This window comes from Pyrus communis, chromosome 6 (assembly GCF_963583255.1).
Source record: "Pyrus communis chromosome 6, drPyrComm1.1, whole genome shotgun sequence".
Taxonomy (NCBI): Eukaryota; Viridiplantae; Streptophyta; class Magnoliopsida; order Rosales; family Rosaceae; genus Pyrus; species Pyrus communis.
In genome coordinates this window covers 17,120,682-17,187,505 of record NC_084808.1, presented here as the reverse complement: position 1 = coordinate 17,187,505, position 66,824 = coordinate 17,120,682, and the positions used below count along the sequence as shown (strand labels likewise).

The 66,824-nt window shown below is 36.7% G+C and overlaps 6 protein-coding genes across 6 annotated transcripts; 3 read left to right on the top strand and 3 right to left on the bottom strand.

Moving 5' to 3' along the window:
* Positions 1–1,112: 1,112 nt before the first annotated feature.
* LOC137736140 (serine/threonine-protein kinase 52-like) lies at positions 1,113–1,745 on the bottom strand. Its single transcript, XM_068475466.1, has 2 exons — positions 1,373–1,745; positions 1,113–1,147 (listed from the first exon to the last, which is right to left on the bottom strand). Exons 1-2 carry the CDS (start codon positions 1,743–1,745, stop codon positions 1,113–1,115), a joined length of 408 nt encoding a protein of 135 aa, XP_068331567.1.
* A 14,851-nt stretch (positions 1,746–16,596) lies between these two features.
* On the top strand, positions 16,597–21,598 carry LOC137738029 (protein tesmin/TSO1-like CXC 2). Its single transcript, XM_068477631.1, has 10 exons — positions 16,597–16,885; positions 18,016–18,176; positions 18,259–19,000; positions 19,146–19,627; positions 19,749–19,826; positions 20,161–20,341; positions 20,426–20,521; positions 20,602–20,668; positions 20,808–20,964; positions 21,046–21,598. The coding sequence occupies exons 1-10, from the start codon at positions 16,835–16,837 to the stop codon at positions 21,395–21,397; spliced, it is 2,367 nt and encodes a 788-aa protein (XP_068333732.1). The 5' UTR covers positions 16,597–16,834; the 3' UTR covers positions 21,398–21,598.
* Positions 21,599–35,041: 13,443 nt separating this feature from the next.
* On the top strand, positions 35,042–43,507 carry LOC137737608 (protein NETWORKED 1A-like). The gene is made up of 5 exons (XM_068477143.1): positions 35,042–35,224; positions 35,331–35,380; positions 35,981–36,214; positions 36,963–41,608; positions 42,076–43,507. Exons 3-5 carry the CDS (start codon positions 36,115–36,117, stop codon positions 43,285–43,287), a joined length of 5,958 nt encoding a protein of 1,985 aa, XP_068333244.1. The 5' UTR covers positions 35,042–35,224; positions 35,331–35,380; positions 35,981–36,114; the 3' UTR covers positions 43,288–43,507.
* A 1,180-nt stretch (positions 43,508–44,687) lies between these two features.
* Positions 44,688–47,279, bottom strand: LOC137738310 (small ribosomal subunit protein eS1y-like). The gene is made up of 7 exons (XM_068477949.1): positions 47,171–47,279; positions 46,986–47,033; positions 46,723–46,828; positions 45,934–46,071; positions 45,658–45,843; positions 45,235–45,435; positions 44,688–44,939 (listed from the first exon to the last, which is right to left on the bottom strand). The coding sequence occupies exons 1-7, from the start codon at positions 47,179–47,181 to the stop codon at positions 44,850–44,852; spliced, it is 780 nt and encodes a 259-aa protein (XP_068334050.1). The 5' UTR covers positions 47,182–47,279; the 3' UTR covers positions 44,688–44,849.
* An 826-nt stretch (positions 47,280–48,105) lies between these two features.
* On the top strand, positions 48,106–53,040 carry LOC137736948 (U-box domain-containing protein 70-like). The gene is made up of 8 exons (XM_068476274.1): positions 48,106–48,392; positions 49,579–49,672; positions 49,800–49,850; positions 49,959–50,132; positions 50,460–50,639; positions 50,871–50,990; positions 51,707–51,840; positions 52,437–53,040. The coding sequence occupies exons 1-8, from the start codon at positions 48,217–48,219 to the stop codon at positions 52,504–52,506; spliced, it is 999 nt and encodes a 332-aa protein (XP_068332375.1). The 5' UTR covers positions 48,106–48,216; the 3' UTR covers positions 52,507–53,040.
* Positions 53,041–53,156: 116 nt separating this feature from the next.
* On the bottom strand, positions 53,157–58,645 carry LOC137736947 (sulfate transporter 3.1-like). Its single transcript, XM_068476273.1, has 12 exons — positions 58,077–58,645; positions 57,659–57,866; positions 57,361–57,532; positions 57,154–57,219; positions 55,580–55,693; positions 55,344–55,460; positions 55,121–55,247; positions 54,587–54,873; positions 54,293–54,483; positions 54,115–54,200; positions 53,940–54,016; positions 53,157–53,846 (listed from the first exon to the last, which is right to left on the bottom strand). The coding sequence occupies exons 1-12, from the start codon at positions 58,390–58,392 to the stop codon at positions 53,658–53,660; spliced, it is 1,950 nt and encodes a 649-aa protein (XP_068332374.1). The 5' UTR covers positions 58,393–58,645; the 3' UTR covers positions 53,157–53,657.
* Between the last annotated feature and the right edge of the window lie 8,179 nt (positions 58,646–66,824).

Here is a 66,824-nt window from a genome sequence, read left to right as displayed (position 1 = left end):
ACACAATAAGAAAACTGCGCATCAGACCAATACTACGCTTAATATAGCAATGACTCATTGGACCGCAAGTATATAAACGTAAATATTTTTAAATAAACATAATTGTTTAGATATCTCAACCGTCCTCCCTTAGTTGCCACTTAGTACTATGGTACGGTTTAGTGACATTCTCCTTCACTGGTAACTAAGAGATCTTACGTTCGATTCTCACCAAAGACGAATTGGAACCACATTATTGCTCGTTTATTATGAAGCTTAGTCCATCTCTTAATGTATATAACATCGGTTATTAAAAATAAAATAAAAATTTAACGAAACACTCCCAATTCACTTTTAACGAAAATGACATTTTTACTCTAAAAAAATCACTCCTGATACTATTCACTTACAACACATTTTTGTCATTTTGATTAAAACTCAAAACTTTCAAACTTTTTTTCATTAGTTCCTAAAATAAAAACTTCCTCCCTTGGAGATGATAAAAAAAAAAAAAGGGGGTTTTTTTTATATGGGTCCAAAGTAACTAAAAATTGAACTTATTTCAAAAGTCAAAAATCACTAAAAATTAGACATATTTCAAAATGTAGTCTATAAAATTAGACCTATTTCAAATTTTCTCCAAAATAAAGGATAAAAATACCTAATACTCCACAAATCATAGGATACTGACCACTTTTGTTAGGCCTCTCATATGGGCCTTTTTGGACTCAAATAACTTGTATTTTGGGCTTCTAGTTCAGTTTTTAATGTCAATTGATTATCTTAATAGTGGTTATGTTTGCCCCTAAATGATGATTCTGCCAAATAATAACATCTCCCACTTAGAGTTAGGGATGGTCTTGCTACGTAAGATGTTATCAACGAAATATCAAACTATAATGACGATTCTACCCTCCTTAAAAAGGAGAATTCGACCATAGGGTATCGCGCCAATATGAATACTACAATAATCTTCAAGATTTGCACCGCATAATGAATTTTGAAATGGGATGTGCTATCTTCAAGATTTGCACCGCATAAGAACAGATAAGGTGAATATCTACGAGGTACAATGAATAATATATAACACTTATATATCACGCCTCAAATGTGAACATGGAACATGCAATCAGTTATGCCGAAAAACGAGATATATTCCAAATTAGTGCTTCAACATAACACACCATTATTCAAATGCTAATATTACATCATTATCGTTATATTCGAATCCAAAATGAAACTAGTGACGAGATCCCAAATTAACATCCAAGATACATAGAGAATATGCATTCAACAAGAAGTTGGCAACTCAATTGCAATCAAAATCAAAATACAATATCCTACGAGACCGAACAAATCAAAATTACAATGGAAATGGATAATTAGTGATAACCTGCAACATCTTGATCATCATAGGTGCCCCTGAATACGGTACCATAGGTCCCTCGAGCTACAATATATCTTATTTCCAATTTAGCTAAATCAATCTCCCATTCTTCCTTAGGCCTGGTACTCTCAATGTTTCTAGACCAAACCCGGCTCAAATGTTTCTCAAGCTGTATATCTAAGTTCTTCAAATCGATTTTATCTGCTCGGAAGATCATCTCTTTGCTACTAATACTTCCTGTGCCATTAATTTTTGGTTCCACCTCTTTGAAACTCATACTCCCTGCACTCCTAAGTTTTGAATTCATATTACCTTTCTGGTGATCCACCATGTTTGGTACATCTGCAACTTCAACATTCTCACTTGTCCTTGAATCCATTACTAACAATCAATGCAGAACAACCAAAACACGGAACACCAACTGCCAAACGGTAATCGAAACAACCAAAAACAATAAAAAGAAAACAAGCAAATCCCGGAAACAAATCTTTGTTAAACTGCTGTCTTAGAGAGACATGATCAACAAAGCTTAAAATTTTTCGCCATCATCTTGTTTGCCAGATTTGGATGAATCCCATCAATGACAAATGCTCAAAACAGATAAATTCAAAAAGCCTTTTCGGGTTAAAAAATCGATTTCCCCAACACAGATATCCTTAAATTCAACAAACGAAATAGAAATATCTGATCCTCTTGAAACTCAATCACAACAACCCAATTGCCTCCAATGTTGGTAACTATGCACCAATGAGAAAAATCAACACCAGCTCCCTTTCTTTTATATTCCACATAAATTAAAACAAACAAAACAATCTTCAAAATCCGAAGTACCTCGTCACCAAACACACTTTTTTTTTTTCTCCAAAAAATTAATCAAACAAAAGAATGGCAATAAACTCTAAGAAAACGACTCAATTTCCACAGCTGGATAGAAAAAATTCAAACAAACATCTTCAGGTACAAATCAAACCCACGGACAAGCACCAGAAGAATTTCACGCATGCAAAAAGTCCCAATCGACCCCAAAAGATGAATAATTTATAGAGACAGATGAAAAGGTTGACCTTGAACACACTAGAGAATCGAAGAAAGACAAAGTCGTTCGTTGGAGAAAAAAAATGTAAAAGGATCAGAAATTTAACAATACAGAAAGACAACGTTTTTGGAGTGTTTTGGGAGGTTTGGGGCTAATGGGTTGTTCTATTGTTTTTGTTTGGTTTTTCCTTTGCAGATGATATTTCGGAGAGGATTAACCAAAAACTAGAACAGGCAGCCACAGCCCAGAAAGCAGAAGCGAGTGGAGAGAATTTTAGAGAGAGAGAGAGAGAGAGAGAAAGGGGGAGAAGCGAGAGAGATGCGCGGGTTTGCCTAATGTACGGCTTTGGAGGAGGGAGGGACTGTTTCAAAATTTAAGGAAAAGAAAATGTAAGAGGTACATACACGGATACTGGAAAGGTGGCAACAACAAGATAACAAATCAAAACAGAAAAATTCTGACTTTTTCGGTCCAAATACATCTTATGATTATCGTAACTTCTCATATTAATTTTTGAGATTTAAATTTGATATGATTGATTCATAAGTTTGTTCACATCAATAATTTTAATTATTTCGTGCAAAATGTTTGTTAAATAAAAATAAAATAAGTTACATATAATATTATTATTTTTACCATCTTATTATATCACATTTAAAGTGTCATCATATGTGGCAACTTAGGTGTACAACGCAGTTGTAATTTTTTTTTTTTTTCCTTTTATGCTTAAATCTCAATAATTTTAATCCTTCCTTGTCATCGTGGTCGCAGACTCCACCCGATATGGTTTTTGGCGATCAAACATATGATAGCTGAAAGTCCAAGCCAAAAGCTTTTGCAATATGTCAGGAAAATTTTCATTCCTTGAGAATTATAAAAAATTAATTCCTTGAGGATTAGAAAATGTTACAAACTACAATTCCACGAAGGATTGAAAAAAAGAGTTGTTGTCTATGATTGGTATTTGTAATCAATCTTCTTCCTTTAGTAAAATTCCAGAAGTAGAAGAGAAATGTTGTATACAATATTTTTGAAAATTGTTATTGGCACTCCAAATTTCACATTCTGCACTCCAAAATTTATATATTTAGAAAGAAAAATACACTTGTGAGGAGTGTAAAATGAGATTTTTGGAGTGCCAATAACACTTTCCGTATTTTTTTTTCTATGTATGTATCTTCAATGCCGATGAGCAATAAGGTTTCATCAACTTCCAAAAAAAGTTATGTGTTTATTTATAAGTAAAGTGTCAATAAAAAATCACTTCTTTTTTTATTGATAATTCTTATCAAGTTTCATTATTAAATAAACACATAACATAAAACAGTAATTTTATTCAAAAACTAAAAAACATTCCAATATCCATGAAACTCTCAAATTATATAAAAGTAAAAATAAAATTCCAACTCCACTAGCTGAACAGGGAAAAGACCAACACTCATACTCTTCAACTTCTAAGAAGGAAGAAAATCCTTTGTTTGTGATGGCATTCTTAGATTTTGCGGATCGCTTGATTCTATTATTATTGGCTGCGGTGAAAGCTCTCTGATCTGGACACGAGTTCTTCTTACTTGATGCTCGCGATTGTTGGCCCTTGCCTCATCCTCTTCGGCTTTCGTTGGCATGAAATTGTGGTAGGATGTGGTCTTGATGTTATTAGCATTGAGATTTGAAGACTTCTTTTTTCCTGTCATTGCGATGAGAGAAGGTTGAATGTTGAAAATTCAGATTGTGGTCTGGATTTTATAATGATACGTGCATGGTGCATTATAAGAAAGTTGTTGATCTTTATGTTAACCAAATCTGGAGCAATTTAAGAAGACATGTAAAGGGAAGTTTTATGTGTAGAAGTATGAAACTTTTTTCGTAACTTTCTTAATTCACAGATATTTATGATCTATGATAGATTCTCGTACAAAATCAAATCTAAATTACTGACATATATTTACTCTTAACACATTTTTCATACTACATTTGTACAGTCTTTCTAATACAAGCAGTGACAATGCCACTTTTGGATCAGAATGATCGTGGACCCGTCTTGAATTTTTTTTATAGCTGATATATGCATATTAGGTTAATTAGTTCATTATTTTATCTTAACAGAAATCTGGAAACTTATGATAAAAGCACACACAGAAGTCAAGTAATATTTGTGCAAATTTCTTTTTTCCTAATTGGATTCACCCCAAGTAAAAATAGCCTAAAGGAATACATTGAGGACTTGGGAAGCACAAACAGAAGTCAGAAGACTCGGAACACAATAAGAAAACTGCGCATCAGACCAATACTACGCTTAATATAGCAATGACTCATTGGACCGCAAGTATATAAACGTAAATATTTTTAAATAAACATAATTGTTTAGAAGATATCTCAACCGTCCTCCCTTAGTTGCCACTTAGTACTATGGTACGGTTTAGTGACATTCTCCTTCACTGGTAACTAAGAGATCTTACGTTCGATTCTCGTCAAAGACGAACTTGAACCACATTATTGCTCGTTTATTATGAAGCTTAGTCCATCTCTTAATGTATATAATATCGGTTATTAAAAATAAAATAAAAATTTAACGAAACACTCCCAATTCACTTTTAACGAAAATGATATTTTTACTCTAAAAAAATAACTTCTGATACTATTCACTTACAACACATTTTTGTCATTTTGATTAAAACTCAAAACTTTCAAACTTTTTTTCATTAGTTCCTAAAATAAAAACTTCCTCCCTCGGTGATGATAAAAAAAAAAAGGGGGGGGGGGTTTGATATGGGTCTAAAGTAACTAAAAATTAGACTTATTTCAAAAGTAAAAAATACTAAAAATTAGACCTATTTCAAATTTTCTCCAAAATAAAGGATAAAAATACCTAATACTCCACAAATCATAGGATACTCGACCACTTTTGTTAGGCCTCTCATATGGGCCTTTTTGGACTCAAATAACTTGTATTTTGGGCTTCTAGTTCAGTTTTTAATGTCAATTGATTATCTTAATAGTGGTTATGTTTGCCCCTAAATGATGATTCTGCCAAATAATAACATCTCCCACTTAGAGTTAGGGATGGTCTTGCTACGTAAGATGTTATCAACGAAATATCAAACTATAATGACGATTCTACCCTCCTTAAAAAGAGAAGAATAGTTTAAGGAATTGACCGGTGAGGAAGACTCAATTCTGCCAAGAGAATCCACGACTTCTTACATTTACTTTTACTTTTAATAAAAATGTATAATGGGGCATATAATTTAAGAAACTTTAACAAAAAACTTCGGATACTGTTCACTTTAACGAAAAATTATATTTTTACACTAAAAAGTCAATCATGTTACTATTCACTTTACCCTTTATTTTATCCTTATTGTTAAAACTCAAAGTTTTCAAGTCATTTTCATTAGTTTTCCTTATAATTTATTGGATAATTTATTGGATAACAAAGCTAACAATTTATATACAACTATTACATACTTCTTTTGGTACTATTTTTTTTATTTGAACAAGAAGGGGAGATCATACTCAATATCTGCGGTGCAATGGTTATACTCCTAACCAATTAAGTTACAATTATCTCACTAAACAACAAACTATACAAGTGAGGATGAGACTAAGAGTTTGAATGGCTTTTGTTGGGCTCAAGGAAAGCTACTTCTATGGAACGAGTTCACCGCTATAATATTATCTCAATTTAATAATACAAAGTCATGTTAAAAGACACTTCAACGTGACTTTGTATGTTGGATCAAAAAGTTAAAAGGTTTGCAATTGTTGGCCCTTACCTACCTATTACTTGATGCATTTGACCAATTAAGTTACAAGTACCTTGTCAAACATCTTTCAAGACTTAGGGAAAAAAAAAGGACACACCATTATACAAACAATGTTTCCCAACAATTTATATAAGTAATATATTAGCGTATATGTATAGGATAATTCTTTTTGGTGGTGTTATTCGCAACTCAACATAGTCAAAATGCACTCCCCTAATTAAGAATTCTAAGAGAACACTAATACAGTATCAACTAGCACTCCTCTCATTAAGTAATAAGAATATATGTAGGATAATTTTTTTAAGAGTGTCAATAAAAAATCACTTCTTTTTTATTGATAATTCTTATCAAGTTTCATTATTAAACAAACACATAACATAAAACAGTAATTTTATTCAAAAACTAGAAAACATTCCAATATCCATGAAACTCTCAAATTATATAAAAGTAAAAATAAAATTCCAACTCCACTAGCTGAACAGGGAAAAGACCAACACTCATACTCTTCAACTTCTAAGAAGGAAGAAAATCCTTTGTTTGTGACGGCATTCTTAGATTTTGCGGATCGCTTGATTCTATTATTATTGGCTGCGGTGAAAGCTCTCTGATCTGCACACGAGTTCTTCTTACTTGATGCTCGCGATTGTTGGCCCTTGCCTCATCCTCTTCGGCTTTCGTTGGCATGAAATTGTGGTAGGATGTGGTCTTGATGTTATTAGAATTGGGATTTGAAGACTTCTTTTTTCCTGTCATTACGATGAGAGAAGGTTGAATGTTGAAAATCCAGATTGTGGTTTGGATTTTATAATGATACGTGCATGGTGCATTATAAGAAAGTTGTTGATCCTTATGTTAACCAAATCTGGAGCAATTTAAGAAGACATGTAAAGGGAAGTTTTATGTGTAGAAGTATGAAACTTTTTTCGTAACTTTTTTAATTCACAGATATTTATGATCTATGATAGATTATCATACAAAAACAAATCTAAATTACTGGCATATATTTACTTTTAACACATTTTTCATACTACATTTGTACAGTCTCTTTAATACAAGCAATGACAATGCCACTTTTGGATTAGAATGATTGTGGACCCGTCCTGATTTTATTTATTTATTTATTTATATTAAGTTAATTAGTTTCATTATTTTATCTTAACAGAAATCTGGAAACTTATGATAAAAGCACACACAGAAGTCAAGTAATATTTGTGCAAATTTCTTTATTCCTAATTGGATTCACCCCAAGTAAAAATTGCCTAAAGGAATATATTGAGGACTTGGGAAGCACACACAGAAGTCAGAAGACTCGGAACACAATAAGAAAACTGCGCATCATTGTTTAGATATCTCAACCGTTCTCCCTTACTTGCCACTTAATATTATGGTACGATTTAGTTTCTTTATTGGTAACTAAGAGGTTTTACATTCGATTCTCGTCAAAGACGAATTTGAACCATATTATTGCTCGTTTATTATGAAGCTTAGTCCATCTCTTAATGTATATAATATCAGTTATCAAAAAAAAAAAGTTTTTAACGAAACACTCCCGGTACTGTTCACTTTTATCGAAAATGACATTTTTACTCTAAAAAAGTAACTTCCGGTACTGTTCACTTTTATCGAAAATGACATTTTTACTCTAAAAAAGTAACTCCTGGTACTATTCACTTACAACACATTTTTGTCATTTTGATTAAAACTTAAAGTTTTCAAACTTTTTTTCATTAGTTTTCCTAAAATAAAAACTGTCCTCCCTCGGAGATGATAAAAAAATAAAGGCAAAAAAAAACCTAATACTCCATAAATCATAGGATACTTTACCACTTTTGTTAGGCCTCTCATATGGGCTTTTTTGGACTCAAATAACTTGTATTTTGGGCTTGTAGTTCTGTTTTTAATGTCAATTAATTATCTTAATAGTGTTTATGTTTGCCCCTAAATGATGATTCTGCCAAATAATAACATCTCCTACTTAGAGTTAGGGATGGTCTTGTTAAGTAAGATGTTGTCAACGAAATATCAAACTATAATGACGATTCTACCCTCCTTAAAAAGGAGAATTCGACCATAGGGTATCGCGCCAATATGAATACTACAATAATCTTCAAGATTTGCACCGCATAATGAATTTTGAAATGGGATGTGCTATCTACACATCATTTTTTACTTCTCACATATTCTTTATTAATTTTTATCCGTTGATCTTCTTTAATTCATCCGATCCGACAACCGAAAATTAGAAAGGTGTGTGAGAAGTAAAAAGAAGTGTGTGGATATCACACCCCTTTTGAAATTCAGTTGAAGGAAATATGTAGGGTGTATGTGAAGAAAGTTAGAGTTCCAACGTAAAATCAATTGATAACATGTGGAAGTAATCCAATTAATTATAAGCACAGCATGCCATGGTCGACATTTTGCGAGGCTTGGCATGTCATTGGCATGCCACGGTCGACATTTTGCGAGGCTTGGCATGTCATTGGCATGCCATGGTCGACATTTTGCGAGACTTGGCATGACATTGGCATGTCGTAGGCATGCCACGGTCGACATTTTGCGAGGCTTGGCATGTCACTGGCATGCCATGGTCGACATTTTGCGAGGCTTGGCATGTCATTGGCATGCCATGGTCGACATTTTGCGAGGCTTGGCATGACATTGGCATGTCGTTGGCATGCCACGGTCGACATTTTCCGAGACTTGGCATGACATTGGCATGTCGTTGGCATGCCACGGTCGACATTTTGCGAGGCTTGGCATGTCATTGGCATGTCACTGGCATGCCATGGTCGACATTTTGCGAGGCTTGGCATGTCATTGGCATGCCATGGTCGATATTTTGCGAGGCTTGGCATGACATTGGCATGTCGTTGGCATGCCACGGTCGACATTTTCCGAGACTTGGCATGACATTGGCATGTCGTTGGCATGCCACGGTTCATTCGTTTCCTCGATATAAGATTGATATTCTCAACAAAATAGTTCGATATTACAAAGGAAGATGTTGAGAAAGTTTGATAGCATGTATCTTTGAGAGAGTTCGTTGTGTTAACTGTGTGTCCTCTTGGTTGAAAATTAGAGTACTCAAAATGGACCAACAAATGAAAAATACATTGAACATTATTTTATTAACGAAAAAAAAAAAAACAAAATTACAAAGACGACTACAATTTCGAGAGGATTACACAAGTTCTAAAACATTTATTTATAGTGAAAACTAAAGCAAACTCTAATGCTTAACGAAAACCTAATTCTAACGGATTGGGTTTGAAACTCAAACAATAAAATAATCCTAATATATATTTGGGTAAATTACACAAAACTACCTTAGCTATTGGGTGAACCATAGTTTCATACCCATCTTTAAAACATTTCAATATTATACCTTATCTTACGAATTTGTTGCAATGTCATACCTCTGTCAGTTTGTCAGTCAATTCCTCCGTTAAATGCTGACATAGCTTGAGGCGAGGCCCACTCCCTAACCCAATTGGATTAAAAATTAATTAAATATTAAAAAATCAATCATTTAAATATTTTTGTTGAAAAAATGGGACCCACCCCTTGCAAACCAATCACCTTCACCTTTTTTCCCCAGCCCACCTAAGGACATCAACCTCACCTTCTCCTCCCTCACCTGGACTTCATCCAAAGCCCTATATGCCACAATCACAACAGTTTTACACAAATCTTACCAAATTAATCACTTTTTAGTTGAAAATTCTAAAGCTAGTCTCATTGTGTAAACCTCCTCCACCACTCATTATCCTCCCCCTTCCTCTATTGATGTCCTCATCTTCCTTACACTCTCCTCGTTGCCGAGTCCCATATCAATAACCAAAAATATTCTCCAACTCATCCAGTACACTCAGAACCTCAAAATCGTCGTCTTGAACAGGAAGATGAGCTCTACCGATGAGTTGTTCTTCGACAGGAAGATCTAACCCATAAAGCTCACGACGTAACAGGAAAAGCCCCCAAATTAAAGACCCCTAAAATTCTCTCTCAAGCTGGTCCAACACCTCCGCTTACGACCCATAAATTTCCCAGTGGCTCTGTTTGGATCTTAAGCCGGAAACTGGGGAAGACAAGGAGGATCGGGTCGAGTTTAAGCCTATGAAAGGCAGAGATCTGGTGGAATTTTGCCACAGACTAGGTTGAAAGAGGGGTCCAGCACTACGAGATTGGAGAGGGAGAAAAGGGAAGGAGGGAGGGAGTTGATGGGTTCAAACTCTCACCTCCGTTTCTTTAACCTGCAAGTAATCTAGCAACAATAATGGAGGTGGGAATGAGGAGGGCGATAGAGAGATAGCTAGAAGTTTATGTAAAATTATATTTTTCATGTTCAAATGACCATTGTGGATAGTTTGGCAAGGAAGGGGAGGAGAGGAACGGAGGGAGAGGGAGTCGAAAAGGTGGCGGATGAGAGGTTGGGGTGACCAGAGATGGGTGAGGTCGATGTTTGGGGTGGACTGGGAATAAGGGTGAGGGTGATGGGTTTGTTGGGGATAGGTCCCACCTTTTTTTTCTATAAAAATATTTAAATGATTATATTTTTTTAATTTTTAATATTTAATTAAATTTTAATCCAGTTGGGCCAGGGAGAAGGCCCCACCTCAAGTCATGTCAGCATTTAACGGAGGAATTGACAGATAAACTAACAAAGGTATGACATTGCAACAAATTCGTAAGATAAGATATGACATTGAAATGTTTTAAAGATGGGGTATGAAACTGTGGTTGACCCAATAGTTGAGGTGGTTTTATATAATTTACCCTTAATATTTTCCAACACTCTCCTTCTCTCTAAAGCCTCTATTTATACTAATTGAATCCCTATATCTTCTCCTTTGAAACCTCTATTTATTTGAACTCAAATTCTGGTTCTAACTTAGATATCTAAGGGTCTTTGTCACATACCAGTACCACACTAGTGTCTTAGACTTTTTTTGGGCCACTTCAAACAACTATGGACACAAGTGAACCAAACCCATGCTCGAGGTTGTTTGACTTTGTTGGTGGCTAACTAGAGACATGCATCAACGTTGTAAGAAAAATAACCTTAAAATGAAAAATAAAAAACAAACATTGATCTCATAAGCCATAAGCTAATTTTCCAACAAAGTATACTTTTGTAATTGGGCATAGGCAGCCCAGACTCTAGATCCAAATTTTTTAGGTTTTAAGCTTTAAAGTGAAAGCAGATTCTTATAGTTTCAGTGGTAGAACACTTAAATCCACATTTAGTGCTAAAATCCTCCCTTCCTCTCACCATCGAGTCAAAAGTGAAAAACAAAACTTGTAGCAAGTGGTCAATGTATAGGCTAAAGATAAGTGGGAAAAGGATGACCACAAGCCTTCTATTTGGTAGGATAACATACACATTCGCCCCACATTAACATACCTACAAAAATCAAAATAAAATACTGACTTTTGCCTAGTATTCTTATTTATGTTTTTTTTTTTTAAAGAATAGGCAAATGGCAGTACATATTTGTCAGTGAGAGAAACTTCCTAGTGCAACACAACACAAAGAAAAACAAAACAGTTTCTGACTGACCCATTTCCACAAGATCTCACTTGCAGAAAATAAATAAATAGATAAATTAGCCTCACGTAATTTGTATTGATTCACATTCGCATGAATCATTCATTAGATTAATTAATTTAATTTTTATTATCTTTTCTGAAATTTCTTGCGGATTACAAGAGCATCTTAATCTTAATTAATTAAAATCCTAAGTATTTTGGTCAACCCTAATAACCCACAATCTGACACTCACTACTAAAGCCCTAACAGGTCATCACACTTCAAATAATTAATCACAACTATACCTACGAATGCGCTTATCCAAATACTAATTTACTAATTTTCTTGTCAGTCAATAATTAGGAAAAAAATAAAGTGAATAATAATAAAAAAAAGACCAACTTATATTGCAGAATTTGTGTGGTGTGACAAATTAAAGTACGCATGTAGTAGACACTATGATTTCGCATGAACTTCCGCTCTCAGGGAATGTGGGCAGTTGGGAAAGAGCAAATTATAAGCTTCTTTTTTATTTTTATTTTTTATATTTATTTTGATCTTGTGCTGTTCTGCATGGGTTAAAAAACCAAAATTTGTGGGGGTGAATCACGTGACACTACCACTACGCCTTTATTTTTTATGGGACCACATGCCCTAATAAAGGACACCTAGTGAATACCATTATACCAAACTTTGTAAAAGTGGTGTAAAGACCAACGGTGAACATGGAATTATCAATAATTACGAGCCTCGTCTATTTACATTTTGGTTGATTTTGATACCTTACTTGCAGGTGTAACATTAATGTAAAAGTTTATGATGGGACTTATATCGCACCTTACATGTTGAGTCACAATTATCAATGTTGATTCTTTACTTGGCACTGAAACGAGTAAATTTTGAGGTTTGTCCATCAAACCAGGTGTTTTTTTATTTTAATTTTAATAAACGATATTATTTACACTAAAAGCAAGAGAATGGACTAGGCCTCACAATGTGCTAACAATAACGTGGTTCAAATTTACCTTTAGCAAAAATCGAGTCTAAAACCTTTCATTTACAAGTGAAGAGAAATATCACTAAATCGTAGTACTAAATAACATCAAACTAGGTGTCTTAGCAACAAAATAAATAGATTGGGCTATTATATTAGGAGTAGGATTCTCTCCTCTCTAAATTCCATTTTCCTTCCATCCTCTCTTATTTGAATGTTCACGATTAAGTCATGTCAACATTTTATGTTGACTTCTCTATAGAAAGAGAAAGACAAAAAGGAAAGTGAGAGAAGAGGGAAGGAGATTTGGAAATGAGAGGCAAAAAGGAAAGTGAGAGAGGAGGGCATGAGATTTGGAAATGAGAGAATCCTACTTCGTTATATTAGGTAATTACTAGTAGCATTATTCATTATCTACATCTGTGAGAGAAATTTAAATACATGCGCTCGTTCATATAGAAAACTTGTTCCAAAAAGAGACTGGGAAAAAAATTTATGATATAAGACGTCATTGTGATGAGGATATACACATGCTCTATGAGACAAGAGGGTTAATTTGGTGAACCCCTTGAAGTGGAACATTGGAATGGCCAACAAAACATCTAACGTCTTATATGATGTTCTCTTGTGTTTGGTAGCATAATTATTGTTAAACTAAATCCATAATTACAAGCTCGTAGGATCCACAGAGAGTGGTGGACCTCAATCGAAGCCTGCCATTTGAAACCGTTGCGCTCCAAAACTGCTTAACTCGCTGTCGTTACTCAGGCACCAAAACAAACAGTGGAGAGTAAATGCTAAGAACTATTAATATTTTAGACATTCTCCAAAAAGCCCTTCGGCATAGACGCTAAAAATCAGCTTCGACGTTCAATCATAGGGCTAAAAAGGTAATATCAACCAAGATGGCGACAAAGCGTAAATAGGACCAACAATAAGTATCATCATGCAGTTGGTGATTTTTACATATGCATTTATTTATTTACGAATTAATTTTCATACAAATTAGAAGCACAATAAGATTTTAGGGCGTTCCATTTATACATTGCCTTGTTGTTAATTAACTTAAGGAGGGTGTGTAAATGTTTATATATCGTAATCGTCATCCCTAATTACGTTTATCATTTTTGGTAATACAAACGTTACATAACTAATGTAAGAAGAATTGCATGATTTCCTTTTGGTCTTAATACAAACATTAAAATTCTAATGAAGTGAAATGTATTTTGTATATGAAAACATGTGCGATGAATCTTTGCTAAATATGTTGTGTGTGTGTGTATATATATAAAAGTGGTATTTGGCCACCACAATCCTTGAGTTTTTGAACAATCTAGTCGAGGTACTTACCACTACATTCTAGTTGATAATTAATTATAGTGGCAAGTACTTTAACTCTAAGTACTTTAACTCATGTTTTTGAACAAAAGATATCGTTCAAATACTCAATTGTTTTATGAAAAATGTTATTCAACTTAAAACATAAAGGCTAAATGACAAAAACTACCTTAACTATTGGTCTGACTACACTTTTATACCTCATCTTTTAAAGGTGACAATATCATACCTCATCTTCATCTTACGAATTTGTGACAATGTCAAACCTCTGTTAGTTTTTCTGTTAATTTATCTGTTAAATGCTAACGTGGCTAGAAACGAGGTCCACTTACTAATCCAGCTGAATTAAAAAATAATTAAAGATATTTATAATAATAAAATATTAAAAAATTAAAAAATTAAGAATAAAAAAAACAAAAAAATAAAATAAAATGGCGTAGGGGTGTAGGCCTCCCCTTTCCTCCACCCGCACCAACCTTCTTCTTCTCTTTGACATCCACCAAACTCTTCCCCGTCCCCCCAACCTTCCCCATTAACCCGTGTCTTCCCCCCCTTCCAAAAAAGAAAAAACCTTCCTTCACCACCTCATCGCCGCCTTTCTTCCTCCATCTTTACCACCCCACCAAAAAAAACCAAAGAAAAATAAAATATAGCAAAAACAAAAACAAAGAAGCTCGAGACTTAAGCTTGACAGAAGACACGAAGCTGAAACTTCAACGAAATCCACCACCATAGAAGACCCCGACCCCGGAGGAACAAAACCCACCTTCCCATTGCAGCAATTATTGCCGCAATTCGAAAAACCCCAAAAGGAGAACCCAATATTGCATCTCTGGATCCCTTCTCTCAATCTGGTCACGATCTCCAACCTGCATTCTAAATCGACTGGAGCTCGCAGCCCTACCCGTCTTTCGACGACGCTGGTCCTATCACAGGCGAAGTCTCCACCGCTAGTAGCGTCGATTTGTTACGCCACCGTCGTCGTTGTTGAAAAATGAAGAAAGAGTTAAAGTTGAAGGCATTGGGTCGTCAAAAACCTTGATTTGGAGATCGCAACGACGCTGTTCCATGACGTCATCTTCGTCGACTACTCAACCTCCCTTACTCCACTACCCTTGATCTGCACCTGGATGCCTAAAATGATGGCGTCAACCTGAACTCGGACTGAGAACCAGTCTGATTTACGATGATGTCCGAGTCTGTGGGGTAGTGGAAGGGACACGGGTCAATGGGCAACATCTGGGTGTGGGTTGAGTTTTTTTGGTTTTTTGGGTTTTTATTTTTATTTTTTAATATTTAATTAAATTTTTTTATATTTAATTAATTTTTTAATAGAAAGTGGGTCCCGTCTCTAGCCATGTTAGTATTTAATGGAGAAATTAACAGAAAAAACTGACGGAGGTTTGACATTGTCACAAATTCATAAGATGAAGTATGACATTGTCATTTTAAAAAGATGAGGTATGAAAGTATCATTCGATCCATAGTTAAAGTAGTTTTGTGTAATTTATCCAAACATAAAATAAGTTTTACGATTCATTTTTTATATTAACGTTTAATATTGGATTAGTTTTGTTTGGATGTCTTTTGTACTATATTATGATGTTTGAATAATACATCTTATCCAAAAATAAAATAAAAAAATTAAAACATAAAACATAAAATAAGCTTCAAAATTCCAAATAATACGTGCAGGGCCCGTTTTGTTGATTTACCTCGAGTTCTTAATATCTTGAGAATTGATCCTACTAATTCAAACAAATTACATTAGGATATGACATGTATATGGCTAATTAATAACAATATTTGAGAAGTCGAATATAGATTGTAACATCAAATTTATTGATTTTAACTACGTGTCAGGTGGTGCATAGACACTCTTAACCTTGTATTAGATGTTAAAGTGATGGTTTTAACCCTGTAAAGACGATATAATTTACACCAAAATGGAAATGTAATGTTGAATTGGAAATGTACATTTCCCTTAAGAAGAACACTCACATGTAGATAGATCTATGACACTCTTCTGCGCATTAACATGTAAAAAATGTAAGAAGATAAAAGTAATTCTATTGGCATTGACTGCCACAATGGGTGATTCCAAAAGGCCAAAACTAGTTTTTTTTTCCAATTTAGATGAAGAGTGGCAAAATAGTCAATGACTCAAAGGAAAAGTACTACAGTTTACAAAGTCAAGTAGTGAAAAGAATGCAAATCAAAGCAACATTATTAATATAAAAAGCCGAAGACCCAAGTGCCATAGACCAAAAATGGGTGAAGAAGGAAGTGAGAGAGTGAGTGAGTGAGTGAGTGAGGAGTGAGAGAGAGAAACCGAAACAAAGAAAGATTTGAGAAAATCCATGTACGTTACCCTTTTTTTAAAAGCTGGGTGGTGGTGGGTTGGGTGGGGGTGGGGGTGAGAAAATTACACAAACATATATACATAGATAGATACAGCTGTTGAGAGCAGTGGGGCCTTGGGGTGGTGGTGGTAGGGTCAAAGTTATCCCCACAAGAAAAATCTATTGCTCTGCTTGTTTCCAAACTCTCCCGCCTTCCCGCTTCTTGAAAATCCTAGACCTATTTTCCAAATTCCAGCAGACCCACCTCGCCATTTCTTCCTTTTTTTTACAGTTTGGGCTTTAGAGAGAAGGAGACTAAATTCAGCACCAAAACGTGTAGAGAGAGAGAGAGAGAGAGAGAGAGAGAGAGAGAGTGTGTGTGTGTGTGTGTGTAGCGGTGGTTGTGGGCTGATGGAGTGGCTGAGGTAGTGGTGGCATGCGGTGGAGCTGCCTCTCTGGAAATGGACACCCCCGAGAGGAACCAGATCGGCACCCCCAAGGCCAAATTTGAGGTCAGGGTTTGAGCCCATTTTGTTTTATTTATTTATTTATTTTTTAATTCCGAAATTTTAAGGTTGTTTCTGAACTGGGTTTTTGAGGTTGTCTCCTCTGTGTTTCTAAAGCTCGTGAATTTCTTGAGAAAGTTGACCTAGGATTTTTTTGGTTTTGTTTTTCCCATTTTAGTTTCATGGGTTGCAGTTGCCCTGCATCACTGCATGTGGGTTGATGTTTGATTTTCAGCTGGATCAGCTCTCATTTTTTTGGATGACTTGATAATTCTTTTGAGATAATTAATTGACAGTTTTCTCATTTTATTTTCTGCTTTTATTTTGGAAAAGTGTCTGCTTTATGTGGGATTACAGAAATTTATGATTTGGATCTCAAAAATAATCTCAATTTTACGGTCAGTTGTCACAATTTGGCTTCTTGAGAAATGATTTTCTTTGAATAAAAACTCAATTTGGGATTGCTTTGGACCTAATTTTTACCAATTTACCACCTTTTTTTACTGGTTTGCAGAAGGTGATGGAATTAAATTCGAAATTTCTTTTCTTTTATTTTAGATTGAATGCATTGCTAAGCTTTTTTATTTTTATTTTTATTTTTTTTTTACTTTTATTTTTTATTTTTTTTCTTGAGCTATTTGTTTTCTTGAGGAACTTTTTGAGTCACTTGTTACTTAATTATTTGTTACAAGATGATAATCACATTCTCCAGCAGATTTGAGGTCGTAAAGCCATAATTTGGTGAGGCAGACGTTTCAGTAAAGTTATTAACAGATTTGATTTATCGGTTTTCATGAAAATTTTCAGATAATTAGTTTTGTTGACATTCATTTTCCCAGATTTCGTGGTCAATTTTTGCTTGATTGTGATTTATATGTAATATGTGGATCTTCTTTTCTTTTGCTAGTGCAATTTTTTAGATATTATATTATTAGTTGTGTATAATTTTTTAGATATTATATTAAAGTGCGAAGAAATATGTGTTTTCCTAGGAGAGTTCATCTGGTTCAGGATTTGGCCATAACATTCGAGAATGTGTATACCCGGAGTACATGACCCATATTTATGTTATGATCGTTGTGTGTGTGTGTGTAATTTTTTCATCCTGTAAAGTTTTTTGTTTTTCATAAGTGCAGGATTCTCCAGTCTTTAACTATATCAGTAGTCTTTCTCCTATCAAGCCGGTTAAGTCTGTGCACATTACTCAGACGTTCAGCTCCCTCAGTTTCGCTTCCCTTCCTTCCGTTTTCACTTCACCCCATGTCAGTTCTCACAAGGAATCCAGGTTCCTGAGGAGGTAATTGACTGCTGTATTTTTTTTTTACTTGCTTTTTTTACCACCTATTTTGCGTGGTAAATTATTCTTGCATTTCTTTCAGGCATAACCCTTCAGATCCGTCAAAACCTGAGTCCTCTCTGGAAAGCGGTAACAAAGTCTCTGTGAATGAAGATGCAGCTGAACTCTATATTAACGCAGAGGAGCTGCATGAGAATTGTGTTCCAGGGGATCCTGTAGGAGAAACTTCTGCGGAACCACCTTGTGAGCACTCAAAGTTTGTGATTGAGCTGCCGAGAAATTTGAAATATGACTGTGGTAGCCCTGAATGTGACGCAACAACTTCTTGTGGTACTGAGGCAGGTTGTGGGTTGGAAGCGGCTAGCTTGTCAGCTCCACTCGTTCCACATGCTCAAAAGACCTCTGAAAATGGTTCATCTGATGGTGAAGGTGAAGCACATCTACAGAACATATGCCAGAGTGGCCAAAGAAGAGAAGGGACAGGCTGTGATTGGGAGAGTTTGATCTCTGATGCTACCGACCTATTAATTTTCGATTCCCCCAATGCCTCAGAGGCTTTTAGGGGGATAATGCAGAATCCTCTGGACTCCGTAACAAGATTTTGTAATTCTCTTATGCCGCGACTCTCACAGAATGACATTAATGATGAGCAAAACGTGCTAGTCCTTGATACAGTTGGTTCTGGAGAACAACCTGAAACTGAAGATCCTTCCTCTCAATATGGAGAAGCTAGTCAGCAGGAAGATACAGAACTGATGCAGGACCATTTGAATGGTTGTATGGTTAGCAATCAAATCGAGAAAGAAGATCAGTTCAATTGTAAGGTAAAACATTCACTATGCCTTCACGATAGTCCTAATAATGCCGATTCCAAAGATTCTTGACTACTTTGTTATGAATTGTTGTCCTTACCTTATTTATTTTACTTATTTGGTTGTGCTAATACTATTTTCTCTGTTTGTGCATTAGCCTGGTTTAAATTTGCATCGTGGCTTGCGAAGGCGCTGTCTGGATTTTGAGATGGCAGAAGCTCGGAGGAAGAGTTTAGACAATGTTCCAAATTCTAGTTCTTTGTTATCTCAATCTGATGAAAAAATCACTACAAATGATAAGCAACTGGTTCCAATGAAACCTGGTGGTGAATCCGCCCGGTGCATCTTACCTGGAATTGGTTTGCACCTAAATGCTCTTGCAACAACCTCAAAAGACTACAAAACCATTAAGCGTGAAAATATGGCCTATGGTAGACAACTAAGTTTGCCCAACCTCTCTGCCTCTGCTCATTCCCCCACAGCTGGTCAAGGACCTGGTCATGAATCTTTCTCTTCGGCTTCTTCTGAAAGGGACATGGATGGCACTGAAAATGGCGTTCAGCTGCTGCAAGATGCTTCCCAAGAACCTGCATTTTTAGCTAATGAAGAGTTTAACCAGAATAGCCCTAAAATGAAGAGGTGTGTGCTGTTGACCATATATTCTTCGTTAAATTATTATGTCATGTTCATTTTCATTTTCATGTGATTGGTTAGATTTTTGTACTTTTATCTGACATCTTAATTCTGATTGGATGTGCAGGCGCAAGTTCGAACAAGCTGGAGAAACCGAGTCTTCTTGCAAACGTTGCAACTGTAAAAAATCGAAGTGTCTGAAACTGTAGGTTCTTCATCTCCCTTTTAGTGAAGCCTAAAACTTTTGTCACTCGCAGTGAGACAGCTTTTATTGAATGTTTGAATATTATCAGTCGGATATATATTGGCTTAGGAATTTCATTTCGCTCACTTTAGAATTGCATCCAGTTATCTCAATCAACATTGTCCTTTGATATGAAAAAGCTTTAAAACTGGTGGTTGTTACACGATCTACATGTAGACAAGTTACCTCCTGCATAATCTCCTGAGGCGGATAAACTGTTGATGTTCTTTGATTCTGTTTACCTCTTGTACTGGTCCTTGAGTCTATAATTTGACTTCTGATACTGTTCGTGCAGTTACTGTGAATGCTTTGCTGCTGGTGTCTACTGCATAGAGCCATGTTCATGTCAAGAATGCTTTAACAAGCCTATTCATGAAGATACTGTTCTTGCAACTCGTAAACAGATTGAGTCTCGCAACCCACTTGCATTTGCTCCGAAAGTGATTAGGACCGCTGATCCTGTTCCTGAATATGGGGTTAGAAAATGAATCCAATATTCTATGCTCTGTTTGCAGGTTGAACAACAATTTTTAACCAGTAAAAGTTGCTTTCACTTGCAGGAGGAGTCCAGCAAGACCCCAGCTTCTGCACGGCATAAAAGAGGTTGCAACTGCAAGAAATCAAGCTGCCTGAAAAAATACTGTGAATGCTATCAGGTTCACCATCAGCATTTCTTGTTTGCTTGTAATATCCTATTTAAATGTTATTCACATTTGGTTGTTTTTTTTCTTAAAAGGGCGGTGTTGGATGCTCCATTAGCTGCAGATGTGAAGGCTGTAAAAACGCATTTGGTAGAAAGGATGGTGAGTGGCGTGTTATGCTCGACTTAATTACTTCTTCGTGGATTTCTTTTTATCTGCTGCATTCCCATCTGAATTTGATGTCCTTCAAGTGTGCTTGCCAATTATCTTTATATTTGTTCCTTATTCCTTTGCAATTCAGGATCTTTTGTAGGAACAGAAACTGAGGCAGACGAAGAAGAAACAGAAGCATGCGACAAGAGTGTGGCTGAAAATCATCAACAGAAAAATGAAATTCAGAAAAATGAAGAGCAGCGCCAGGATTCTGCTCTTCCCTCAACGCCATTACGGCTTTCCAGGTTTAATTCTTAAACTATTTGTTGGTTGAGAAGTTGATGTATCATTGCTATTAGATGTTTAACAATTCTTTTATGTTCCAGACAATTCTCACTGCCGTTTTCATCAAAGAACAAACCGCCAAGATCTTCTACTTTTAACATTGGATCGTCATCTGGATTATATACAATCACAATCCAGAAACTTGGAAAACCAAATATTCTGTGCCCTGAATCCAATTTAGAGGGACATAACCAAGCAGTTCCAGAGGATGAAATGCCAGAGATTCTTCAAGGAGATGGGTCTCCTAGCACTGGCATCAAGACCGCTTCTCCGAATGGTAAGAGGGTGTCTCCTCCCAATAATGAATTTGGGCCATCACCTGGTCGAAGGGCGGGTAGGAAACTAATTTTGCAGTCCATTCCTTCGTTCCCTTCCCTCACTCCCCAGCATTGAGATGGTGGGAATTTCGCGAAGCTAAATCTTTTAGTATACCTTGTACTCAAAAGATATTAAGTTCAGTTCTGTAAGCCGTTTCAGTTAGTTTCTCTTTTTTTTTCTTTTTTCTTTTTTTTTCTTTTCTGTACTTGTATCATAATAATATGTATCCCTGCTCTCTTGGTTGCATAATATGGAATTTCAGTCTATAGTTTCTTCTTTTACCCCTTTTGTTTCCAACCTTACCATTTTTAATTTGGTTTCCATTTCACATGTGCATTGGTTAAATATGGCCTGGCATATTTCCTCTTTGAATATGATTTTCCCTTCAAGCTCATGACAACTTTGAAATATGCACCTGCACAATTTAGATCAGATCAGTTTATCGTATATGTTGTCTTGTATGTAGTAACGTAGTTTAAATTCACTTGTTTAGTGTTCTTGTATTCTTTAGCGTAGATTTAACAGTTAAATCGTGGTGCACATCTAGCATGGTATGCCGTACATTGAATTCTTACACAATCATTAAGGTTGACAAATAGAGCAACCATCCTGAATGAGAAATGAATAGTTGCACTCGTAATCATCATGTCGAAAAGGAAAAACAAAAAGATACTTAACAAAACATTTCCGGTATTTAAAAACCATAATTTCCAAAAGGCCAAAAACATTTGCTGAACACATTCTACACTATATCAATGTTGACTTAAAAAAAATGAACTTTAACAAAAAAACTCTCGATTCACTTTAACGAAAAATCACATTTTTACACTAAAAAGTCAATCCTGGTACTATTCACTTTACCCTTTATTTTGTCTGTATCATTAAAATTCAAAATTTTCAAACTTTTTTCATTAGTTTTCCTTTTAAAAAATGGATATTTGGATCTCCTTAGTCTATTATTCTCTCACAAAAACATTACATCTTTCGAACTTAAAAACAATAATTTGCTTAGTGTATAAGGGTATGGTCTCAGCTGTTAACCAAGCTTGATCATATGCAAACTTAGAGAGAGAGAGAGAGAGAGAGAGAGAGAGAGAGAGAGAGAGAGAGAGAGAGAGAGAGAGAGAGAGAGAGTCTTAGAGAAGATCTATTCCGTATTGAGAGAGAGAGAGAGAGAGAGAGTCTTAGAGAAGATCTATTCCGTATTGATATTTTTCCTTACAGTTTACATCACCATTGTGGTATATATATACAACTAAGTTGGCTTACACTCTAAGCTAACTGTTATAACAAACTCCTAATTGCTTGCCTAATCTTATGACACTTGTCAAGGGTATAACCGTTAGATTAATCACTCCTTACATCCCCCCTCAATCTTAGGGGTAGTGAAACTGAGTCGGAGATTGGCACAATGAGCCTAAAACAATGGTGCAGACAACCCTTTAGTGAGAATATCTGCAAACTGTTCAAGTGAAGAGACAAACTGAACCAGCAACATTCTTTTAGCCACCCGTTCCCGCACAAAATGAACATCGATTTCAATATGTTTGGTACGTTGATGCTGAACTGGATTACATGTAAGAGCAATCGCAGATAGATTATCACAGTAGAAAGTAGGGGTACCAGAGATTGGAACTTGCAGAAAATGTAACAATTGCTTTATCCAATCAATCTCAGCAGTAGTGGAAGACAAAGCTCGGTACTCTGCCTCAGTGGAGGAACGAGAGATCGTGTTTTGTTTCTTTAAAGACCAGGAGATGGGATTAGAACCAAGAAAGACAACCAGTCCCGTGGTTGAGCGACGATCATTAGGATCCTCTGCCCAATCAGCATCGCTGAACACTTGTAAATCCAATCCACCTTTGGTATAATGTAAACTACATCCTTTAGTAGCTTGCAGATAGCGTAGAATCCTTTTAATTGCCACAAAATGAGCTTCCGTAGGGCATTGCATAAACTATGAAACCTAATGCACTGCAAAGGCAATGTTAAGCCGAGTAAAAGTAAGGTATTGAAGTGCTCCCACAAGGCTATGATACAGGGCTTCCTATCATCATTCAGCAACGATTATAGGGTAGGCAAGGTGTAGCACATGGCTTAGACATCTCCATTCCAGATTTAAGAAGCAAATCACCAACATATTTAGCTTGAGATAGAGATAAGCCATCCTTCTTATGAACAACCTGAATACCAAGAAAATAATGCAATGGTCTGAGATCTTTGGTATCAAACTCTTAAGTAAGTGCAGGAATAACATCCAATATAGCTTGAGAAACATTACCCGTGATGATAATATCATCAACATATAGTAGGAGAATCACAACAGAACCATTCACAACTTTGACAAATAAAGAGGAGTCACTATAGGTGGATTGAAACCCCAAAGATGGTAAAAAAAACTAGTAAATCGCTCATTCCAAGCCCTTGGGGCTTGCTTAAGGCCATATAAGGACTTGTGCAACTTACAAACATAGTCACTGTGAGTAGAGTCTAGGAAACCCAGAGGTTGAGCCATATAAACTTCCTCTTGTAACACACCATGCAAAAAAAACATTTTTCACATCAAGTTGACGAAGATTCCAATTAAAATGAGCAGCTAAGGCAAGTACTAACCTCACTGTAGTAGGCTTAACGACGGGACTAAATGTCTCACCATAGTCAATTCTTTCTTCTTGATTATAGCCCTTTGCAACTAAATGAGCCTTATATTTCCTTACAGAACCATCTGCATTCTTTTTAATCTTGAACACCCACTTGCAGCCTACTAAATTTTTGTGAGATGGAAGAGGAACAAGGGACCAGGTTCTTTGACTATGAAGAGCACTCAGTTCATCTTTCATTGCAGCCAGCCAAACTGGAGATTTTAGAGCAGATTTATACGTTGCAGGTTCTACCTTAGTAAGATCAGCACCACCATTTTCATGAACAAACGCCAATAGACCAATCTTTTTAGAAATACCATTGGATTGAGTCTGCATAGGATACAGATTCAATGAGGGTATGGGCAAAACCACCTGAAGTTGATCCCCCTGAAATTCAGGAACCACAGAGAGTGAAGGGGAGGATTGAGGAGCATTGACAGTAATGGGTGAAGGAGCAGGTGAAGAACTGGACCTTGATGCACTCGGGTTGCATAATAATGATCATTCAAACCTCCAGAACTATTCTCAGGTGGCAGATGCACAGAGTCAACATTTGGGATATGTGACACAAATTCAGGTGTATTTGACGGAAAGAAATGAGACACAAATTCGACACTTGGTGTAACCATGACATTGTCCAGGTTTGGAGTTAACGAAGGGATATGTGTGGGCATGGTAGGCAATGTAGAAAACATTATGGAGGATTTAGAATCCAAAGTGGTATATGGAAATTTTGTTTCATCAAACAAAACATGACGAGATATATAAACTCTCCGTGTGCTAACTTCAAAACAAATGTACCCCTTATACTTTGAAGCATATCCTAGGAGGATACACTTGGTGGTCCTAGGTTGTAGTTTGTTGTGAGTATAGGGTCGAAGTAAAGGATAGCAGGAACACCCAAACATTCGAAGATGATGGATCTTAGGAGTAGAACTAAACAAGGCCTCAAATGGAGATTTATTTTGTAAAGTGGAAGAAGGCATTTGATTAATTAGGTAGACTGATGCTTGACATGCAAATGACAAAAATGAAGATGGTAAAGAAGCTGTTTGTAACAGGGTAATGAAGGTTTCTATAATATGTCTATGTTTGCGCTCGGCAAGCCCGTTTTGTTCTAGGGTATGTGGACAAAACATTTGATGGATAATACCTTTGGCCACTAAATTTTTTTGGAAAGGTTTACCTATATACTCACCCCCACCATCACTTTGAAAGACTTTAATAGAAGCATGGAATTGATTGACAATGAAATTATAAAAGGAAACAAAGGTAGTACCAACATCACTTTTATTGCAAATTGGAAAAATCCAACAGAACCTAGTAGAAGCCTTTGACATAAACACAAGGAGCTGGACCCCAAACATCACTACAATCTTAAAGGGTTTTACAGATTTAGATGAAGACATAGGAAATGGTAGTTTACTAAATTTTCCTGGTAAACATGTAGAACAAACAGTAGGTAAAGAATCAGGAATATGAGAGACATTTGACTTTCTAAGGATTTGAGAGACTATGGGATTAGAGGGGCGGCCCAATCTTTGGTGCGAAAGCCTTGATGATACTTGCTGTCCAAGATAGGCAGCTGCATAAGCTTTCTGTGCTGAAACATGATTTGATGGAGAAATGATTGGATATAACCTATTATTGCACTGCTCTTTGTATAAAATCCTCCATGTGGTTTTGTCATGAATCTAAAAACAAAAGGCATAAAAAATCAACCAACAATTATTGTCCAAACAGATACGATGGACATATAACAGATTCTGTGTCAATTTTGGAACATATAAAACAGACTTTAATTGAAAGGATTGTAATGGAGTACGAAGAGTTGAAGAACCAATGTGAGAAATAAATAAACCTTCACCATTGGTTGTTTAAATAGATTCATGAAAGGGATATGGGGTAACAAGGGACAAATTGGACAGATCAATGGTCATATGATTAATAGCCCTAGTATTAGTGATCCATACTTGTTGAGGTGGTGCAGAAGGCAATTGAGAAGTTGCCGGATTACCAGAGGTGTTATTAACATACATAACAATCATTGGAGATGATGATCCATTCTGAGAACAAAACTCAACATTGTGATTCGGGTTTCCACAGATTTAACAACCAGTAGACAGAGCTGTATTTTGAAATCTACATGTGACATCCATATGATTATTCCTGCCACAAATATGACAACCTTGAGAAGAACGAAAACGACATGTATCAGCTAAATGATTGGTTTTTCCACAAATTTGACAAGGGATAAGGGGAGAACTTCCAAACTGTGGAGCCGAGCCAAGAATACTAGAACCAGGATGACCATTATTGAAGAATGGTTTGGAATTATTGAACCTGTTATTCGAATTGAATTTTCCCTTGTTCCTATTGTTGAAGGATTTGTAGCCAGGAGAATTGTTATATGTAGGATACGGTCTCCCTGATTGAGACTGAGATTCAAAGGTTGCAGATTTTTGCGACTGAGCCACTAAGGCATTTAACATAAGAGCAGTAGTAAGAGTCTCACTCATTGCTTCTTTAGCAAGTAATTAGGACCGAAGATCCTTCAAGGAAATAACCAATTCACGCCCCTTTATCACAGATCAGATGGTGTTATACTCAGAGGATAGCCCATTAAATGGAAGGATCACGATATCATCATCTTCAAAATACACCCCTGCAGCAGCCAAATAGTCTCATCATCTTCAAAATACACCCCTGCAGCAGCCAAATAGTCTTTCGCTTCTTTAATTCGTTGAAGGTACACAGTGATAGAATCAATGCCTTTCTTGATAGTTTGCAATTCAGACTTCATCTGAAAGATACTTGTTCAAGTAACAGTAGAAAATTGTTCTTTGAGACGAATCCACAGGTCTCGAGCACTCGTACTACCCATGGCACAAGAGATCGTTAGTGGAGATAAAGTGGCGGTGATGAGCTGCTCGATCATGCATGCGCCAAACCAAATATTCATCGGATTCCTTACGAGCAAGAGACTAATCAGTTGATAGTCCAGAAGAAGTCTTTGAATCCCCAGAGTTAGACGCAAGAAATCGAGGTGGACATGGTGTAGACCCATCAACAAACCCCATGATTCCATGACCTTCCAATAAAAGTTGCATTTGAAAACGCCAAGTTAGGTAACTGGTGCCATATAATTTCATGGTTATAGGGGTTGAAACCGATGAAATGACAGAAGTAATAGGAGACTGCAAAATCTGTAACTGAGAGGCGGTCACCATTGTTGATCGACAATAAATTGATTCTCAGAGAACAAAACACAAGCAGTTGGTGTGCACAACCAAAATCGAAGAAATTATCCAAGAATTAGAGATAAGAAACCCTAAATCAGAAAAAACCTGTTATCATCAGAAAGCAAGAATCCAAGATCGAAGAACAGAGAAGATAGTAGCGGAAGCAAAAAATCCAAGATAGAAGAACGATAAAGTCGCCATTCTTGCATTGAGACGAACGTTGATGAAGTTGGAGTGGCGATTGATACCATGTTAACCAAGCTTGATCACATGCAGACTTAGAGAGAGAGAGAGAGAGAGAGAGAGAGAATCTTAGAGAAGAAGTAATCTGTTTCATATTGATATTTTTCCTTACAGTTTAGATCACCATTGTGGTATATATATACAACTAAGTTAGCTTACACTCTAAGCTAACTGTTATAACAAACTCCGAACTGGTTACTTAATCTTATGACACTTGTCAAGGGTATAACCCTTAGATTAATCACTCCTTACATCAGCTACAATTTGTTGGAAAATTTAATATTATTTATATTATATTAAATTAATTAATTGAATGGAAATTAGAAGTGATGCTTTTTAGTAGAAATATGTATCTATCCTAATGAAGAGTTGTAGCTTTTGAGTCTTCATGAATGATCGCATGTTTTTCAAAGAGATATCTCAAATTCTATAAATAGGGAAGCCCCCTATAAATATAAAATAACTTTACATTGTTTACATAATCATACACTAATATTAAAGAGTCTCATTGAGTCCATATGAGCAAGTTTTCAACACAATCGTGGTTCATGAAGCCTTGTGATTTGGATTGCTACTACATGGTCGTTGTATCTTGGGAGACAAGTGCCGCTCAACCATCATCATCATAGTAGGGCGTAAACTTGTCTGAAGGACAAAGTGTCCAACAATTGCCTCGACCATATGTTTGAAGTTTTTCTAATTCATTATGTTATGTTCATTTAACGTTGGTAACTCATGTGCATGCATTACTTTGATATGTAATTGCATGAATTATTTCATGATTTTCTATGTGATTTAATATAGCAATTAGACCCTATATTTCCAATACAATTTGTTTTAGTATTTGTGAGCACTGTCCTAGTCATTTAACCTCGTATTTATTATAATATTCAAATCAGGGAGCAACATCACCAACCTAACCACTTATGTTCCTTAGATGAGGAACACAAAGAGGAAATCGATGCAATCAGTAGTAGACCATATATAAACTATATCTTATTGTTGTACTTCATCGATGTGTGATTGTGCACATCATCCCTTTTGTTAGTAGCAGACCAAACTACACCAACTTGTTTAGCTACTGACTTGCACGTATAGAAACAGCAGGAGCTCGTAAACGGTCTCAGTGCTAGAGTATTGAAATTTATCATAAAGAGTTTGATTCTCGCATTTTCTCTCTTTATGCCTCATATCTTGTACCAATTTGAATGCGAATGATTGCACATGAGTGAGAGCATGGAGAGTGACATTTACCCAACAGTGAAGGGGTACATAAAGTGCCATAGCTGGCTAGCTTACTGTTCCATTTGCTAAAACACAAAAAACAAAATCTCAAGCATGATCATGTTTCTGTTTTCGGTTGGGGTCCGTTTGCAAATTCCACTATTATTTCTCCATCCATCTCCCCACCCCACACATTGCTTTTCTAGATTTGTAAGACGATTCTTTTTAGTTAGTTGGTGGAGAGTTTGTTTTGGTAGCGTGATTTAAGAGAGGTCATATATGAGATTTTACATTGCCAAATTCCATAATATTAATGCTATATTAATCACATTTGTACTACATTTCTAATAAAAGTATGACTCACCAATACATATGGATCTCATTTTTATTGGAGAGGTGGTACAAATGTCATATAGAAAATGTGGTAGGAGTAGCATTTATATATATATATATATATATATATGTATTTATATATATATATATATGTATATTTATATATATATATATGTATATTTATATTTATATAGGGGTTAGGATCCGCAAGTTCGGAGACATGCTTTTAACATACATTTTGATACACGTATTTGTGAGCTTACTCAGTAATGTATTTCAATGACTCAAGCCATCTATCTATTAGGTCTTTCCTAAAAGATTATGTCTACTAAAAAACTCAAATATGAAATGGCAAAACCATAGTGTTTTTTTGTAGAACCATATTCGTCTGATTTCTTCGCTACAAATGAATGTTTTAATCATTTGGTTTTGTCTAATATTTTGAAAAAATTATTTACAAATGATGTACTTATATATAGACGGTTGGTTATAAAGTGAGCTCTATAAAATAGGTGTCAAAATGTGTGTCTCCAGATCCTACACACATATATATATATATATATATATATATATATATATATATATATATATATATATATATATTCATCTCCAATAATTTGAGAGAGAGAGAGAGAGAGAGAGAGAGAGAGAGAGAGGGGAGGGAGGGCACATCATATTAGACGGTGACCGACAACTGTAGTGTCTTCAAAGCATTGTAGCTTAAATTTGGTGGGTAGTAACATCAAAATTCAAATAGGAGGGAAAAGTATGGTGAATAGGGATAATGCTCACTGTCTAAATCAATACAAGCTGTCTTAGGAAGTGTTACAAGCTCCAAAACTCCAACATGATTTAAGTAATATACGCACCTTCTACCCAGATTAAGCCATTATATCGCTTCAAATAAGACCCAAAGGGTCATATTAGGATCTATGAACCTCCAAATATCTATAGGGTTTTTATATCAAAAATTTCCGTACAATTAAAATAGAAGTGTCATATAATATACCCTTTTACGAGAGATGATCCTTGCCGGATCCTTTTTGTGAGGATTCCGGAAATCTTCCAATCATATCCGTTCATTATACATCGTGCGGCCAATTTTCATTAGTACTGTTTATATTCAATTTTAAATAAAAAAATTTACAATAATTTATAACCACATGATGTACGATGAACATATGTGATATGATGATCCGGCGAGGATCCTCATTCCCCTTTTATGAGCAGTCAGTTTCTCAACGTGAGACACTTGTAGTTTTTCGTCCATAGTTCTTAAACCAAGAATGCACCAAGAAATTATACATGGCTTCACTATTTTTTTTTCCTTGAGATCACTTTGACTATAATGTTTGTAAAGTGAATATGTCATTATGTCTAGTAATTGCAAGTATTGTGGGACCAAATGGTTCATAAATATTTTGTTAATTAATTATGTGCTCGATCAATATTCAAACATTGCTAGATGTGGTCTAAATGTTTATAATATTGCTATATATATGGCATGCTAAGAGGATCTAGGGTTTCATCAGAAGGAACTTTTGAATTAAGTACGGTACTGTTGAATTAACCAGTCAATCTGACCCACAACCACAAGGGATATTGTTGAGGCAAGATTTTTTTAGGGGCGGGAGGACTTTCTTTTTATTAAACAATAATCTTCACCAGTCTCCTAGCTACTACGACACCATTTTAATTAATTCAAGAATTATCAAAAGGAAGAAGATAGAAAATTTGGTAGAACCCAACCTAGCTAGCACTATCAACGTGGTCCATGACGACCATGACCATATGCTGACCATGCATAATTAGGGTTAGGGTTAGGGTTCTTCACTGGTACATTACCCATGCATGCGATCTCGTATATATGGACCCAGAAATGAATTATCAATTTGACAAACGATAATTGCTAAATGTTGGGAGAAAAGAGATCGGTGGAGATCGAACTTACATCAGAGTTTATAGACATTATTGTTTTTCACCAATGTGAAAAAGTGGATTGAAGTCTTTCCATGTGACGTATTTGCATGATCATTATTTCAACAGTAAACCTAGCCACATTCCCACACTCAGATATAAGTGTGCATCACTGTGATTACCAGTCAAACGCCATTTTTAAGATGTAACTTATAATTAATATAGTACAAATGAACAACTTCTGCAATCATAAGTAGTACTTCATTCTCTTCCTACCTCCGCAATCATCACGATTTTCCTTTCCATTTTAGCATTATGGTGGGTAAGCATTTGCTATCATGCTACTTACTTTCTTTGTAATGCTAGAAACTGTTGATGGTTGTGTTCCATCGCACTGACATTTTATTATACAATTTGAATAATCTCTTGTCTAACAATTGATTAATACATCTTATGTTGCGAAAAAGAGAGTGCAAGTGAGCACATTGTCATTTCAACGATAAAATTATATGTAATATAGGAAGTGAAGATGAAAAATACAAAGACGATATAAAAAATCAAGTACTGTAATTTATTTTCCAGCACCATTTCTTATATATATATTGTTATATAAACATAAAATTTTATGAATTCAACACAACTACAATGGTTGTGTTGTTAGCCTATTACACTTAAAGGAGGGATGATGGAATAATATTTAGGGTTTATATATATGTTTCTCGAAAGGGGCTAATGCCTCTCCTGTAGGGTTATGCTGTAGCTGTAGAGTTGTAGGAAGGATGAACGACAAGGGTTGGCCGAGGCTCCACCGTCCAGTCCCACCGGTCCACCATGAAAAGCGACGGCCCACCTGAAAAAAAAAGGTGACGGATATCATCCACAATTTAAATTCCAATAATTTTATATAAGAAACGAAACCGTGGGCTAGTCTAATTTTTCAGCCAGCAGTATTTAAATTCCAAAATTCCAATTTGGTGGTGTTTGCATACTTTTTTAGAAAAAAATATTGAGAGTTTTTTTCATAGAGGATTCTCTCCTTTCCTAATATCTCTTCTCTTTTTTCCTTTCTTATTTGAACAGTTATAATTAAGAGTCAACATCTTATATTAATTTTTTAAGAGATAATAAGACAAAAAACAAAGTGTAAGAGGAGGAGAGAAAAGGGGATGTGAAATTGGAAATAGAAGAGGAGAGAATCTTAATCCGTTTCTTTTGTTATCATCGAAAGTTTGGACAGCTGCAGACTTGTTCCATTCTTTATGAAAGCTAGGGAGGAGCATTCCACACATTTCTTTTTCTTTTTCTTTTTGTGTACATATAGTTTATAACATATGTTTATTATGCCCGCTAATTCAATGCAGATAGTAATACATGTGAGGTTTACTAGACAATAATTACAAAATATTGATTTTATTTTATTTGGTTTCCTAAAATAGAATAACTACTATAATTAGCAGAGCCATATCCATGAAATGAGAATAAATTTAGATTCCTGTGGTCACATGAGAGAAATCTGAGAGATTTAAATCACTATAATCTGTCATTGAATTTCTGATCGTACATGACAACTGGAAAAATTATTGGTCATTCCATCTTATATTTCACTTTCCATAATAAGCCTACAGGCATAGTAAATGACATAACCACTATGGTAGCTAATAAACGAAAAATATGCACAAAAGTAATGTAACCAATTTTAGTAGATTTGTTTAAAAAAAAAAAAAAAATTGACAGTTCAATCAAAACTAGGTAAGCGTTATGTAACAAAATACATGGATGTACGTGTGAAAAAATTATGGGTAAATTACACAAAACTACCTCAACTATTGAGTTATTAACAGTTTCATACATTGTCTTTAAAAAGTTTCAATGTCATACCTTATTTTCGAATTTATTGCAATGTCATACCTTCCGTTAGTTGTCTGTCAAATTTTATGTTAAATGTTGATGTAGCTTGAGATAGGGTCCACTTTCTATTAAAATATTAATAAAATAATAAATTACCCTTAAAAAAAATTAAAAAAAAATCCCAATCATCTTCCCGACCATCCCTTCTTCCTCTTCCTTTCTTCCCCCTCCCTTCTCCTTCCCTCCCTTCTTTGCATATCCATCATTCCCTCACCCCACCCCCCGACCCTCCCTCCCTTTCCTTTCTTCCTTTCCGTCTTCCCCAAACCCAAACCCAGATCCCACCCACTCCTTCTAGCAATCCCATCCACCACACCCAACCCAAACCCAGAACCCAGCCAGCGTCCTTCCCTGCAACCCAAATCCAAAACCACTCCCACCTCTCATCCGCCACCTCTTTGACTCCCTGTCCCTCCGTTCATCCCTTCCCTTCCTTCTGTTCATCTCATTTCCTTTCTTCCCTTCCCGTCTTCCCCAAACCCAAACCCAGATCCCACCTACCCCTTCCAGCAATCCCATCCACCACACCCAACCCAAACCCAGAACCCGGTAAGCATTACCCCAGCTCCAACCGTCATCGATTGCATGATCATCTTTAGCATCGCTGGGGCCGGTTCGACTCATCGCAATCGAGGGTCACGCGGACGAGCCCGAATTGCATCTCATTGATTAGCTGGTGGGTCGAGATTGAGAGCTCGAGGAGGAGGGTGGGTTTGGTGGAGAGGCGATTGTGTTGGATGCACAACCACACGTGGCCGCAGTGATGGCCAAAGATTGTGCCGATGACCATGGATTTCGAGGGGCGGGTCTGCTGGGGTGGAATCGCCACACTGTCATTTTGGGTGGGCGAGGTGGATGTGCAGAGGTTGGGTAGGTGCAGATGAGAGAAGGGAAAGAGAAGGGAAGGAAGGTCAGGGGGTGAGGGAATGAAGGATGTGCAGAGGAGGGAGGGAGGGAGAAGGGAGAGGGAAGAAGGGTAGAGGGAGAATGGATGAGTCGGGGAAGATGATTGGGATTTTTTTTTAAGGTTAATTTATTAATTTTTTTAATAGAAAGTGGACCCCATCTTAAGCCACGTCAATATTTAATAGAAAAATTGACAGACAACTGATGAAAGGTATGACATTGCAACAAATTCGAAGATAGGGTATGACATTGAAACTTTTTAAAGACGAGGTATGAAACTGTTAATGACCCACTAGTTGAGGTAATTCTGTGTAATTTATCCAAAAATTATTGTATAGCACTGAATATTGTCACATTGTACATTAAAATTGGATTTAGAGTATTGCTTCATGATTGTCCTACTGAAAAGAAAAGAAACAAAATGAAAAACATCAATAAATATTGTGCTATAGTGTGAGCCCAATAGTTGGGCGAACCTTCTAGGGTTTATTGCTTCATGTGTTACGCTTTTTATAAACTCCAAAGTCTTGTAACATGTGATTTCAACGAGAATTTATTTTTATCGAGACCTACTTGCTTTTTATGTTTTGTATTGCCTGTGATACTTTTTGAGTAGCATATCTTGTAAAATGCAATTTTTGTTTTCGATATTCACACTGAGTATTAGATTTGTCTTTTTTTAACTATCTGTTGTACTATCTCATCTAATATTCCAAAAAAAAAAAAATTTTTTATAATTATTGTATACAAATATAAACACTATATATGTATATATAAAAAGGGATGTTAGTTTATGGGACTTCATTTCTGTAACTCTGTGGTACCTATAACCATTTTACGATCCAAAACATAGAATTACAACAAAAGACAGCAAAAGTAAGTCGCACGAGCACTTCAATGATGCCACGAGGAAGAGACGTGAAAGATTATCAAAACTATCAAAAAGAACAGAAAATATTTTGCAAACCCCAAAAGAGAACATCATGGAGATCTTAAGCAGGGTTAGATTAATAATTTGGTTTATCTTAAAGTGAAGAACAATAACAAAAGTCAGAAAATGTTTCAAAAAGTTGGGCAAAAACGACAAACGACAGCAAAACTCTCGGAGTAACGTCACTTCCATTTTTTGAATTAGAATAGTGTTTTCCAAGATAAGGGAAAAAATAACAGTTTCTGTTACTTTTTTCACTTCCTCGTTCTCTTTTTCTCGCCTTTACGGTTTACAGTGTCATCAAAGTCTCGTTCCAAATCTGTCAAATATACTGCACAAAACCCAATAAATGGAGAAGTGTAGTGAGAGAGTATTCTGTTTAAGAGTGAGAGAGAATGGGGTGAAACTGTAATGTATGCAGCTGGAGTTTTCCAATCATAGCTGCTGAATTGAAAAAACTCATTGGTTTTTCACATTGGTTTCTAATGTGAATGGTGATGTTTTAATGAGAGATTTTGATGTTCTATCAGAATCCACCTCTGAAATCATTCACTGAGTAAGTTTTTAATCTTCTGGGTTCATAAAGGTTGAAGCTTTTGCAATTTTTATGAAGACCCATCTGCTCAAAACTAATGCATTTAGGACGTTCCTTTGGTTTGTAGGTTCACTTGCTGATTGGAAGTCCCAGCACCTGCTATCAGTCAATCTACTGGTAAGCTCTTGATCTTGTGGTTAATAAAAGAGGGGGAAAAGTCAACTTTTTTTTATCTATCTGTGCTGTTGTTTGGAATTGATTTGCATCATCTCCCATCTTTGGTGTGTTTATTTTCTCATAAACTCTTTTCTGTATTTGATAGGTGGTATGTGTTTTAGTTTGGCTTCTTGTTTTACGAATTTTGTATAATTAGAAAAAGCTACTGTGTACTGAGCTTATGCAAATTAAAAAAAGCTGCTTGTGCAGTTTGGCTTCCTGTTTTTTGAATTTTATAAAATTAAAAAAAAGCTGCTGTGTACTGGGTTTTATTGGGTAAATTTATGGATGCCTAGTTTTTGTGTTTTTCAATTTGTAGCACTTACAAGATTGTTTTATTTCTCATATAGTGAAGAAAACTTCAATTTTCCACATTGTTTTTGGTTTCAATGCTGTTTTCTTGCTTAGTGGTTACTTATTTCCTTGGATCAATTGTTATCTGTCTAATAGAGGAGGTAGGATGCAATTTTGTATTGTTTGTTTTGTCTTGATATCTTCTTGCTGGTGTGAACCTTGTGCCATTCCGACGGTTATATTTTCTTTGATGATTTTGGTGCACAGGTGCAAGGAGGGAGAGAGAGAGAGAGAGAACTGCAAATCTTCATCTGGAATATTGAGGGGTGGAAGTTTCTTGAACTGATATTCTGGCCTTTCCCAACTCAAAACAAGTTCTGTTGTTGTGCTGCGCCGGAGTCATGGCAACCATGTTACATTCTGAGTCCAGACGATTATATTCTTGGTGGTGGGATAGTCACATTCCAAAGAACTCAAAATGGCTTCAGGAGAATCTTACAGGTCTTGATATTTTTCTGTAAAATTTATCCGTTTAGTAGGACTTGGATTGAAATTTGTTTTTTCAGATGCAGATATAAGCTATCAGTTGTATGTGCACTAGGCATATAGCTACTACTTATGAGTGATGGCAAGTCATACCAATAAGACACAGCATTTTTGTGGTAATGACAACATAAAGGTGTTAAGCAAGCCAGTTGCTTATATTCTTCTTCTTTTGGATGTTAATTTTTTAAAAGCTGAGTCCAGTTCTTAACAATTTTGTATTTAGATGGAGATGAAAGGACAGAAGAGATATGGTAACCGAGGGAGGAGAGTAAATAGAACTAAAACTAAATACTGAAAACCATTCTTTGCATGGCCAGCCGTGTTCATACCTGGTTAGCATTTGCTTGGCCAACAAAGGACAGTATAAGACTCCCATGTCCTGTTACTTTTCTGTAAAACTATGATCAATAACATTCACGTTCATTTGAACATGAAACTAGATGAAGAATGAACGTAAACAAAATATGGCGGTTCTCAAGTTTTGTGATCTATGACATTAGCATGATGTAATTTCCAGCATATGAAATATGTTTTAAAAAAAAAAAAAAATCAGGTCAGTGATAAAGAAACGAATGTACTTGGAATTTTCTCAGTTTGATTTCTCTCTTTCTCTGCAATGTGTGCAATTGAGTGTGTTTTTGCATATGGATATCCTTGGATTTTCGGGCTACATTTGTAATTGACTCAAAATCTTGTTATGCAGACATGGATGCCAAAGTCAAAGCAATGATCAAGCTCATTGAAGAAGATGCAGATTCTTTTGCAAGGAGGGCAGAAATGTACTACAAGAAACGCCCGGAGCTCATGAAACTGGTGGAGGAGTTCTATCGAGCTTATCGTGCATTAGCAGAGAGGTACGATCATGCAACTGTGGAGCTGCGCCAGGCTCATCGAACCATGGCAGAAGCATTTCCCAACCAAGTACCTTATGTATTGGCTGATGAATCGTCCTCAGGCTCTTCTGGGCCAGACGTCGAACCTCATACACCAGAAATGCCACATCCAGTTTGTGCCTTATTTGACCCTGATGACTTGCATAAGGATGCATTGGGCCTCTCGTCAATCAATTCACAAGCTTTGAAAAGGAATGGAGGAAACTCAGCAGACTCCGACTCTGGAATAAGCAGAAGAGGTGGTCTAAAGCAGTTCATTGAGATGTTCACTCCAGGAGAAGTGCCAAATAGTTCAAAGGTTGCAGAGGGAATGATGGGACAAGGATTAAATTTTCACGAAGCGGAAGATTTCAAACAGAAGTTCCAAAATGGGGTTTCTCAGTTAACGAGTGAGAACCAGAGTCTCAAGACCCAGGTTCTTTCTCAATCTGAACGTGCTGCAAAAGCAGAAACTGAAGTTCAATCCTTAAAGAAAGCTCTAGATGAGATACAATCTGAAAAAGACGCAGTCCTTCTTCAGTACGAGCAGAGTTTGGAGAAGTTGTCTAAACTGGGGAGAGAACTAGATGATGCACAAAGGGCTATTGGAGGGCTTGATGAACGAGCAAGCAAAGCTGATATTGAAACTAAAATATTGAAGGAAGCCCTGGTGGAATTAGAAGCGGAGAGGGATGCTGGTCTTCTGCAGTACAATCGATGTTTGGAAAGGATATCTAACCTGGAGAGCAAGTTATCTTTCTCCCAATGGGATGCAAAGGGACTTAACGAGCGGGCTGTTAAAGCAGAAACTGAAGCTCAAAGTCTCAAGCAAGAACTTTCTAAACTAGAGGCTGAAAAGGAAGATTGTTTACTTCAGTACAAGCAATGTCTTGAGAAGATATCTGCTTTGGAGACGAAAATCTCTGTCTCTGAGGAAAATGTCAGAATGCTTAATGAACAAATTGAAAGAGCTCAAGGTGAAGTCAAATATTTGAAGGAATCCCTGGCTACACTGGAGGAAGGGAAAGAAGCTGCAGCTCTTCTATACAAGCAGTGCATGGATACAATAGCTAAAATGGAAAGCGAAATTTCTAAGGCTCAAGCAGATGCCAAACGACTAAATAGCGAAGTTTTGATAGGCTCCGCAAAATTGAAGAGTGCCGAAGAACAATGTGTACTCTTGGAGAGATCAAATCACTCTCTGCGGTTAGAGGCGGACAGTCTGCTGAAGAAGATTACAACTAAGGATCAAGAACTTTTAGAGAAGGATGACCAGATGGAGAAACTTCACATTTTGATGGAAGAGGAGCACTTACAGTTTGTGCAAGCTGAAGCGACTCTTCAAGCTCTACAGAAGTTGCATTCTCAATCCCAGGAGGAACAGAAAGCTTTAGCACTGGAGTTCAAAAATGGGCTTCAAATGTTGAAGGACTTGGAGATACGCGAACAGGGTATGAAGGATGATGTCCAACGGGCAAAGGAGGAAAATAAGAGCCTAAGTGAATTGAATTTTTCTTGCACTGTCTCCATAAAGAATCTGCAAGATGAAATCTTCAACATCAAAGAGATGAAAGAAAAACTTGAACAAGAGGTTGCAGTAAAATCAGACCAAAGCAATGCTCTCCAGCAGCATATTTTACATTTGGAGGAGGAAATTAAGGGATTAAATAGAAGATATCAAGCTATGGTGAAGCAGGTGGAGTCGGCTGGTTTAAATCCTGAATGCTTTGAATCATCTGTGAAAGACTTGCAAAATGAAAAATCGAAGCTGGAAGATATATGCACAAGGGGGAAAGAAGAGAGAGAACTTCTTTATGAGAAGTTGAAGGATACGGGTAAACTTTCAAAGGAGAACGATTTTATGGGGAGCTCACTGTTGGGGTTGAACGCTGAGTTGGAGGGTTTGAGAGAGAAGGTCCAAGAATTGCAAGCGTCTTGCCAGTTTCTCCAGGGAGAAAAATCCACTCTTGTGGCTGAGAAGGCTCTCCTGCTTTCACAGTTACAAGTTATCACTCAGAATATGCAGGCGCTTTTTGAGAGGAACACCTTGCTGGACAATTCCCTCTCTGTTGCAGACATTGAGCTTGAACGGTTCAGAGCACGATCAAACAGCTTAGAAGAGTTGTGCCAATCTCTCAATAATGAGAAGTCCAATCTTCTTAATGAGAGAGGCACCCTGGTATTTCAGTTGAAAGATGTTGAGGAGAGACTGCGAAACCTGGAAAAGCGCTTTACAAAATTAGAGAAGAAATATTCTAACCTGGGGAAGGAGGAAGGCTCCACACTTAGTGCAGTAGAAGAACTACGGGGTTCCCTCCATGCAGAAAAACGAGAGCGTGCAAGTTATATACGGTCAAGTGAGGCCCGATTGGCGGGTTTGGAAAACAATGTCCACCTCATGCAGGAAGAAAGAAAGCTGGGAAAGAAAGAATTTGAAGAAGAACTAGATAAAGCTTTAAATGCCCAGATCGAGATCTTTATCCTTCAGAAGTTTATAGAAGATCTGGAAGAGAAGAATTTGTCATTATTCATCGAGTGTCAGAGACACGTTGAGAAATCCAAGTTTTCTAGTAAGCTGATCTCAGAGTTGGAGAGTGAAAATCTCGAACTACAGGTGGAAGAACAATTCTTGGTGGAAGAAATCGACAAGTTGAGGTTGGGCGTTCGTCAAGTCCTCAGGGCTCTACAGATTGAACCAGATAGGCAGGACGATAAGACTGAACCAGGGAAAGTAAATGTGCTGCACATTTTGAATACTATCAAGGACTTGAAAACTTCTTTGTTACGGAGCAAGGATGAGGAACAGCAGTTGCTTGTTGAGAAATCAGTGCTCCTAACTGTACTTGGGCAGTTGAGATCAGAGGGTGCAGAGGTAGAGACGGAAAAACAATTCTTTGAGCAGGAGTATGAGATCGTGATAAACCATTGTTCTGCACTACAAAATGAGAAGCATGACCTTCTAGAGATGACAAGGGAGTTGAGATTGGAAGTGACGGGGAAAGAGCAAAAGGAGGAAATATTAGAGGCTGAATTGTTAACTCTTCAACCTAAGCTGACAAATTTGGAGGATGCTTATGGGGTTCTGCAGGAAGAAAATTCCAAGGTGCTTGAAGAGAAGAGATCTTTGCTTAAGGAACTTATGGCCCTCAAAGAGGAAAAGAAAATGCTTGAAGAGGATAATAGTGCTAATTTCCACGAAGCACTAGCTTTCAGCACCCTCTCGTTGGTTTTAGAGAGCTTCACAATTGAGAAAGCTGCGGAACTAAAATCACTTGCTAAAGATCTCAACAGTCAATTTGTAATTAATAACGACCTCAAAGAGGCTGTTGGAACATTGGGGGAGAATTTAGTGATGAAAGAAGTAGAAAACCTGCATCTGAATGAGACGGTCCAATTGTTGGACAAGGAACTGTGTGAAGCCAAGGACTTAAATGGTGAACTAAGCCGTCAAGTTTTAGTTGGAAACGATTCTCTGAAACAGAAAACCTTGGAGCTCTCGGAGGCAGAAGAGAAGCTTAAAAGGACGGAAGATTTGAATGTGGAATTGTGCAGAACAGTTCAGGAACTGAAGATGGAAATTGAAGAATCAAATCTAGTGCGAGAAAATTGTGAGAAGGAGATTTTTGAACTATCTGAAGATAGCACAAATCAGAAAAAGGAAATCAAAAGCCTTTGTGAGGCAAATGAAATTCTGAAGAACCAAATCTTATGTAACGGAATTGAAAAAGAAGTAGAAAATCTACATCTGAATGAGACAGTTCGATTGTTGCACAAGGAACTGCATGAAGCCAAGGCCTCGAAAGATCAGCTGAACCATCAAATTTTAGCTGGAAAGGATTCTCTGAAGCAGAAAACCATGGAGCTCTCAGAAGTAGAAGAGAAGCTTAGAAAGGCTGAGAACTTGAATGTGGAATTATGCAGAACTATTCAGGAAATGAGGATGGAACATGAAGATTCAAAGCGACTGAGGGAGAATTGTGAGAAGCAGATTCTAGAACTATCCAATGATAACTCAAATCAGAAAGATGAAATCGACAGCCTTCGTGAAGCAAATGAAACCCTGGCGAATGAAGTGGGTATCTTAAGTGAAGTAATTGAAGAACATAGAACAAGAGAGGAGTATTTGAGTTCCGAGCTGCAAGAGAGAAGCAATGACTTTGAACTCTGGGAGGCTGAGGCTGCGACATTCTATTTTGATCTTCAAGTTTCTGCTCTCCGTGAAGCTTTTCTTGAAAATACGGTTCATGAGCTCACTGATGTTTGTGAGAGTCTTAAAGATGAAAGTGCTGCGAAATCTTTGGAGGTCGAACAAATGAAAGAAAGAGTTAGCTCTTTGGAAGGTGAAGTTGGAGGACTGATCGGCCAGTTGTCTGCATACGTTCCTGCTGTAGCCTCATTGAGAGAGAATGTAGCATCTCTTCAGCACAATGCCGTACTTAGATCGAAGCTTCTTGTAGCAAGAAATCAACAAGATAAGGTAATATTTTCTCTCTTTAGAAACATTGATAATAGTGATGATTCAGCAATTAAGTCTAAGCTAGGTAGAGTCGACTCATTTTTGGTTTCGACAGCCTTACCCCGAGTTTTCAATAACGTAGAAGTGTCTGTCTGTGTTTCTGGCCTTATTGGCATGGAGAGAATGTGTATTTATTAACTGCTATCATAAGTACACATGAAAGTTCGATTTAATTCTAATCCTAGTTGTCCTGTTTATAACTGAAATTTAACGCTAAACGTAAAACATTCTTGTTCTAGTGAAGACCTTCCTAACAGAAACAGATGTAGATCAGAGGTTTGCAAATTGGCTTGTGTGGATAATTGAAGTTTAATGTTAAAACTTGATACTTAATTACCATGTTTGTGTCTTATCGGACCACTCTAGCTATCACCATTGCTAGCTTCTGCTCTTTTTCTTTCCACTAATTAGCATGTTCGTGCCTCTAGGATGTGAAACCGCCAAATCATCCATATGAAAAGAACTGTCAAGATTCCATAGAAGATCAAAGCCCATTGGTACCCGACGGAATTTCAGAATTGGCAGAAGTGCAAACTATGATAAAAGAAGTTGAAAAGACGTTTGTGGAAGAGACGGAAAGGCTTGTGATGGAAGCCTTTGAAAAGGCAATGGTGGAAGAAATTGAAAGCCTTTCAACTCAGCAAAGTACAAAAACCAGCAACTCGTCTGTGGAGATTGAAGAGTTACAATCAAAAGGTACCTTACTTAAAGAAAAAGGCAGTAAATGTGAAGAGGTGAAACTTGGGAAGGAGTTCACTGGTGAAAATCGCAAGTTGCAGAAGACAAAATCTGCTAATGGGACTTTGATGAAAGACATTCCGCTTGATCATGTTTCTGATTTATCATCGTATGGAAGAAGCTGGAGAGGTACTGGTGGGGCTGATGATCAGATGCTTGAGTTATGGGAGACTGCCGAACAATACTGTCACCAGGATCCGGTTGCCAGTGAGAAAGAAAATCAGGCATCTGCACGCATGGAAGATGTTACCGCCAGCCATCGGTTTACAGATTCTGAGCAGATGATTCAGAATTTTTCTTCAGAAGTTGAGGCTGAGAAGGAGTGGGGAATTGAGAAGCTGGAAGCGTCCCTTCGAAGGCCACGTCACGAAGGCAAGAAGGAAAAAATCTTGGAGAGACTGGCCTCTGATGCCCAGAAGCTGACGAGTCTGCAGACAATTGCTCGGGATTTGGATAAGAAGATGGAGACAAGCAAGAAGGGCAAAAGGGCCAACGGCATTGAATATGAAACAGTCAAAAGACACTTACTTGAAGTTGAGTCTGCTGTTGTGCAGCTAGTGGAAACTAATGATCAACTGAAAAAGAAGATTGAGGAGTCTCCGTCTTTGGACGAGCAGACTTCCATAGAGTTGGAGGAGGCTGGAAATGTCCGCAGAGAGAGAGTAGTCGAAGAGGCAAGTAAAGGGTCAGAGAAGATCGGAAGGCTGCAGTTTGAGTTGCAGAACATTCACTACATTTTGCTCAAACTGGAGGATGAGAATAAAAAGAAGGGGAGGCACGGATTTTACGTGAGCAGAACAGGCGTTCTCCTGAGGGATTTTATTTACAGCGGTAGAAGCAGCGAGAGGCGCAGGAAGGGTTGTGTGTGTGGCTGCATGAGACCCTCCACCAATGGAGATTGAGGCAATAATCACTCGAGAGGGAAGCATGTTTTATTTCGTTAAATGATCCTAATGTTGTGTTTAGCGAATCATTTCTCGGATTAGTTAGCCAAAACACAAGTGTATTACCTCAGTTTCCGTGTAAAATAGGCTTCATCTAATCAAAATGAGCTGCTTCCTTCGTATTATCACCTCCCATTAACCATTCAAAACAAGCCACTTATTTTCTTCTTGTTTTAAACTTACGATGCTTCAGTTACTTTCGGAATGCCTGGATGCGTTGAATGTATGCTCCGATAAGTCGCAAAATGGATAGAGTTGGATATTGATCGGATTTCGGAGCTGCCAGTGCCAGAGAGGGATCAACTTAATCCAATTAGAGCAATGGTCTCTCAACTCGTCAAAATGTGCGTCTATGGTCATTTTAGTTAACACCGCCAGTAATTATGCTAAATGCAATCACGTGCGTGGCACATAAAACGAATTGTAGGGGTAATTAAGGAAACATTGTTTCCCGTGGGTTGAAGTCAATACAAGGGGATGGGAAACCAAGCAAGACGAGATTTACATGGATCTGTAGGTCTAGGTTCTAGGACACAAGCTTCAGCAAAGATGGGAAGATCATGGAGGCTTTGAAATAGACGATATTGGTGCTTGTTTTTTGATGTTCATGGACCAAGAAGGCCTCGATTAGTTGATGTTACCATATGTCTTCTCCTCATCGGCATTGGCTTCCAAATCGTCCATTTTCCTCTAAGGTTAAGTGAACTGCTTGCTCCTCCATGCCTTCTCCTCTATACCAGTGCAGTAAAGCTCTTCCATACCACATTGTCATACCTGCTTCGAATTCACCGATATTTTGCACAAAACTAGTTGGTTTATGCTATTATCTTCCTTCAATAAAGGCTGATTTCAATTGGGGATGGGTTATGCGTAAGATAGAATTCAACCCACAAGAAATATTATGTTTCCCTAATTGCCCCTACAATCAGTCTCCTATGCGACGCACATGACTAAATTTAACCAAACTATTGACGATGTTAACAAAAAGGACCACAACTGCACATTTTGACGAATTGAGGAACCAATGGTTAAGGAAATAAAAGTTGAGGAACCATTACTCCAATTGAATTAAGGTTGAGGGATCATTGCTACATTTTTCACTATTTGTCCAATCAAATTTCTCTTGCACCAGTTTCCAATCCAATTTGCACCACTAATTGCAACTGCTATGGAAGCGATGTCTCGGAAAACCGCCAAAACTTAGAGCTGAGGGGTACAACAGGCATCGCCGCGGCACCTCAGACGGTCCAAGTTCAGTCCAAATGTGTATAATATGACACTTGTACAGCCACAGAAGTTGATGATACCGTATGAGGAATAATAGAATCGTAGGATGTATAAAGCAAGACTCAATCATCTTCTCAAAATTTAGTATTTAGATTAAAAGCACAAAATTTCGATCAAGCAACTTTCACCCTCTCAAAAAGCTAGAACAAAACATGCACCAAGTAATATGGTCTCTTTAAGTTCACAACATAAATTGAACAATACTACTTAAAAGGAAATAACAGAGGCAGCACTTAAGCACCAACAATTTCTTGCTGCACCTCAGGCGCTGCTTCTTCGGTGGGCCTCTCAACCTTCACACCAACATCTTCGCCACCATAAACCTAGTTACACAAAATCCATTTCACTAAAGTTTAGCTTACAGCCGCAGTATGAAGAACTATGTGCACAATTTGCATCATGATGCAGAAATGCTACTAATCATGATGAAAGCACGCAAATGATAAGGAGTAAATAGCACCAAAAATTCTGATGCCAAACCCTCAAATGAAATACGTAGATGATAAATAAGGCCAAGGACTCTCGGAAGTACTATGACCACGGTTCATCATCTACTATATCTAATATTTCAAATAGAAAAAATAAAAAAATAGATTTCCAAGAGCAAAAAGGGTATACCTCCATGAGCTTGGTGAGATCAAACTTGGGTGCCTTCAAGATCTTGACCTTCCTGATGAAGACATTTTGCAATGGATAGATGCTCATTGTTGCCTTCTCAATCTCTTTACCAATACTCTCAGCAATGAACTTGTTGACCAAGCCCTTAAGATCACTTGATGTTGCCTGGGCAATCATGATCTCACTCATCTTACGGCGAATCTGACAATAAATGTAGCATTATGGCGTCAGAAACAAACACTACCATGCATAAGTACATAGACAAAATTCATGATAAATTCAAATACATCATGCAAATTATTAAGGCAGAGCTTTGCTCACCCACACCTATTTTTTTTCAAGTGCGAACGGTTGGGGTTTAAGTCCGTCCACTCATTAGGAAAAAAGTGCAGGGGAGAATTTCCATATTAAGGTATACATTACCTGTCTGACTTGGCTAGACTGTGCATAGCAGGTCCTCTTGACCTGATTTGGACGTCTCTTGGTGAAGCCAATACAGAACATCCTCAGAGTATAGTTGTCAGTGGTCTTCACATCCACATGAGCTTCAATCAAGGTTTGCCATTTGCGCACCAAAGACCTAAGCTTGTCAGTGGTGAAGTTCATTCCCTGAAGAATTCAATAATACATGAGCTCGGGTTCATAAGAAATCATACAAAGATACCAAAAAATATATGAACGTAAATTATTCAAGCATACCCAGAAATTAGTAAGAACAGTCTTCCCTTGGACATCTTCAGCTCTCAACCGCATCTTTCTGTAAGCATGCTCCTCGTCACCCTGAAGGTCAGCGAGTGATACCTCAAAGACTCTATGCTTGAGTCCTTCAGATGCAATCTGTTAAAACCAAAAAACTTTTTAAAAGCATGCACCGTGTCAACAATTTAAATATATACAAAGTGTGTTATCATGTGGGAAATTTTTTTTCTAATGCTCAACAATTTTTTCAAACAAGCAATGTATACATTTGAAAGTTTTGTATAATAATTACTGATGCAAGAAAAAATTCTAAATAGATAAAGCAAAATGTAACAGGTGTAACAGTCATTCTACTCAACATTAACATAAACAAGTATTTCGGCACCTCACTGCTCTACCCCTCCGCACTCGAATTTATTTATGGCATTTGGATAGAAATAAACATAGTGCAGAAGGAGAACCCGGTATGCAGAAACCATTTCCCAAAATAAACTTAATACCGCAAGCACAAAAACACCACTCTAAATACCAGCCTTCCAGAAGACAGAAAATCGTGCCGTACTTAAACACAATAATTTCAAAACATTTGCAATCCATAAGGACACAACAAATGCATAAATCAACAATAACAGCAGTCTAATAAAAACCCCCACCCGCTAATCCATTTCGTAGAAAGAAAAGCAAAATAAACTGATTCCACAATAGCTTTCACCCTACTTAATATGGTATTCCAAAAAACTAAATCTAAAACGGAAAGAAAAAACAAAGATTGATAGATAACATCAATACCTTGGTACCCTGAGTACGGGAGACAAGAGTTTTGCCCACATTCGTGTTGTTGAACAGTTTCGGGGCCTTGATGTCATACCAATCCTTCTTGGCAAACGGATCAACACTATATTTTCGTTCCACAAATACAAATTAATTAGTAAATAAGTGGGATTATCACATAATTAACAAATCATACGAAATGACAAATAAGAACAAAACTATAAAAACCCCAGATCTATATAAATCAGTGTGTATGTATAAATGTAAAAAAATAAGCTTACGCTTTCTTCTTTCCTCCTTTCTTCGACTTGGAAATCCTCTTGTTCTTGCTGTATAATACAAAGGTTAATGCGTCAGTCACTGATCGAGAAATCCATGTGCTGAAATACGTTAGTGTGTGTGTAGAGAGAGAGAGAGAGAGAGAGAGAGAGAGAGAGAGAGAGAGAGAGAGAGAGAGAGAGAGTACCCGACGGCCATGGCTGAAAATTTGGAGGAGCTCGAGAGCTCTGCAGAGAGATGAAGGGTGAGGCTAAAAGCGGCCGAGAGAGCAAACCCTTGTCTTTGTGAAGCACAAAACCCTAACACTTTCTCTGTTTATATAAATGCGATAGATCTTGCCTTTGCTGACATGGGCTCAGGTTGTGCTCGGCCCAAGTTATTTTCATATATAACACGTGGGCTCTCAAGTCTGGACCTTTTTAGAAAAAGCCCAAGACTAAAACCCTAATTTGCCACATCTCAAAAGAATTTTTATTTTTCCTTCTTTGAAAAAATGGACAACTAGTGGCAAGTTACGGTTATCCACTCATTCAGACTGGGAGAGGTTATAGGGAATATCACCTTGCCCGTGCTGAAAAGAATTTTTATGATATTGGAAACAAAATACATTCAAGAGTGAATAGGTCCAAAATCTGAGTGCTAAATTCGGGGTTTGTTTGTAGGGTTCGAGTTCTAGTCCAACTACAAAGTGTGGCTGCTGCAAAAAAAAAAAAGTGTATATACTTAGTGTAGTGCACATACAATATTATGGACACAACATTACATAATTTAATTTAGCAATTTCTGTTGATGGCATAGTCTTGTTCCACAGACTACATGAGGCTGCATGGTTACCATGTTTATATCAAACCCTACCAAAGAAAAAAAAATTGTTTTTCTTAAAAAATCACTAAGTCCTTTATGATAATTTTATGTATGGATATAAGTGTTTTTTTATTTTGAGTAAAATTGATGAGTGTTTAGAGACGAAACTTGGGTCAGACAACCACTCCGAAAGTATAATATATTTGGGCCGAGCCCTTTTAACTCCAAAATCCATTGGACCCAATTAGACATAAATGGGTTTAAACCCAAGTCGGACAAAGCAGCCCGACCCATTTTCACTTTTGAAGTCCAGGTGGAAGTGAAAGTTGTGAAACCATCGCTCGGAATCGGGTTCTGGGGTTGTATCAGAGAAAGCGGGGGCAGGAGACAGGAGATTTGCTTGCAGTGAATCATAAACCCTAGTGAGGAATGGCGGCAGCAGAGGGGGGAGGATCAGGTAGGGTGGGCACATCGGCAGGAGGTGGAGGAGCTGAGTCTCTGAAAGATAAAGGAAATGAGCAGTTCAAAGCGGGGAACTACCTCAAAGCCGCTGCACTCTACACTCAGGCCATCAAGCAAGACCCTAATAACCCCACTCTCTATAGGTACATTAACCACCTCAAATTTCCTTTTTTTTTTTTTTTAATAATTTTTTTTGTTGGGATTTTGTAGTTTTCAATTTGATATGTACTTGACTTCTTCACATGGGTTTTTGTTGAATATTTTTGGTAATGGAATGATTTTAGTAATTCTAGGAATCTGAAGTTGTGTGCTTTGTTTATGTAGAAAATCAGATGATTTTCTATTGTTCATGTTGTTTATGTTTGCCCCTTCGAACTCCCCCAACATTTTGTAATTTGTATGAACTCCAAAGTTACATGAGGTTCGGGGTTGATATACTAGTTTGTTGTTCGTTATTTTGATTAACAGAAGTTATAGTATTCAGATGCAAAGGAATTCCTTTCGTATGTTACTAGTAAAAATTCAGGCACTTTTGTAGACAAGATGTATAGAATTTGTTACCGAAAAATATCTGCATAACCATTATGGTAGATGAAATTTTTTGAGTGATATAAGATGAGATGAACCTCATGTAACCTATCTTGGGCGCCGTTAAAAAATTCTGGATTGTTTCGTTAAAGAAGCTAATGTTTCGGTTAACATTTCACTTATTTGTGCGGAAAAGTATTTTGAGATCTTATGAAATTTGGAATTTATAGAAGAAAGCAAGGCCATTAGGAATAAAAAGGGGATATAATTGTCAAAACAAAACCTCGTTGCGGCAAAATACTTTGATACCACATTTGTGACTATGCCCTTTTTATTTCCAAGTAAATATGAAAAGCAAACCTGCTCTGTTATGTCCAATGCTATAGTTGGTCTTAGGGTCTACTATGTATTGTTCCTGCTTCAAGTGCTACCACATGAATAGTGTTTATAGCATTTGCTAAAACAAAGGGCTGATCTGTGAAAGATGTTAGAGAGAGCTTAGATAAGCTAGGAATGGTTTCTGAATAGGATGGGTGCCTGCTGTTTCATAATTATTGAATGATAATTGGTCAACTTTCTTTATGTATATCTTCATTATTTTGTTTATAACTAGGATTGTTTCTGCTGTTTAAAGGTGTTTAAAGGATGTTAATGAAAACGTTGAAGTTTTCCATATGAAGTAGCATAGTAGTAATGAAAAATTAAAATTTCCAAGGATACACGGTCTTGGCTGAATTTTCTCGTTTAACAATCATTGCATGCTGTACTGATGCATCTTCTTAATGTTCCATTGTTGGCCAGCAACCGTGCTGCAGCATTTCTTCAATTGGTTAAGCTTAGCAAAGCCCTTGTTGATGCAGAGACAACAATTAAATTGAACCCCCAGTGGGAGAAGGTACTGTTGTTTTATTTTATTTTTTCTTAAATTCTATTTTGCTTCAATAAGCTTGTACTTTTAGAAAGCCAGAAGTCTTGATTTTTGTTATTTATTCCTTTAAAGAATATTTTTTACGCATCTTCAGGGATATTTCAGGAAAGGTTGCATATTAGAGGCCATGGAACAATATGATGATGTATGTCTAGAAGTTCTTCCAATCTTCCCATTTTTATGGCCTTCTGGACTAGACCACATGATATTGGTTTTCTGCTGCTGATATCCTTCTGTTCAACGTATGTTGTAGGCTTTGGTTGCTTTCCAAACAGCTTTGGAATATAACTCGCAAAGCACGGAAGTATCAAGAAAGATAAAAAGGATTTCTCAGTTGGTGAGAGATAAAAAACGTGCAGAAGTGGTGGAGAAAATGAGATCCAATGTTGATATGGCGAGGCATTTAGATAAACTGAAATCTGAAATGGTGAGTGTATTTATCAAGGATTCGTGACCTTCAGAAAACACTGTTGTTCATTATTATTCTCATTTTGATACCTTCTATTATCTTTGTGCTTGAGTGATAATTATAATTGCTCAGTCATTTATATACGTTATTCTTTTTTCAATCTGCTTTATCTTTCTTCGTGTGAATGATGCAACTTGCCTACTTTCATATATTATAGGTAGAAGCTTTCTTATCGCCCTGAAGGTTAACACGTTGAGTTCCAGAAGCTTATAAAAAGACTTAAGATTACCTGCCCTTGGATTGTTTTAATCAGTCCTAAAATTAAGTTACTCTTTCTCTTTGCAGTCTGGGAAGCGTGGATCTGAAGAATGTTGGGAAGAAATGTTTTCTTTCCTTGTCGAGACAATGGAGTCAGCTGTAAAATCATGGCATGAAACTTCTAAAGTGGAGGCTAGAGTTTACTTTCTCCTAGATAAGGAAGAAACAGACACCGAGAAATATGCTCCAGCTGTGAATATTGATAAGGTATTAAGTTTAGAGTTTTCATATTTTTTCAAAATATCCCTTTCGTGATTGGTTGAAAAGTTTTTTTTCAGCATTTTTGGTCCTATCAACCCTTTTTCGCTGTTCCAATAAAACGATTTATTGCATTAAGTTTATCCTTTCCGAGCTGTGAGCCATCATTCTCTGCTACTGTTATCCGTACTAGCAGGTGAATTTTTTGTTTAACTAATCAATGCTTGCCTGTTATTCCAGGCTTTTGAATCGCCCCATACACATGGCAGTTGTTTTTCATTTCTTAGGCAGTATGCTGAGGATTCTTTCTCCAAAGCAGCTTGCTTGGTGACTCCCAAAAGTATCATGTCTTATCCACAGGTACATTTCACTTCATTTGTATTTACAACTATAAATCTTAATCTTATTCTGTTAGGAAGACAATTATTAAGGTTCATCGTGTGACACGATGGAGAACTTTCTTTAGACGATAAGCACGTGGGCAATTAACACGCACATGTATGGATGTTTCAATTTGAGTTTGGGTGCTTGCAAGGCCCAAGAAAAAGGTTCTCATAGATGCTTTTGCAATGTGCCATGGAGTATCTGTCATGCATTTTCGATCGTTACCTTCTTGAGTTAGTTATAATTAAGGAACTAATAGCATTTTCTTCTCAAATAAGAAAAGGACTTTAATGAGCAGTTAACATAAGTCATGTCACATTTGCATGTTACATGTGCCTAAGTCTCTGTATCTTTGCGTGCGGTGTACTTGTGTGTGTGCAAAACTAGAAGTGTTTTAATTACTTTTTGGAGGTTTGACCTCTGACATGGGTTCAAGACTTCAAGTGCTTAAAAGACTCGTGCATGATGATTGCATAGTGTTTTTGGGAAGGTTAAGCATTTATTGGTATGTCTCAGGAAAAAGAAAGTAGTTAATTGGTCTGTTTCAGATGTCACTAGCTTTCTCTGGTTCCAATTTGCTAAATCCAACTTTTATTCGCAGGTGATTTAAATTTAGGGGGAAGTATTGACTGATTCAATAAAAGGTTTTTGTTGTTAACAAAGAGGTTTCAATGATCAAATACTTTTTGCAGGTTTGGAAAGGTCAAGGTTCAAGGAAATGGAAACACGGGCAACATGATGGCTTCTTTGTGCAATTTGAGACCCCTTTCCTGCGGAAGCTGTGGTTTATTTCTAGTTCCATTGAACTGGGCCAGACATTGTGCAGGTCTCTCTCTCTCTCTCTCTCTCTCTCTCTCTCTCTCTCTCACACACACACACACACAGTGTTCCCGAGGAAGTGCCAATTTGTAACTAAATACGAACTCAAGTATGGATGACTTTTAATTTTATTATTTAAATTACCAAGAATGTATTGCAAAGTCTAAAGTTCCATCACCAGTCACCTGCTTCATCAGAACTTAGGTTATATTTGGTGGTTGCATTTTGTACCGCCTTTAAGTTGAAGCTTTAGGTTATCTTTTATTACCACCTTGGAGTTCTAATGTTAGTTTCTTTCTTCAATGTGCAAACCCATTGAAGCATTGTCCTTTTTGCTTTTAAGAGAATGAAGAAATGGAAAGCTTGAACATATGGATGTGAAAATAATAGTGGGAAGTGGGTTTTTGTTTTTATTTTAATCTACGAAAGTTTTAGATGCTTGTAGGAAAATTTTAGGGAAGCAGCATCAATGTGGTTACTCACTTAATATTTACTATAATAACGTCCAACTAACCTATTGTACAAAACCTATCTGTTAGAATATTGATCACATTAACAGCAGTGTTTTGGAGCTAGGTAATCTAATGTCTCTGTTTATTTCAGGGATCCGGAGGATTTAGATATCAGTGCCCATGAATTGATTCCACGCCTATTCAAACAGTCCGATTCATAAGTTCCTTTATTTGTATTTTGTTGGAGCAAAGTCTCAGGGCCATTATAGCGAGAGATTGTGTATTCTAAAGAACCGACAGCACTGGTGACAGTTTTTTGCCTTTACTGAGTTTGCAAGGTTTCCTTTGGCCCTGGTTATTTGCAGGAAGGTGCTTTCCATAATCATAACATGCATTTACTCAAGGTTTTGTCTCTTTCTAAAATTTTCAAGCCTTTTTGTTTTGAGCAATTGCGTTTTGCTGAGAGATCCCTTACTGTGAAGTTGTTAGCCTGTTTTTCCAGTGTAAGGAGTAGTTTAGCCCTTGAATTAAGTTGGGTATCTGCTGCTTATGTGGTGAAACCGAAAACTTGAAATTAGGTCCTGCAGAACTAAGTTTATTTGTAATTGTCCAAATAGCAATGAAACTGTTGAATAGGTTTTTGTGCATCCTTGCTGCCCCGTATGAATGCTCTATGTATGGTCCTATTATTCTGAGAGTTACACCATTGTTCAAATATCTTGATGGATGCATAATTCATGAGCACTTGTCACGACGCTTCTTTATGCATTACCTTGAGATTGCTTGACAGTGACACCTTCATTTCCTTGTATGAATAACAGCGAAGTCTTCTTCATATAATGCATTTGTTAATTGCTAGCCAATTCATCAAATAGCAGATTATTCATAGTTATTTTTAGTTTCCCCTCCAGATTGTATGGCTTGAACTTGACGAACTGCTGTCGTTGTTGAGAAGCTTACAATTTACTGTGTTATCTTGCGTGAGATTTACAACCGGAATGTCGTAAAGTGTCTCTGTCAAGTTGGTGTTGGTGTAAAACTACCTCAGATGCGGAATATTACGCTTCATTGATAATGGAATATTACACCGTTAAACGATCTGCACACAAGGCCTTCAGGCTTGACTAAAATAGAAGCCTGGCCTTGAGCAGCATCGGCATTCTTCATAATCTCTTAATTTTGTGTATAGTAGCAATAATAATACATAAGCTTAATACTTATAAGCACCCTAGCTATGTCCCCATCTGCTAGGAAACCCTCCTCCCTGCGTCTTGGGGATCAAACATGTTAGATATATATAGAGATTCTCTTTTGTTAAAGCCATTGCCACACATATCGTAAAACTTTCATTCATTTGATTGATCATCGTAGATTAGACGCTGTCATCGTGTCTGTTTCCGTCTATTTCTCCTGGATTCGGTTTGCAGGTGTGTAACGTGAAGTTACATGCCGATACAGCCTCTGCCACTGTAAGATAGATCCATTCCTGACCGATTTTCTCGATGAACTTGGACTTCTCGAGCTTCTTGATCACCTCGCTTCGGGGGTTTGCTAGTACAAGCTGATAGATCAGAAGAAAGAATAAAACATCAGCACATGATCAAACAAAAATGTGAACCATATCAAACAGAACTAGTCTACCATAATCTCATACCTTGAGACCCTTTCTATCAACATTTTTCAGGACCTCTTCAAGCATGGTGATCCCGCTCGTATCGATGCTTCCAACCGCTGTAATTTGATTTTAATTTTAGCATTAGACTTGTAATAAAGCTTAAAGCCAGAGATCGTACATGTTAACTTGTGACTGTTGCAAATTGATCACTTACTGCCAATGTCTAGTATAACATAGTGTAAGCTTGTTTGTCCAGAAGATTTTATCTTGTCTTCCTCCTCGTATATCCATCTTGAGATCCTGTGAACCACATTTTGAGCATAGATTAAAACTCTACCTCGCTGGCTATGTCGTTTTCATATATCGATATCTAACTTAAGTATTTTATGTACCTTTCCCTTAAATAGTTTGCATTAGCAAAGTAGATTGGTGCATCAATTTGAAGAATAAGAACTCCTGGAATATTGTTCGCAGCCGGGTACTGATCAATGCTTCTATAAATCGACGAGTTTGGAATGTTGCCTAAGGCGAAAGTCCTTGGCCTCGCCACGAATAGCAGAACCCTTAGCAGTGAAACTGCAACCTGCAAATACATATAAACGTTATATATGCATCCAGAAATGTGTAAAAAGAAAAACTTTCTTGTGACGCAAGAAAGAAAACCCTTTCTATACTCTCCTACTTACTGCAATGACTAGGCCAATCTCAACACTGCCAAAGACAACGCCAAAGTATGCACCCAGGCACACAATGCAGTCCACCTTGTCTACTTTCCAGAGATGGATGACGGCTTCGTAATCGATGAGGCTAAGCATGGCAGCCATTATAATGGCGGAGAGCACCACAAGTGGAGTGTAATGGAACAATGGCGTCAAAAACAAGAGTGTGAACATCACTGCAGTCGCCATTACAATGTTGGAGACTGCAGTTTTGCATCCTGCATTGAAGTTCACCGCAGTTCGCGAAAATGGTCCTGCAAGTAATTGCAGCCATAAGAGACGCATATGATTCGTGAATCTGCTAAAAACTACTAGATAACTTATCCATGTGTTTGATTAAAGACTCTTATGTATAAAGCAATGCCCTCTTGCTAGATTTGTGTTGCCAGACATATGCTCATATTGTCAGACTGAATATGAACCGACATTCATTCAAAAAAGAGCGCATTTCTTGTTACATATATATTGAACGCTAGGTATGGCCATGAAAAGGGTATGTACCGGCGGTCAAGTAGCAAGAAGTGCAAGAGCCTGCAATGTTCATCATCCCGAAAGCGATCATTTCTTTGTTACCGTCAATATGGTAGTTTTTAAACGCAGCAAAACTTCTTCCGACAGCTACTCCTTCCTGCACGTCCACCATCAGTTATCTAGCAATGTTAGCCTAAAGCCTTCATTATATACATTGTGTGCTAAGCAAATACTGAGGAACGCAGGGACCTACAGCAAGGCCGATGACACCAGTGACGATCCCAGTTTTAATGGCTGTCAAAAGATATGGCGACCCGAAAGCCAAGTCAGACACGGATGGCGGGTTCAACCCTTTTTTAAGGTGTCCAATCTGCAAAAACAAAGGGTCTATTTAAGTTAATTAACATATCATACAAAAATAATTAAATAAAAAGTAATTATTATGTGATATATATTGTATATATGCTGGGGAGAGAGTGAGATGCTTACTACTAGAACGCCATGTTTTTCAGCATGCGTTAGAAAAACCAGAAGGCTTCCCAAGATCACGGAGCACAGTGGCATCATTGCGTTTATCCAAAAGAAGGCCGGTTTTCTCTTGCTCTAATTGTCATAAGCATCATCATTAAAACAAGAACCGATAAAAATAGCAATATTCTTTTTGGGTACAAAAAAGATAGCCATTTTAATGCCAATGTAAGGCAAGAATTAACTAGTCATGGGCATGCATGGAGAGAAATTTATACTATTCTAAGATATTCTATTTTGCTAATTTAAACTGAGACATTGGTGACTAGTAATTTTTTATATGAAAATTTTATTTAAACCCATATAATCTTTACGTCTAATTTACTCTCTACACCTATATTAATTTTAATTAAACTATCAATATTTCTTTAAACTCAAATTTACTACCTAAACTACTCTCACAAACCCAATTCAATAAGTAGATTTATCTTTACACCTAGTAAGAAAAAAATAAAAAACCAAAATTTAACATCGAAGCAGAGAGAATGGGAACGGCGTAGGAAAAATTTCTAAAAAAATCGCTATTTCTCCAGCAAATCAACCCAGGCATTGAGGTATTCAAAATATTTTCTTTGTTTGCAAAAATTTAGCGTTTTTTAATTGTACGTATAGGGTTTGAAGTGATTTATAAGTTGAATTAATGGACATTGTGAGAAAACTGGATTGAAACAGCAGTGGGTTATCCTTTGAACAGACAAGAAAGAAGAGAAAAGTGAAGATATTGAGACACTTTAACCTATGCTAAAGGTGAAGATATTTAGGCTGTTTAGGTTGTGAGACCATCTCCATGCTAAAGGTGCTAAATCCAAAGTTTAGGACTTCAAAATCTATTCGCATCTCAGGTATACGAACTGTCATATCCTTTTAAGAAACTTATGATTATGTTTATTAAACTGTGAATCTGTACCGGTAATTAAGTATCGATTTTTTTAGAATTTATCGTTCACAATATGTTAATATTATATTTACTATAATGAAAGATTATCAAGATTAAGAGAAGGAAAATGATTTGAACTTGAATCCCAGTGAGTTGAAAAAGATGTCTTATCCACTTGGGCAATCCACCAATTATAAATATGTTAATATAAGTCTCTTTTGATGTGTAAACAATCAGACAAAAGAATATTATGTATATGAATTTTTAACTTCTAGATGTTGTGTGTCCGAAGAGGTCACATAATATATAGCATTTGGGAAAAGAGAGTGCATATATATCACTTCACAACAAGAATATATCTTGTTTGACAACGTTCTTCCGGTTCAATAAACCTTTTTTTAACTTAAGATCGATGGAGTTAATTACATGGTTCATGAAACAACTGAAGCAACTATAACTGGCGTTGGTACTTTTGGTGACGTCTTAATTATTAGTTTTGGCAAGCCAGTAAACGACATGCATGAAAAGTTTTTACATGGAAATAATTCCTTAAATCCTTCTTCAAGTTTAGAGAAAATGATCAATTATAAACAAAGATATAATGCTTCGAATAATGGATTGTATATATCTCAGAAAGGTACGTGGTGTATATACTTACAAAGTATCTTGTGAGCAATAGAAAGCAGAGGAAACAGCATCCCAGCACAGAAGTTTCCCACCTCCACTGCAACATAATTTACATTCATTATATGATATTAACTAATAATGTCCAAAAAGGCATATGTAAAAAAATTGCCAAAATTTGTGGAAGTGGTAAAGCATTAGCTAGAAATTAATAGATTAGATTAAAAAGAGAACTTTATACCTTGTGCACTTGAGAAAAGATAGATTTCATGACAGATATAACATCTGTCTCATGAGTGAAATGAATCAACCCTAGTACCCCTTTAAGCTGCTGGAGACATACAACAGTGGCTGCTCCACCCATGAAACCCACTATTGTTGCATGAGACAGAAAGTCCACGACAAACCCAAGTCTGCAAATACACATATACGTACATACAAACATCGTTTCAGAGGGGTTGCTTCTTGATTGTTTTTTCATTTTGCTTATATCAAAACTTTGTAACAAATATGAATTGGCAGCAAATTAAATTACATACCTTAAGAAGCCAAGAGAAGCCTGGAAAGCTCCAGCAAAGAAGGTAGAGGTGAGAGCCAACTGAAAGTAGAGCTTAGGGTTCTCAGTAGGGCTAACAACCTTCCCCAACATGGAAGATATGAGAAGGGATGCAACCGCCACAGTACCCACTGCCAAATCTTTTGAACTTCCAAGCATGGCATACACCAATGGAGGCACAAAGCTCGAATCTGCATTCATTTTTCCAAAAAAGACAGAAATGAGATTTTTCTGAACACGATTCCATCATAAAGTACGTACTTTTGTTTTTACTATGAGACTAGAGCATTGGTCTTGTATGTTGTTACTTGAATGCATAACTGACCAGATTCACAATTTGGCAACGTAAGTTTGGTGTAAGAAGAAAATGTTTGATTACACATAATTTTTTGGGTACTCACATAGGCCAATAATTGGGGGCAAGTTTGCTAAATTTGCATAGCTGATCCCTTGAGGAACTGCAAGACTGGCAATGGTGATTCCAGAAATGAGATCAGATTTGAAGAAGTCAAAAGTATAGCGAGGAGCCCATTCGAGGATTGGCACAAAGTGTTGCAATCCTAGAACAAGTTTTCTAGGTGTGGGTTGGTTCTTAAATTGCCTGAAAGGGTCATCGGGAAAGAAAGTTTCTTTCAGAGATGATTTCAGAGCCTTGAAAAATGGCTTGGAAGGAGGAATTTCGACATGGCGTGGGCACTCGTAGTCTGCGTTGCCCATTTCACCTCAGGAAAGAGAACACTTGAGGAGGCTAATGAGAGGCAGCTAATTAAGCGAAGATTAACTAAGCAGCTAGCTGATCAGGTTTGGTTGATACTGCTAATTGTAGGAATGGTACGTAGGTGGGTTTTTGTTTAGGGTTTATGGGCTGGCTAGGTTGTATTGATTTGGTGAGATATGGTTCGCTTGCTAGGTAGTGAAGGAAATGGGGCTTTGCCAGATAGCCATTGGAAGCAATTGGTGGTTAAAATGCTTAATTAGCTCTGGCAATGACACACATGGTGGACGGGGGTATTATATAAGGTGGTGCACGGCTGGCACAGAGACAAGGAGGGAAGGAAGGAAGGATGTAGGGAAAGAATCTTTGAGTGCCTTGTGGGACCCACACCAGGACTCACACGTAGCACATAAATCGTGTAAGTCCATTGACTCCATCTCTACCAAGATTCCTTTTATTTGCTAGGGTTTAAGGAGTGATGAGTGGCAGAGTCTATGTATCACGACCTTTTTGCTCTCTTTCATTCAATTTTGATTTTTTTTTCTCTCTCTCTCTCAATTAGAGTGTTTTCAAATTTTTCTTGTTAAGAAGTTGACCTATATCTAAATTTAAAGAAATATCTTCAGCACATATTAATTTTTAGGGTAAAGTACAAAAAACAATCTCAACTATTGGTGTCACGACATTTTCATACCTCATCTTTTAAAATTGACAATGTCATACCTCATCTTTAGAAATTATGTCAATGTTATACCTTCCGTTAGTTTGGCCGTTTATTTCTCAGTTAAATGCTGACGTGGCTTGATCTGGGACCCATTTTTTATTAAAAAAATTAATAAAATATTATTAAAAACAAAAAAAAATCATTTAATAGTATTAAAGTATTAAAAAAAAAAAAACCTCTCCTTTCGTCCCTCCCTCTCTTCCCCATCTTCCTGCAACCCAAAAAGAAGAAGAAGGAGGAAGTAGAAGAGGAAGAAGAAAAAGAAGAGAAAAAAAAAAAAAAAAAAAACCCCCAAACCAAACCTAGTTTGTCCCCGCCCCCCCCAAAAATAATACCAACCCATCCACCTTAAAAAAAGGGAAACTCTCGTCCTCCCTCCCACCCCCCCCCCCCCCCCCCCCCCCCCAAAACCACAAAAATACCAACCCATCCACCTTGCAAAAGAAAAACAAGAAGAAGAAGAAGAGAGAAGGAAAAAAAAAAAAAAAGAAAGAAAAGAAACCCAGTTCTTCCGTTCCCCCCCCCCCCAATTTTCTCCGCGCCCAGGTTCTCAACCTTCGAAATTGGCCTGGTGAAGGTTTCCCGATTCCACCTCAACGGGATCTAGGTTTTTTTTTGGGTTGCAGGTAATGGGTGCAAGGTTGGGTGCAGAGGGTGGATGCGAAGGTGGGGAGGTTGGGTGTGAGGAGAAGAGGGGGTGGGGAGCGGGGAAAACAAATTGGTTTTTTTTTTTCTCTTCTGTTTTTCTGGGTTGCAGTTGCAGAAAGGGGGGGGAAGAAGATGAAGATGGGGAGAAGAGAGAGAAGGGGGGAAGGGGACGAACTGATGTTGTGATGTTGGCTTATTTTTTTTTAAATAACTTTTCTTTATTATTTTAATATTTAAAAAATATTAAATGATTTTTTTTTTAGTTTTTAATAATTTTTTAATAAAAAATGGGTCTCGGATCAAGACACATCAGCATTTAACTGAGAAATAAACGGCCAAGCTAACGGAAGGTATAACATTGACACAAATTTGTAAGATGAGGTATGACATTGTCAATTTAAAAAGATGAGATATGAAAGTGTCGTGACACCAATAGTTGAGGTAGTTTTTTGTACTTTACCTTAATTTTTAACTGAACAAATCTACCACCTATAACAAAAGCATTGGCAAATTGTACCAGCTTGCCACTAGCAGCGTGGTATGTACCATGTAGGACACTTGCTCCACTCTCATTGGGTTGGAGGCAATCAAGCTTTTCTCACGTGTTAGCTTTTTGGAGTACCTGTAAATTGGAGCCCTAGATTTAGGTATGGTTTGGCATTGAGGTGCTTAAAAAAAAAGCTGCTTATTTTCAGAGTTTTTATGTTGAAGGTGTTTGGTAAACTAAAAAAAAAAGAGATTATTTTGGAAGTTGCTGTGAGAATAAGTTGAAATCATCAGAAAAGCTGAAGCAGCTAAATGCTGCTTTGGAAAACTAGCTTTTTTTCAAAGTAAGCGGAGCTACAGTGCTCCCTTAATGAAACCTTCTAAAGTCCAATAACACCTTCAAACCAGAAACAGTGCTCCTTTGCTGATCTCCACAAAACCCAGAAACCCACCAGAAACGGCTTTACCAATCTGCACAAGAAATGAAAACACAGAAACCCACCAGAAATGGCTTTGCCGATCTGCACAAGAAATGGAAACACAGAAACCCACTAGAATAATCGCAAAAAAAAAAAAAAAAAAAAAAAGCATAAAACTCTCATTTTTCCTTTGCTACTTCAAGAATCTGCAGACAAAAAGAACAACAATTCAATTTCTCCTTCTTCAAAGTTTACAACTTTGAATTTATTTCAAATTAGAAAAAAGAAAACGAGGAGGACGTGGAAAAGATAACCTTGAATCACTGCTTGCAGAAAGAAGAGAGGCTGGACTGGAGACAGTGGGAAGAAGAGGATTAAGTCGTTGCCTTCGTTATCCATCTTCAATTTTTTCCTTCTTCAAAGTTTACAACTTGGAGATAGCAAGAGGAAGAGAGGCTAGACTGGAGACAACGGGAAGCGAAAAGAGGCTGGACTTGAGCTGCTGCCTCCGTTATCCATCGTCCGCAGAGGATTAGAGGGCGAAGCGAAGCGGTCTTGCTCCGATGGTAGTTGCCATGTCGACTAGATGAAGAAGAATGAGGAAAACAAAAAAGATAAAGAAGAAACGTAGAAAAAAAAATAAAGACAGAAAATTGGGGAGTGGGGGAGAGTCAGGAGACTTCTACACAGAGTATTAACAAATGAAAATGGATAAGAGAAAGATAGGAGACTTCTAGAGAGACTATTAATAAATAGAAGACATGGATTATTAATAAATGAAGATGGATGGGTTTTGTAGGATTTTGCTGGCTTGTTGCAAGCTGCTGGTGGGGAAGGGGGGCTATTCTTTCACTCGACAGCAATGGCAGAAGCTGCTGTTATCCGTGCAACTTTGTGGGTTTGTTGCGAGTTGGGTTATGCGGATGTGGAACTTGAATCTGATTCTCATGTTCTTATTCGAATGCTTACGGGAGAGTACATGATCGATGCTACTTTGGAATGCGTTATTCATGATATACGTCTTCTGGTATCTCAATTTGGAAGGGTGAGGTTTGGATTTGTTAAGTGGTGTGGAAATGCTGCTGCGCATGCCATGGCCTCATATGTGGCCTCACATTGAGGTGTTTTTCATTGGGATGCAATTGGTTTGGTGTTTTTATTTAATATTCTTGCGCAAGATGTAAATGTTTCTATTAGAATCTAATAAAGTTTACCTTTAACAAAAAAGAAAAAAAAAAAACAAAAACATTATACTCATTTTATACCATTTTTTGTTATTTCATACAGTCACATCTGTTTTACATAAAAGTTTACCAAACACTATCATACTGCTTTTTTTTTCCAAAAGCACTTTTACAAAAAAATTTACCAAACACTCTGCTGCTTTATTTCATAGATGCTTATTCTCACAGCACAGCAGAAGCATTTTTTTTTCAAAGCACAACAATACCAAACCAGCCCCTTAGTACTGGTTTGGTACTGAGGTGCTTTTATAAAAAGTGGGTATAAAAAAGTTGTTTGGTAAACACTTAAAAACAACTTATTTTCACAGTTTTGGGTGGAAAAAAAAAATGAAAACGTGAAGCAGAAAAAATGAGCTTATTTTCATAGCACAGCAAAATCCGTTTTTTTTTCAAAACACATCAATATCAAACAACCCTTAGAGGGGATCTGCAAAATTTATAATACAATAATATTTTTAGTCCCACTATGATATTGTTTCAAGTCGCTATTATTAAGATTGTATGGTCCCAAGTTATGGCCAGAATAGGAAATATCTAGTTGTTAGTAGATGTGTTAACTTTCATTTATGACTCATTTAGAAGTGTTTTTAAAATGATTAAAAGTGATTTCAATAAAATTGATTTTGGGTTTTCAAAGAAGCACCAGATATGTGCTTCCTGCATGAAGTACTTAAACGTGCTTTTTCAATATCTATCAAGATTCTAAAAGACGCTAGGCACTAGTCGGGTGGAGGGTTGGGGCCTAACGTCTAGGCGACTAGGTAGACAAGGCGGATTTAATTAAGTTTATTGTATAACATATAAATAAGTGCCTACTTACACTCTAAAAAATAAAAATTATACTTGTATTGAGAATTTAGAAAAGTTAAAACTTAAAACTTAGATCATCATGGCATTGCCATCATTAGAGACCAAAATTGAAAATTCACTAATTCATGATCTAGGTTTTTTTTAGTAGAGGTTACCTAGAAAACCCTTTAAGTTAATTTAAAAAAAAAAAAAAAAACCTAAAAACAATAGAACCGCCTAGCTGCCTAACCCATCTAGGCGGCCGTCTTTACCCACTTTTTATGCACGTTTTGGCCTAAATCGCATCAGTTCTCCACCGCCTAGGTCGATTTTTAGAACAATGGTATTTACTTGAATTTTTATTAAGAATTGGTTTCAAAAATATTTTCACTAAAAGCGCTTTCAATCATTTTAAAAGCACTTCTAAACGAGCTCTTAGTCAAATAATTAAGAAGTGTTTGTGCCAAACAACGCCCACCAATTTTGATACTTTAGAGAATGTTTGAGATGTTTGGATATCACCTAATTAATATTAGAATATTTTTAAACTAGCAGTGCTACTTGAAGGGAAACATTAAGAAAGCAAGTGGCCCTTTACCGGAGTGGTGGAAATTAATGTGTTAAGCCCTTGCATGACGACGTGGGTTCGAACCTCGTTGGTGGCTAATCTAACATCTAATCTAATAAAATCTATCATTTGACCAAAAAAAAAAAAAAAAAAAAGAGAAACATTAAGAAAAAGAAGTTGGATTTTTATTTCAATTAATGGTACGTAGGAACACTCGTTTATTTGGAAATTACCAATTATTTTATTACAAGCGATATTCAACACTAATTTACCTTAAAAAGTAAAGAAATGATTTGAATTCAAGACTCTAATAAATTAGAAAATAAAGAACTTAATTATCAGAACAATTCACCCATTGCAATTTTATATATGCATGGTGGAGATTAAAGTAGAGCAGTGGATAAAGATGAGATGACGATCCCTTTACTTTTAGCAGAAAAAAATGCAGTGTGCATGCATCCATGTTTGGAAGGGAATATTATTTCAACATCCTTCACCGTAGTCAGGTGATCATTCACCATTCACTTCTTGGTATTACCAATCACACTCCCACTACAATTCCTCAATTATTACACAGGAGGGCTCTAGCTATCATGAAGATTCCTTGTAAAAGGAAAACTTTTTTGTTTCTTAACGAAAAAAGGATGATGTTTAACTGAATCAAAAATTAATAAATGAAAAGAGGGGAACATTTTTCTGTAGCATATATACGTAAACAAATGTTTCAGAAAGAATTTCACTATTATAGCAATGAAAATAATACAATCGGACACATATATCCATTCATTTTTTTAGATCAAACAAGATTTTATTAAGAATGATCAAGAACAAAGAATCACGGACTTTAGAACATATACATATACAATTTTACAATTACAATCGGATATAATTTTACAATTACAATTCTTTCTCTCAGTTTCTCTCTCTTCTCTCTCCTTTCTTTCCATAAAAAAGTTTTGTCTGTCTCTTCTCTTTCAACACTGTACTAGCGAGTCTGATGTCTCCACGTTGTCCCATTTACCGGGTTGCTCCTCAAGCCTTTGAGTGCCATTCTTCACAAAATGGCCCAAGCCAAGATCTTCGATCCGAACTATTTTTCTCCTCTTTCTCCCTCCCTAAGTTTATTGGGTTTCACGTCAAATACGAAATCTGACAAATTTCTTCCTTCTCCTGCAATCCATTGCTTGGCGGTTTGGAAAATTTAGGAATCGTTTGGATGTGCTTTTAAAATGACCGAAAGCACTTTTGATGAAATTTTTTTTAGAACCAATCTTTAGTAAAAATGCAAATAAAGCCTAGAAAAGCACTTAAAATGCTTCCTGGAGAAAGCACATAACTCGTGCTTCTTGCAGAAAGCACTTTAAGTACTTTTGGAACCCAAAAATATTTTATCTAAAAGGGTTTTTAGCTATTTTAAAAGCACATTTAAACGAGCCCTTAATTTATGGGTTATAAGGGTGTTTGGAAAATACCCAAAAAATCACGTATAAAAAAATTTATTCTTGGTTTATGGGTGTTTTGGTTGGGTGAAGAAAATAAGTTAGGGGTTTGGGATGGAGGACGGGGGTATAGATTGGGTTTTTGGGTGTTTAATTTGTTGGATTGATTGATTTTCTACTTATTGATACCAACAACAAATATGACTGTGTTGAAAATTTGAGATGTGAGAGGCTGAGGGGAAGGTTAAACGTACAAAAGCAAAATGAGAAAGAAATCGAAATTAAATTATGGGAGAAAAAAATTGGTGAAGAGAAGAAGGTGAGGATTTGACAGAAAGAGGGAAAAGAAGATGGGAGACATTTCGTTAAAAAAATAAAAAGAAAAAAAAATTCAAATTAATCTTGACTTCACCTTTTATTGAATGCTCATGATTGAAGAATCGGATCCCAAGAGAAGAGATCCAGAGAAGATCTTATCCCTATAGACCCATTTACAAGGTGCATGAAATTTTAGTAAAGAAATTATAGAAAAACAAATAAAATTGTTATTAGCATTTTAAAATTCTCATTTTACACTCCCAACTTTTTATATTTGAAAAGAAAAATACACTTATAAGGAGTGTAAAATGAAATTTTTGGAATGCCAATAAACCTTCCCAAAACAAATTGATTTCATTTTTATTCGGAAAGATGAAACAAAGGTGAAAGATTGATGTATACCAAAAATACATCGTCACTATTATCTTGTTGACAAGTGTCTATGAGACTCTGACCTAATCTTGTGGGAGTGTGGTCAACTTTCTAATTTTAGGATGAGGAACAACGTGGATTTGGAAGCTGGACCGCATGTCAACTATATAAACAGGTAAAACCGTCCAACTTGCTGATATCACAAGTTCACAACTAAATGTCAATGGAATATATAAAACAAACCCTAGCATTTGAATGTCCCGTTGACAAGAAAAGCAGAGAAAATAAAACCTACGATACCGACCATTGCCTTCCGCTTTATGTGGACGGCAATTCCTCTTAGGCTCTTCCCCAGCTCTCTTCCCCTTTATTTTTTCACGTCTAATCATTTTCATCTTCTATTGTGGCGACTCTTTTGCTCTATTTAATAGAGCCCTAACATCTATTACTTACGACTCAAACTTGGATTTTTGAATAGCGGTTATTGTCCAGAGTTCAGGTGGGTGCATGATAAAAGACTATGAAGAGAAAGCTCGATATTTGTTGCAGATAACTCATAGCAGTGTTTCTTTGGTTAGATACGGATCCTCCGTACGTAGCTGAAATATTGTATTGTACATAGACCCTTTAACAAATAACAATTAAATACTGCCGTAGGATATCCATCTAATGGCCACGATCAAATTGGTCTGAAGGCTCCGCAGCGAAAGTTCCGAGTACCTAACCGTCTAAGTAGCAGTAACACGGCATAAAGTTATTGGTACAATGGTACTCCATCTTTTACTTCAATGTAGTTACATACACTTTTTAAAATGTGGATATATCATTATTATTAATACAATTGTAGTTGTTTATACTTGTCGATAAACTTGAGTGACTTTCAAAATGAAGTGCAGTTAATCGCACTAATAAATCATAGGTTTTTTTTGTTACAATGTGTAATATGATAAAAATTAACATGACAAGACGCACGTAGTTCCTGTAACATTCTCTTGAGAATTTTTATTTACACCTATTTATTTATAAAAAAAAATTAGTATCTGGTCCCTAATCACTAATGTTTATTGATTGAGACCTTATAAGTTTTCTGATTTTAATTGAAGTCCCTAGCATTAATGTATATATTAATAAATTTACATGTCAGTTACATAATTTTAAAATAAAAATTAGTAATTGATTTAGAGTTTTAATACTCAACCCTTATTAAACTCCTAATTAATTTTCAATTCAAATATTGCTAAAATAACAAAAGAAAAAAGAAAAATTAGTATCCGGTCCCTAACTACTAATGTTCATTGACGACCTTATTAGTTTTCATATTTTGATCGAAGTCCCTAGCATTAATGTATTAATGAATTTTAGTTACATAATTTTTAAATAAAAATTACTAATTGATTTAGGATTTTAATACCCACACCTTTATTAAA

What these genes read in the sequence shown, in the direction of transcription:
- LOC137736140 (XM_068475466.1), bottom strand. Translation starts at nt 1,745, where the DNA reads ATGGATTCAAGGACAAGTGAGAATGTTGAAGTTGCAGATGTACCAAAC. An exon ending in TGATGATCAAGATGTTGCAG is followed by an intron (nt 1,148 to 1,372) that starts GTTATCACTAAT and finishes GTTATGTTGAAG; the next exon opens with CACTAATTTGGAATATATCT.
- LOC137738310 (XM_068477949.1), bottom strand. An exon ending in CTGTTCTTACTAATTTCTGG is followed by an intron (nt 45,844 to 45,933) that starts GTATGCTTGAAT and finishes TGAATTCTTCAG; the next exon opens with GGAATGAACTTCACCACTGA. An exon ending in ATCTCACCAAGCTCATGGAG is followed by an intron (nt 44,940 to 45,234) that starts GTATACCCTTTT and finishes TTGTGTAACTAG; the next exon opens with GTTTATGGTGGCGAAGATGT.
- LOC137737608 (XM_068477143.1), top strand. Translation starts at nt 36,115, where the DNA reads ATGGCAACCATGTTACATTCTGAGTCCAGACGATTATATTCTTGGTGG. An exon ending in GCTTCAGGAGAATCTTACAG is followed by an intron (nt 36,215 to 36,962) that starts GTCTTGATATTT and finishes CTTGTTATGCAG; the next exon opens with ACATGGATGCCAAAGTCAAA. An exon ending in CAAGAAATCAACAAGATAAG is followed by an intron (nt 41,609 to 42,075) that starts GTAATATTTTCT and finishes TCGTGCCTCTAG; the next exon opens with GATGTGAAACCGCCAAATCA.
- LOC137738029 (XM_068477631.1), top strand. Translation starts at nt 16,835, where the DNA reads ATGGACACCCCCGAGAGGAACCAGATCGGCACCCCCAAGGCCAAATTT. An exon ending in ATCCTGTTCCTGAATATGGG is followed by an intron (nt 20,342 to 20,425) that starts GTTAGAAAATGA and finishes TTTCACTTGCAG; the next exon opens with GAGGAGTCCAGCAAGACCCC. An exon ending in AATACTGTGAATGCTATCAG is followed by an intron (nt 20,522 to 20,601) that starts GTTCACCATCAG and finishes TTTTCTTAAAAG; the next exon opens with GGCGGTGTTGGATGCTCCAT.
- LOC137736948 (XM_068476274.1), top strand. Translation starts at nt 48,217, where the DNA reads ATGGCGGCAGCAGAGGGGGGAGGATCAGGTAGGGTGGGCACATCGGCA. An exon ending in AATAACCCCACTCTCTATAG is followed by an intron (nt 48,393 to 49,578) that starts GTACATTAACCA and finishes ATTGTTGGCCAG; the next exon opens with CAACCGTGCTGCAGCATTTC. An exon ending in CCATGGAACAATATGATGAT is followed by an intron (nt 49,851 to 49,958) that starts GTATGTCTAGAA and finishes CGTATGTTGTAG; the next exon opens with GCTTTGGTTGCTTTCCAAAC.
- LOC137736947 (XM_068476273.1), bottom strand. Translation starts at nt 58,392, where the DNA reads ATGGGCAACGCAGACTACGAGTGCCCACGCCATGTCGAAATTCCTCCT. An exon ending in TCTTTTCTCAAGTGCACAAG is followed by an intron (nt 57,220 to 57,360) that starts GTATAAAGTTCT and finishes ATTATGTTGCAG; the next exon opens with TGGAGGTGGGAAACTTCTGT. An exon ending in AAAAACATGGCGTTCTAGTA is followed by an intron (nt 55,461 to 55,579) that starts GTAAGCATCTCA and finishes TTGTTTTTGCAG; the next exon opens with ATTGGACACCTTAAAAAAGG.